The sequence below is a fragment of the Ctenocephalides felis genome, unplaced genomic scaffold, assembly GCF_003426905.1.
Source record: "Ctenocephalides felis isolate EL2017-DRISC unplaced genomic scaffold, ASM342690v1 CF-g0.4_SCAFFOLD_03572, whole genome shotgun sequence".
NCBI classification, from domain to species: Eukaryota; Metazoa; Arthropoda; class Insecta; order Siphonaptera; family Pulicidae; genus Ctenocephalides; species Ctenocephalides felis.
This window is the reverse complement of record NW_020539726.1, coordinates 44,972,407-45,043,988: the sequence shown is the minus strand read 5'-3', so window position 1 is coordinate 45,043,988 and position 71,582 is coordinate 44,972,407. Positions and strand designations below refer to the sequence as shown.

The 71,582-nt window shown below is 30.8% G+C and overlaps 1 protein-coding gene across 1 annotated transcript; it reads left to right on the top strand.

Moving 5' to 3' along the window:
* Window positions 1-11,678: 11,678 nt before the first annotated feature.
* LOC113388574 (NKAP family protein-like) lies at window positions 11,679-29,045 on the top strand. The gene is made up of 10 exons (XM_026625943.1): window positions 11,679-11,773; window positions 13,350-13,413; window positions 14,172-14,271; window positions 15,835-15,969; window positions 16,698-16,792; window positions 18,735-18,873; window positions 19,062-19,418; window positions 23,969-24,235; window positions 26,369-26,573; window positions 28,857-29,045. The coding sequence occupies exons 1-10, from the start codon at window positions 11,679-11,681 to the stop codon at window positions 28,876-28,878; spliced, it is 1,479 nt and encodes a 492-aa protein (XP_026481728.1). The 3' UTR covers window positions 28,879-29,045.
* The last annotated feature ends 42,537 nt before the right edge of the window (window positions 29,046-71,582 follow it).

The window sequence follows — 71,582 nt, the reverse complement described above, 5'->3', positions numbered from 1 at the left end:
AATCCATATATCATACTGTAAAGAACTGCATCACTGGATCTATATCTTAGCTTTTTCTTTCTTTGTTCAATTCTTGGCCATGCAATTGATTTTATATCACTTGTAAATTGATGATCAAATAAAATTATAACTAGCTGTAAGTGGAATTCTGTCTTGAGGCAATTATGGCATCGTGCTTTAAGGCAAATTGCTGGAACTTCCCGCACCGTAACGAAATGTTCGAAGAATACTGAATGTTTTCAAATAGATTATTATAAACATTGTAACATTGTGTAATATTTATAAGAATTATATAAACCGAATTGCAGAGTTGAAATTATTTGTATATTAGAACTATAGTCAGAATTAAAATAGAATCTGAATATTTTCGATATACAAAATACTAAAAAAAAAAAAAAAAAAAAAAAATTGGAACAAATTTTTTTTTCAAAATCAATTATTTGTTAAGACTAGCGGAAAGTTCTTTGAATCATTTAAATCGGACGCTTAGTTCTCTTAAAAACTGTCATTTTTTACATATTTAGTACCGTATCTTTGAAATGGCTGGACCTGCCTTTGCCAAAAAGTAATAAACACTTCTACCAATCATTACCAATTGAATGTTTTTTAGATCATTCAAATCGGATACTACGTCCGCCTCAAAAATTCGATTTCTATTTATTTCTGCACTCTTTGCTCCGTATCTCCGAAACGGCTGGACCTGCCTTTGCCAAAAACTAATCAGCTCTTTTCCCTATCAATAGGAATCGGATGTTTTTTGAACCATTCAAATCGGTTGATCCGTGCGCCCTAAAACGTGACTGGAAATTTGTGTATCCACACGACATACACACTCACACACACACACACGCACACACACATCCATTTTTTCTGAGGTATGCCAAAACGTTCAGAAACCTTCAAAACGTCGAGAAATGTAAAAATTATCAATTCCGATTTTCGGCCCATTACAATAACTTACCCTACGGGAAGTTAATAATAAAAAAAAATCTATTTCCATTACCTCGCCTTAATTCTGGTCCCATTTCTCGTTCCTGGTCTGTTTCTTGGGGCAGGCTTTGCAGCTCTTGAACATGGTGCTTTTGTTGCATGATGTGTTATTATTGTTATTGTTATTGTCGTCGCTGTCGTCCTTTATCCCTTGAGAGAAGGTCCTCTCCAGTTTGTCGTGAACCCTCCAGCGGCTGCACAAATCGCTCTGGATCGCCCTGGCGCTGAAGGGCAGCAGACGATATCTGGAGAGGAAAATTTACCAACTATTGTTTATGCATTTTCTTTTATTAACTTCCCGTAGGGTAAGTTATTGTAATGGGCCGAAAATCGGAATTGAAAATTTTTACATTTCTCGACGTTTTGAAGGTTTCTGAACGTTTTGGCATACCTTAGAAAAAATTGATGTACACGTATGTGTGTGTGTGTGCATGTATGTATGTATGTGCGGATACAAATTTTCGTCGACGATTTCGGGAACACGGATGAAGCAATTTGAATAATTTAAAAAACATTCGATCCGTATTGATAAGGAGACGTGCTGATTAGTTTTTAGCGGAGGTAGGTCTAGCCGTTCCGAAGATATGGGGCAAATAGTGCCAAAAACGGTACCTCAGTTTTTAAGAGAACGGAGCGTCCGATTTTAATAATTCAAAAAACATTTTACTTGTATTGACAAGATGAAGATTTGATCAAATTTTCATAAGGGCAGGTCTAGCGGTTTCGGAGATCTAACAAAAAAAGTAAAAAAAAATGCCATTCGGCGGTTAAAAATGATCATTAGACATATGCACATCAAATTATCAGATATTTTAACAATAAGTATAAATTATGTTTACATTCCTATGGGTTCCGTACCAATGTTTACCCGTTAGACAGCGACGCGGCGCTTACGCGCTTTATAATTTGTCTCTATGCAGTTAAAGCAGTACGATTGCTTTGAAAAAAAGTTCAGATCTTCCAACATATGTCAAAATAAAGAAATTCTTTTTTTCAAAAAAAAAAAAAAATTAAAAAATATTTTTTTTTTTTTAATTTTTTTTTTCCAAGAAAAGTAATTTTTTGTCAAATTTATAGTTTCTCAAAAATCTTATTTTTTCGAAGTAATTTTTTTTTCAAAAATGTTAATCGTTTTTAAAAAAATAATAATTTTTGGTACGGGAAGTTCCAGCAATTTGCCTTAAGGCCATAATTGCCTCAAGACAGAATTCCACTAACAGCTAGTTTATTTATATATTTATTGGCTTCTAAATTACATCTAGCCACTTACAGTCTAATATAAATCATTACTACTCTAAATAATATAAAATGTATACTTATAAGCTTGTCTACACATAATTCTATAACTTAATTTTACACTCCGATATAAAATTAATTAAAAACTTATATATTTCTGTATTAGATAATAATGTCACTAAATTAATGGTTTCCTAATATTTTTGTTCCTATAGATCTCATTAATTAAATTTACACGTTGATTGTAGTATATGATGCATTCAAGAATAAGGTGTTATGTTTCTGCATTTATTGGTCGTAAATTATTTACATTTTTACAATATTTAACTAGTTGGTATTGGTATTTAGCCTTGAGGCAAGTTACATGAACTTCCCGATATGTGTAAATATTCGACTTAATCAATAAAATATAAATTAATTTATGAGTCATTAAAAGTATTCCGAGTGGATTTATTACACATAATTGAAAACGAACGAACACAACAATCGGAGTATTTTCTAAAAGCAAATTTTCACAAATAAATAATTTTTATAATTGAACCAGTTTCCGTAGGACTTTATTGGTTTAGTATGTTCATTAAGACCAAGTACTCTATCGTTATAACAAGTAAATCGTGTAATTTTAATTCTAACAAACGTCAAAAAAACTACTCATTTTCTCAAACTTTGATGAATTTTTAAAATTAAACTACTTGTCTTAAGGCCGTAATATTTCAGTAGGTTCTATAAGACATATCTCGTCAAAAAAAGTTCCATAAAAATCGGCTTAAATTTTTTCTTCAACAGATAATTACAAGAAAACATCTCGGTAGATGTTTATCTAAAACTAATCAGTATCATTCCCAACTAATATCTTTCGAACAGTTTTTGACTTTTTAAAATCGGTTCGGTAGGATTAGCTTAAATCTGGACGAAGAGTTTAACACTTTTTTTTAAATTACAAAGAAACGGCTTGGCAGATCGTCGCACAAAACTGACAAACGATGGTCCTCACCGAAATACATCAAATGGCTTTTAAATTTCTGAAATCGGTTCAGGTGTTTTTGAGAAAACGTTGATCAAAGGTTTAATTTTGACAAATGCCAAGAAAGCGATACTAATTTTTGCAAACTTTGACAATTTTATAAAGTTAAACGAGTTGTTAACAAAAAAAAAATCGACTATTTTTATGATTTTTGACGGTAGATACCATAGTCTTCTACATTCTAGAAGACTATGGTATCTACCGTCAAAAATCATAAAAGTCGTCGATTTTTTTTTAAACTTTATCACAAGAAAACGGCCCGGCCGATCTTTACCAAAAACTAATCAGTACAATTCCCAACCAATATGTTTCGAACGGTTTTTGAATTTTTAAAATCGATTCAGAATTGCGGGCTAAAACGTGGACGAAATTTTTTCACTTTTTTGCTATTTATAAAGAAACGGCTTGGCCGATCGTTGCACAAAATTGATAAATCTTAATCCTTATCGAGACACATCGAATGGCTTTTAAATTTTTGAAATCGGCCACACACACACGTATACACAAACACACATACTTTTTACAAATTTGGCCTCATTCGATTCAGAATGACTTGAAACGTCGAGAATACATAAAATTAGCAAATAAGATTTTTGGCATAAACAAACTTCCCTTCGGGAAATTAAATATATCACACTTTCATCTTCGACGAGAATTTAAATAAGAGCAATTGATTACCGTTTATATACATACATACAAACATTATTCGATTCCTAACTCCCGCCGCAGAATACTGCCAAATTTCTATTTAACACATACAATATTACTGCTAAAATGTTGAGTGTCTAATGTTAAATGTGAAAAGATAAATTGTCTTTTTATTTTTTGGAGCCCGTATGCTTTATATGCAAGGGCCAAAAATGAACAATACACAGAACTAGTTGTAAGTGGCATTTTGCCTTAAGGCAAGTTGCTTAAACTTACCGATACGTGAAAATAAACGACTTCATCAATACGAATTAAATAGGGTAAGTTGAAGTAATCGCAAAAAATCGAAAACGAAAATTTTTATATATCTTTACGTTTCAGAGGTTTCTGAACATTTTGGCATGCCTCAGAAAAAATGGATGTATGTGTGTGTGTATGTGTTTGTGTGCGGATACAAATTTTCGTCGACGATTACGGGAACACCGATCAACCCATTTGAATAATTAAAAAAAACATTCGATTCGTATTGATAAGGAGACGTGCTGATTAGTTTTTGGCGAAGGCAGGTCTAGCCGTTCCGAAGATACGGGGCAAAAAGTGCCAAAAACGGTAACTCAGTTTTTAAGAGAACGGAGCGTCCGATTTTAATAATTCAAACAACATTTTACTTGTATTGACAAGGTGAAGAACGGATCAAATTTTCATAAAGGCAGGTCTAGCGGTTTCGGAGATCTAATGAAAAAAGTAAAAAAAAAATGCCATTTGGCGGTCAAAAATGATCATTAGACATATGCACATCAAATTATCAGATATTTTTTAGAGATTTTAACAATAAGTATAAATTTGGTTTACATTTCTAGGGGTTCCGTACCAATGTTCATGCGTTAGACGGCGACGCGGCACTTACGCGCTTCTCTACATGCAGTGAAAGCAGAAGATTGCTTTGAAAAAAAAGATCAGAATTTCCAAAATATTTCAAAATAAATTTTTTTTTCAAAAAGGCTTTTTTTCGAAATAAAGTAAATTTTTGTCAAAAATTTATAGTTTCTCAAAAATCTAATTTTTTCAGAGTAAATTTTTTTCAAAAATGTTAATCTTTTGAAAAAAAAAATTTTGGTACGGGAAGTTCCAGCAATTTGCCTTAAGGCAAGATGCCATGCGCCCCACTAGTTTTGAAGTTTATTTATATGTTTCAAACAAATTTTCTCGACATTTTCGACACTATGGAAGTTATTCGATCGTACTCGATGGCGAGGCGTTTTTGCAAGAGGCACATTTTCCCGTTCCGGAGGTATGAAGCCCAAAGGGTGTAAAATGGCAGTTTTTTGAAAGAACGGATCATCTGATTAGATTAATTCAAAAACCTTTTGCTTGTGTAGACGGTGTGCAAAAAATGGTTTTACAAAAATTTCATAGTTTTAAAAATTAAAAAAAAATTTAAAATTTTCAAAAAATGAGTTTTATAAAACTCAATTTTTTTAAATTTTTCATTATTTTCAAAAAAATCTGAATTTCTAAAAATATCAAAATTAAAAAAAAACAATTTCTTACAAAAATTTGAGAATATTTCGAGATTTTCAAAAAAAAATCGGATATTTTCAAAAATTTCTAAATTCTCAAAAAAATTTAATTCCATTAATAATCTGAAGTTTTTAGGGGGAGGGAGGGTTTAACACAAAAACACGAAATACCACGTGGGGGAGGAAGGGGTATAATAAGATATCGTGTATTTATTTTTTACCTAAATATTCCAGTTTTGTAAGAACTATTGAAAAATGTGAAAATGCCGCCAAGCTAAGCACAGTATAAGTGAAAATGTCGCACAGAATTATTTGCAAATGCGTTTAGACTGTGACTATACGGGAGCACTTTTTCAATTTTGTGTAAATTAGGTAACTATTTTTTTTTAAATTGAATTCGAAATGAAATGACGATTGTTAATGTTCTGGAGATAAATTGATTTATGATTTACATTTGATTTGCTCAGATATGACAAGATAGCAAAAATAATAAAAGTTACAGTATTTTTAATAATATTGTAGAAAACGTTTAAAATTTCTCGAATATTTCATTACGGTACGGGAAGTTCCAGCAATTTGCCTTAAGGCACGATGCCACTTACACCTAGTTACTATTACTATTATCATTATCATTATCGTTTATTACTTGCTCTTCCTGTCCTTGGTGACGTAACCCGTCTTGATGGCGCTCACCAGCTCCAGCCTGACCTGGGCGTCGACGTCGCCGCTGCGCCTCGGGAATTTCCGCCCTAAGTAGCCGACGATTTCCCGGCGGCTGACTCGCCCGTCGGCCGAATCCGACTGCAGCCGACGGATCGCCTCGGCGACCGTCAGCTGGAAGTTGGTGCTGGTCTCCTTCTGTTTGCAGAAGACTGGGGTAAGAAGAGACATAAGAGAAGTGAGGATGAGTCAATGACTGGGTGCAAGTGGCAGTAACTGACTAAAGGCGAGTTGCTGGAATCATTGACATACCGAAATTGAGGTTTAGTTATATTTATACACAAAAACGTTATTAAATGGGTCGCAAGTGTTACTAGAAACTCAAAATATCAACTTTTTTGAAATGTTAATTTGAAAATGCACATTTTGGCATATTTTTCTCAAACACGATGCTCTGAAACATCTCATTTGTATAATTATATACTCATTGGTATTTATAAAACATTTTCTAGGTTATATTATTTTTTATTTATGTTATTTAAATTCAGAACATAAATTTGGTATCGATCAAAGGGACATTTTGTCGAATAACATTTTCCCACTTATAATTTCCCAGAATTTATCGAAAAATAGATAGTAATATATGAAGGTCCGGTGTTAAAAAGGTCCACCACCAATGTGTGAAAAACCAGTTAATTTAAGCATTGCTTAACAACAATTTTTGAAAGTAGAGGGAAAAAGATGTATAACCAGCTATAACCTTGATTCTTATGACTTTGCTATCGGGAGATAAACGGTAATTTTTGAAAATCCATAGTAAAAGTATTTTGTTCCGTTGGTAGTTTTTTAGCATTAGTTAAAATGTAATTATTTTGTAAATTACCTTTAAAATTAAAATAAGACATTAAACTTGTTTGCCATCTGGCCGTTCCAAGTTAACTTGTCTATGGGGTAACAAATTTTTGAAAGACATAAAAAAGCACATTTCTACAATGATGAAATAGCGGCAGTTTCACGGAACGTAGACAGATAATTGTTCGTTTGAAGTGTTTATTTGCTGTTATATATTTGGTTTGATTATTATAATATAATTAATATTTGCTCAAAATCAAATTTGACCTTTGTGCCTTGCCCTGCTCTATATATATATATATATATATATATAAGTATAAAACATCCAATTTGATTGTATTGACAAAATATAGACAAACCAATGGGGTTTATTGTTTTTATAATACCTCATTGTATACAGCATTCAAATAACACATGCTTGTACACTCAAAGTATTAATATTTTTGATTCTATAGAAATTGTTTAGAATATACCTTGTTTAGCAAAACAACAGGGCCAGCTAGTATATATAGCTGGTCACGTGATTAAATTAAAACATATTTAGCAACTTGCCAACAGGCCTTTATAATTTTCCATAGAGTAAGTTATAGACATTCTCCTTGATATTCTATCCTATCTTTACGTTTCACAAGTTCCTGAACATTTTGGCGCACCTTAGAAATAATTGATGTGTGTATTTTTCTGTATGTGTATAGGTGTAGATACAAAATTTGGACGACGTTCAGGATCAATCGATTTGAATAGTTCAAAGAACATTCGATTCGTATTGATAAGGAGACGTGCTGATTAGTTTTTGACGGAGGTAGGTCTAGCCGTTTCGAACATATGGGGCAAAAATTGCCAAAAACGGTAACTCAGTTTTTAAGAGAACGAAGCGTCCGCTTTGAATAATTCAAAAAACATTTTACTTATATTAACAAGATGAAGAACTGATCAAATTTTCATGAAGGCAGGTCTAACGGTTTGGGAGATCTAGTAAAAAAAAGTAAAAAAAATGCCATTTGGCGGACAAAAATGATCATTAGGCATATGCACATCAAATTATCAGACATTTTAGAGATTTTAATAATAAGTATAAATTTTGTTTACATTCCTATGGGTTCCGTACCAGTGTTTATTCGTTAGACGGCGGCGCGGCGCTTACGCGCTTTGATATTTAGTCTCTATGCCGTTAAAGCAGTATGATTGCTTTGAACAAAAAAATTCAGAATTTCCAAAATATTTCATAATAGATTTTTCTTCAAAAAGTCTTTTTTTTAAAGAAAAAGTAAATTTTTGTCAAAAGTGTATAGTTTCTGAAAAATCTAATTTTTTCAGAGCAAATTTTATCAAAAATGTTAATCTTTTTTAAAAAAAATAATTTTTGGTACGGAAAGTTCCAGCAATTTGCCTTAAGGCACGATGCCATGCACCACTAGTTTATCCTTATTTTTTTACCTGCCAGTTGTACCAGAGTCTGCGGACAATTCAGCATGGCATTGTGCACGTCCAAATACTGCAAAGTGCTGACTTTATTATGATCCGAAGGCAGACGCTTTTGCTGATCTTGGAAATTTTTGTTATTAGGACCATTCATTGCCAAATCAAAAATAATTGTAAATGGAAAAAGAAATTTGGATTTTGTACGATCGATTTCTAAATTTACATTGAAAGGATATTAATTTTAAATTAAACAATTTAAAAAGCAAACGTCTAAATTTAGAAGGCACAAAAAATATTTGAAATTTTTAATAAACAAATAATTTTTCATGTCAAAATATTGATTTGATGTTGTTTTTAATGTCACTTTATTAAATATTTTAATTTCATTTTATTTTAACTTTTTTCATTTTATATTCAATTTATTGTATTTTTTGTAATATTTCTTTTTTGCACATATCAATTTTGTAAATAAAGCATTAATGTCTTGATTAACAAAAATAAATTGTAACAAAAAAAAACTTTATTAAATATTAGGGGCATAGACCTTATAATATATCATTTATTGTTTTATTGAAATAAATAAATATTTCCTTATCTATGTATTAAATGGTAAAAGTAACCCTTAAGTGTTCCATTCACCCATAAATTGGTATTAAAAGTGTTTCACAGATCTCAATATTGAATTTTTTTTAATATATTTAGATACTATATAATTAAGCAGTGGCTTCCAATCTTTTTTGCACTGCACCCCTCCGCTCTTATAAAAAAAACTTGTTCAAAAATTTTATTTCATAAATAATTAACTGATATTACTACCAGATTACAAATAAATATGCAATGTTATGTAAAAATATGCATAAAAAATTAATTTTTACGTTTACTTTTTTATTTAAAATTTTGAAATAATATAAAAAATTAAACAAACAATAACTGATTCCTTATGCATATTTTTACATTCGAAATAAAAAATCACGTAGGGGAAAGAGGGGGGGGGTATACTAAGATATCACTTGTATTTCTTTTTTTCCTATTTTTTTAAAAAAAAAATAAACATTTTCAAAAACAATCAAATTTTACATTTTTTCCTCTTAATAGGGGGAAGGGGGAGGGAAGTTCAAAAATTCTTAAAAAATTGATCACGTGATCAATAGACGCCCCCTTAGAGACTAGGATTCATAAAATCTTCTAAATCCACTTACGAATTTTTTTATTGGTTTCGAGCTTCTATAAAAAAAACTATTTCGTGAAATTATTCGAACAAATTTTGTTTACAAAAAATTTAGTGATATGGGTTGTTTTTTCGTAAATGATTGTATTTTTTGTGATTTAATGAAACATTTTATAGCAATAGTAATGGTGATCTTAATTGATAAGGAAAAAATGTAAAATTCGATTTTTTTTTTAAAGTGGCGTCCATTAATTGGTTGTTAGGAGAGAGGGGGGGGGGTTGAAATATCACGTGGGAGAGGGAGGAGTATAGTAAGATATCACGTGTATTTATTTTTTACCTGAATTTTTATCTAGAAATCCAAACAATTTCAAAAAAAAATTCAAAAATTAGGGGATAATTGAATTGAATGATAATTGAATGAATTTCACCACGAATCACCAAGGGGGGGTAGTCCTGAAAATCCTTAAAATGATCAATCACGTGATCAATGGACGCCTCTTGAGACTAGGATTTGTAGCATTTTTGGAAAATTGATTTTCAAATTTTTTTTATTGGTTTCGAGCTTTTATAATAAAAAAACTATTTGCTGGAATAATTCGAATAATTTTTTTTACAGAAAATTTGGTGATTAGAAGAATCATTTCTTCGTAATTAATTGCTATTTATGCCACTTAACGGTCGGGTTTTTTTCGGGAAAGTGATCTAAAAGAGCAGGTTTTTTGAAACATTTTTAGCTATATAGTAGCTGGTGTTAGTAGATAATAGAATTTTATGCAACTTGCCTGAAGGCAAAATGCCACTTATAACCAGTTATATTATTCGAAATAACTTCAAACTCGACCTTGTTAACTTCCCGTAGGGTAAGTTAATGTAATGGGCCGAAAATCGGAATTGAAAATTTTTACATTTCTCGACGTTTTGAAGGTTTCTGAACGTTTTGGCATACCTCAGAAAAAATGGATGTGTGTGTGTGTGTGTGTGTGTATGTGTGTGTGTATGTATGTATGGATACAAATTTCCAGTCACGTTTCAGGGCGCACGGATCAACCGATTTGAATGGTTCAAAAAACATTCGATTCCTATTGATAGGGAAAAGAGCTGATTAGTTTTTGGCAAAGGCAGGTCCAGCCGTTTCGGAGATACGGAGCAAAGAGTGCAGAAATAGAAATCGAATTTTTGAGAGAACGGAGTATCCGATTGGAATGATCTAAAAACATTCGATTAGCAATGATTGGGAGAAGTGTATATTAGTTTTTGGCAAAGGCAGGCCCAGCCATTTTGAAGATACTGAGCTAAAGATGTAAAAAATGGCAGTTTTTGAGAGAACTAAGCGTCCGATTTAAATGATTTAAAGAACTTTCTGCTTGTCTTAACAAAATAATTGATTTTGGAAAAAAAAATTTTGTTCAATTTTTTTTTTTTTTTTTTTTTTTAGTTTTTTGTATATCGAAAATATTTCAGATTTTATTTTTAATTCTGACTATAGTTCTAATATACTTTACAAATAATTTCAACTCTGCATTCAGTTTATATAATTCTTATAAATATTAGACAATGTTACAATATTTATAATAATCTATTTGAAAACATTCAGTGTTCCTCGAACATTTCGTTACGGTACGGGAAGTTCCAGCAATTTGCCTTAAGGCACGGTGCCATAATTGCCTCAAGACAGAATTCCACTTACAGCTAGTTCCTATTTTTTTTTCAAATTGACATTTAATAATTTAAAAAAATATTCAAGACTCATATTTGTTTTTTTTCCTTTTTTTACGATCACAAAGCAATCGTCGGACTCGAGTCAATATCATTTGTTTCATCATTCGAAAATTGTTCGTTTTCAAAATTTTAGTAATAGTCCATTTTTAACATGAAATATTGGAAAACTTAAGGTGAGCATATCAAATTTAACTAATTCACCGCAATCCATTGAAACGGTAATAAAAGTATAGAAAAAATATAAAAATTTATGTTATTTAAATAAATTGACATCTGATCTGAAAATCTTTGACATTGGTCAGAGGATCAATTGTAAAATTTTGACTTGTTATCCTATTAGGTGTAAAAGGGATAAACTTAATAATTTAATATAATATTTTTCAAATAAATCTCAATTTTTTTTTCAAATTTTCTCAATTTTTTTTCAGTAACAATAATGGGTTCGCGAAAAAGGCGATCATCAACTTTGAGGCCTTCGGGTTCAAGAAAAGGAATATTTAGAAGAAGAAGGATTTCTGAAAGCAGAGACAGGTAATTTTAGAAGTAACTAGTGGTGTATGGGTGGATATTAGTGATTAATCAAGATGTGTCTATACTGACTGTTATCCAAATCGTATTTTTTGGTAATAACATCATGTAGTAATAACTAATTTGATACAAGCTGGTAATAAATCTTAATAGATGATTATATGATATCATGCATGCTGATGCAAAAGGTCTAGTTCTAGTATATCATTTACCCTAGTAAATATCGTAAAATTTCTGTTCTAATTTTTTGAAGAAGTTTAAACTAGGTTGAAGACAATAATACAATTTGAATTTTTGTAAAATTAAAACTTTCCATCAGTTCGTTTTTTTATTTATATTATTCGTTTATTATTTTTAGGAAATATTTCTTACAACTTGCCAAAATCTAAATTTGATGATTGAATTTACTAGATTAAATTTTATCTTGAATCAGTATTGATTTTAGCTGATATTTTGGGATGCATATTATATATTTGTAAAATTTGGTGCCACAAAGATGATGATCACCATATCGGCAGTAATTTATAGACATTTAGTTGATTTTTAGTAATTTGCAATTAGATTTATGAAATTTAGTGATCTTGTCTGTGATTCGATTAAATCCAAAATTTTTACGGAAAAACTTTAACAAAATAAACCAAAGACTATGATCAAATTGATTATTAGATAGTTTTAGGTCTACATTCACTTTCCTGTTTTTTTTTAAGATGATGATTTTATTTATCATGATGATCACCATATTAAGAATAATTTATTGATACTTGGTTGATTTTTAGTATTTTGCAGCAAAATCTATAAAATATGATTATCTGATCTGAGATTCAATTAAAGGGTTACACCACTGTAGCAGTAAAAAAACGTATGTTTTTGCCATTTTTTTCGGACGGAAGGAAAAGTATTAAAATCATGATAATAAAGATAGTTATTTGTTGTACTTTAAAGAAACAAAATAAAATTTAATTGTAAAAAAAAAATTTAAAAATGGCGGTACCACAGCCATTTTGGCGAGCCACGGAAATCTGTGGCACGCAAAATAACTCCAACAATTGGAATTTTTTACAGTATATTTAAAATTACATTTTTAATTGCTCCCAGTATTTTATATTACTCTTTAGTAGAGCCTTTTCTTTATTTTTTGACTTGCATTTCTCTATTTTATATCCAATATTTCATATTGCTCGTCAAATGGACTCCACCTGTTAGTATTTTATTATGATAATGTTTATTACCATATTAGCAATAATTTATTAATATATAGTAGATCATTAATAATTTGTAGTAGGATATATGAAATACGGTGATCTTATCTGAAATCCATATCCGCAAAATGTTCAGAGAAAATTCAATTGTTCATTATTTTTATTTTTCTCTGAAGAGATATCTTCTCTTTGCTCTTTGTTCAAAACATCATTTTCATTGGTGAACCAAGCAAGACTTTGGTCTAATATTATACAAAGGAGAGACAAGAAAATATCCCAAAGAATATATTAAAAGCCTATCTTTTAAATTATTTCTTTCATTATTAACACATTGGAATGATATTGCAAATAGTTTTCTAATTTTTGTTAATTGTTTGCAGAAGATATGTCCTGGACAGAGATAATGGAGTCGTTCGATATGCTTCCGATAGCTCCAGAAGATCAGTAAGTGTTTTTGATTAAACTAAGTAACAAAATTGGTTAGCAAAAATCATATTATTATTTTTTACCCTCTTTTTAATATGAAAATGTACCAAGTTTTGTACTATTTTACAATTCTGATTAAATAAATGAGTTTTTAATAGCACTTGCTAAGGCACTTTAGTACATTTTTTAAAACAGAGCCAATTAGAATTTCAAATTTACAGTTTAAGAAATAGTCTTGATTCTAAACAACTGTTTGAAAATTGTGTCATTAGTTTTGCTGTGGTCTTGGAAATGTTATATAAGATTAGAACTAGATAAATTAGGATTTTTAGAACACATCAGATCAACATCAGTAACTGAAAGAGCAGGTGGATATACAACAAAGTCTAAATGAGATATTTAGAAAATGCTCAAGCAGGGCTATATTTTCTATTAGATTTTTTATAGTTATTAGTTCAATTTGTGAATAAAAAGTGAGATTAGAAAAATGATATTATTGCCTACAGTAAGTGTTCGCATTGTGATCACAGAGATTGGATATAGAATAATTATTTTTTACAATATTGACATCAAAATACATACTTGAAATGAAATTGTCTCGAAAGAAAAATCTAGGTTTAAATGAAGAAAAATAATAAAAATCAACCACACTAACCAAAAATAGCCACAGTTTGACCAATGCTTGTTCATCAAGTTTGACCTCGTAGAATTTTGGAACACCCTGTTTTATTGATCTTTTATAAATTTTATAAATTTGACTTTTATCTTCCGAAAAGGTTTCGAATGTGCCAAGCCGTACACGGATGGCTGATTATGTAATGGCACAGCCATCGTTTGCCAATATGATGGCTAACCAGGACATGTCCAGGAACAGAGGTAAATAAATATTTTATCTAATTTATCTACAATAAATTGATAACAAAGTAATAACATGTTTACCATCTGATTTCACGCCTAATTTTATATTAACACGATTTATACATATTTTTTTAACGAAGGCATATTCGAAGCATTTGGTGGAAGACCAAGATTCGTTTTTTCAGTATTACGTGGTAAACGCATGGTATTTATGTGGGTCACGAAAAAAAATCAACTTTGAATAATTAATTAGCCTTTTCTTAAATCTACGTCTGTATTACTACCTGTGTGTACGAGTGTCTACCTAAAGACTACATCCAGTGTGCCAAATTTTACTTCAGCATTTATCTGATTGTTTGACTGAGTTAAATTATTGAGAATTCTAATTTGTTATTATGGATGTAGTTTTTTTTTAGAAATGTAATTCGAATTTTCAAATATTTTATTATTGATATTGAATGTGGAATTTTTAATACTTAGGTGTCTGGTTGGTTCGTACAGCAGTGTCACTCCTGTAGAAAAATACATTCCTAACTAAAGTGTTAAATATTATGATTACTGATTTTCAAAAATAGGAAATTGGACTTTTTATTGACTTCCCGTAGGGTAAGTTATTGTAATGGGCCGAAAATCGGAATTGAAAATTTTTACATTTCTCGACGTTTTGAAGGTTTCTGAACGTTTTGGCATACTTCAGAAAAAATGGATGTGTGTGTGTGTATGTATGTATGGATACAAATTTTCGCCCGCGTTTTCGGGCGTACGGATCAACCGATTTGAATGGTTTAAAAAACATTCGATTCCTATTGATAAGGAGATGTGCTGATTAGTTTTTGGCAAAGGCAGGTCCAGCAGTTACGGAGATAAGGAGCAAAGAGTGCAGAAAATAGAAATCGAGTTTTTGAGAGAACGGAGCATCCGATTTGAATGATCTAAAAACATTCAATTAGTAATAATTGGGAGAAGGGGTTATTAATTTTTCGCAAAGGCAGGGCCAGCCATTTCGGAGATACAGAGCTAAATGTACAAAAAATGGCAGTTTTTGAGAGAACTAAGCGTCCGATTCAATTGATTCAAAGAACTTTCTGCTTGTCTTAACAAAATAATTGATTTTGAAAAAAAATTTTTGTTCCATTTTTTTTTTTTTTTTTTTTTTTTTAATTTTTTTTTGTATATCGAAAATAATTCAGATTTTATTTTTAATTTTGACTGTAGTTCTAATATACTTTAAACAAATAATTTCAACTCCCATTTCAATTTATATAATTCTTATAATATACGTTACGGTACGGGAAGTACCAGCAATTTGCCTTAAGGCACGATGCCACCCACCCCACTAGTTTATTTTTTCAGAAAATCAGAAACATGTTCTCGAATGAGCCATCAGATTAACTTATTTAGTAAAAAATGTTTTATGAAATTTCTGGAAAAACACTATTTTTCATATCACACATATATGACTGACATCAACAAATATTAAATTTTTTTCTCTGACATGGCTTATGCGGAGTTTCTTAGCGTCAGACACATATGACTGACATGGCAATTAACGTGTTAAATCATACTTTTTTTTTTTTTCAGTTCTTTACAATCAGACTTTTGACCATTTAATGCAAGAGCACATTGAAAAGTTGGAAAGCCTTATAAAAAAATACAGAGAGAAGGGGCTTAGGGCACCATCATTCTGTTTGTGTGGAAACAAAAGAGGTAAAATAGGTAAGACAAATGAAATGTAGATCCAATTTTTTATGCATTTTTGCTGGTGTTACTAGAACAAAATGAACAATAATTGGATTTTGATTGATCTGTTAACAAAATTTTTACCTATACATCTGCTACTTGATTCGAATAAATAGTGATAAAGTAACAAAATCTGGTAATTGAGATATTTATTCTGAAGTCAATAAGTTAACAATACGACAAAGTCAATAAGTGCAATGGTGATTTGAGTAAAAATCCAATTTTTGATTTGATGCATCATTACTGGTGTTACAGTAACAAAATTAATAAAATCATTGTTGACTAAAATTTTAACTGAAAAATCAGGATTTGCAGCTCGATAGATAGATCTATCAATTCATTAATAACTAATAAAAAAAATATACTCATTATCAATATATTGATTGATGTTTAAGATGCTATAAATAAAATGCATTTTCTCGATGCCCAAGTTTTTTGTTCTGATAATTGTTAGTTCTTTACTCGAAAACTTCTCCTTGTATTCTAATTATATTATTGACATATATAATATATATATATATATATATATATATATATATATATGATTTAGTAGTTAATTTTGATGTTGAAATATATGAGTTCTTGAGGGCGATACATCAAACAAAGAAAAGGCAAAGATTTATAAAATAATCTTTAATTCGTTTGGAATTAAAGATTATTTTATGAATCTTTGCCTTGACAAAGAAATTTATAATTATTTCCAGGTAAAATAGTAAAAAGATCTTGTAGTTTGATACCACTTAAAGGTTCTTCAAGCTCTTTTTTTGTGCGAAGACCTCATCACAGATTTACAAAAAGTGTAAGTATTTCATATATACAAATGTATATAAAAATATATTATATATTATATATATAATATATATATATATACACAGACCTTTGCTAATTTGAATGTCAATCGAGTAATATATAATAAAATATAATATGCATTATGTAATTATCCAAAGAATATCATGATAACTATTATTTTTATTTTTCATCAGAAATTGTATTTTAAGCGAAATTCATCCTATTGGCAAGTTGCAATTTCAATAATTGTTTTTGTGTATACATATTTCAATACAAAGACATTTTTTAATTAATAAAGTTTTGCTTGCTAATAATATAAAATAATTTATATTCCAATTTTCAAAATACAAATATAAACTAGTTGTAAGGGGCATCATCGTTCCTTAAGACAAAGTGCTGAAACTTTGCAAACCGTAATTTAAATTTTTTAAAAGTTGTTAATCCTAATTCAAACATTTTTTGAAAAATTTGAAAAATTATATTTTTTTTTAATTTTGAATTTTTAAAAAAATCTGAACTACTTTTAACATTTTTGAGAATAATTGAGCAATTTTCCAAGCCGCAATTTAAAATTTTCAAAAGCTTTTTTAATCCTAAATTTAATTTTTTTGAAAAATTTGAGAAAACTCAATTTTTTGAGCATTTTGAATTATTTGGAACAAAACCGAACTATTTTAACATTTTTGAGAACAATTGAGCAATTTCCCAACCCGTAATTTAAAACTTTCAAAAGTTTTTAATCTTAATTTAAACATTTTTGGAAAATTTTGAAGAAAATGGATTTTTTGAGAATTTTGAAGTTTAAAAAAATATCTGAACTGTTTTTTAACATTTTTGAGAACATAATAATTTTTCAAATTATTTGGTAATATTGAATTTTTTTTAAAGCGATCGCGCTATGTGGCTGTTTTAGATACGAAATATCGAAGCGCCTAAGCGCTCCGTTTAAAAATCTTGGAACCCATAGAAATGTAAATAACATTTGAACTCATTATTGAAATACCTGATAAATTGACGTGCATGTATTTAATGATCACTTTTGACCACCAAGGCATTTTTATAAACTTCTTCATTGAATCTCCGAAACCGCTAAACCTGCCTTTTAAAAAAATCAAATATTTCTAAAATTCCGTGAATTTTTTTTGAACAATTCAAATCGAATGCTCTGTTCTCTCACAAAGTTAATTTCCATTTTTTGCGAACTTGGTCCCGTATCTCCGAAATGGCTGGACCTGCCTTTGCCAAAAACGAAGGAATCGAATGTTTTTTGAACCATTCAAATCGGTTGACCCGTGCTCTCGAAATCGGCGACAAAAAATTGTATCCGCACATACACAGATACATACATACACCCACACACACGGTTGATATAATTATATACATTAATAAATTAATGTAGCTTATTCACGGAGGATTCACAACCATGATGGAATATTTGATAGGAGAATTTTCCTGTTTATAAAAATTTATTTCAGATTTTATTTGTTATTACTATTTTTATTATTACTTATAATTTTTATTACTACTTTTATTCATTACTCTTATTTATTTATTTCTATTATTTTTATTACTATTATTATCTTTCCGTAGGGCAAGTTATAGTAATCGCAAAAAAATCGAAAATGGAAATTTTTTATATATCTTTACGTTTCAAAACCTTCTAAACATTTTGGCATACCTTAGAAAAAATGAATGTATGTGTGTGCGCGCGTGTGCGGATACAAACTTTCGTCGACGATTTCGGGAACACGAATGAAGCGATTTGAATAATTCAAAAAACATTCGATGCGTATTGATAAGGAGACGTGCTGATTAGTTTTTGGCGAAGGCAGGTTTAGCCGTTCCGAAGATACGGGGCAAAAAGTGCCAGGAACGATAACTCAGTTTTTGAGAGAACGGGGCGTCCGATTTGAATAATTCAAAATTACATAGTTTTTTGTATTTCTTCACAGTTTCGCCAATGTCACGTAAATCACAATCACAAACACAATACCAAAGCGATGGACGACCTATCTTCAGATTTTTCAGATAACGATGATTGCAATGCACTTGCACCTTACCAACGCCGAAACAAAAGAAGTCACAAAAAACGTAAGTCTCTCATAATGCCACCCACAATATAATTCTGCTATTCATCTGTATCTTTTACCCCCAGCTCTAACCCGGAGCAACGTCCGCCGCGGTCTTGTGAACCACCAAGAGGCCGAAGAGGATACCAAAAAGTCCGGCACTATGGCCCAGGAGGTGCAAACGGAAAAAACCTCCATCTTCTTCCAAAGTGGCGCCCAAAAAAAGCGTCCAATCGACCGACAACTCTACCCAAGTCACCCCTAAGAAATCTGTCGCCGTAGTCGCCAAAGTGACGACTCGACAGAAGGGCGCGAATCGAAAGAAAACTGCCAAGAAAAATAATAAGAAGGGCAAGAAGGGCCGAGAAGATGACGATGACGAAGATTTTTCCTATTCGAGCAGCGACGAGGAAAATCGGAGTGGTGATAGGTATGATGAGGATGAATCGAGTGATGATGAGGATTATAGAAGGAAAAATAAGAAAAAGAAGACTGGTGATAGGAAGAGAAAACGCGACGAAGATGGTGATTCGAGTTCATCGGATGATGATTCGGATCGATCTAGAGGTAAATAGATAATAACACCATCAGTAGAAGCTATTTTCTAAAAGTAAATTGTGAGAAAATTTGATTTGATAATCGAAAATAATTTTTTTGCATATCTTGACGTTTCAGAGGTTCCTGAATATTTTGGCATACCTCAGAAAAAATGGATGCGTTTGTGTGTGTGTATTTAAGTATGTATGTACGTATGATATTGAATGGTTCAAAAGGCATTCGATTCCTGATTAGTTTTTGGCAGAAGGAACTACTCTGTACAGTTTAGAGACCTGGACTGTAAGAAGATTTTTCTTAGAAATAAGTTACATAGTAAAATAAAGATATGAAATTTTCGAAATACTTCATAAATGGCAGAAAACGAAATGTGAACCAACAAAAAGCTGATGAAAATGATGAATATTGTGTGTTGTTCTGTACGGATCAGAGACATGGACTAAATTTCAATTACCTGATATAAATTTGTGGTTGTTACTTCTTAAAAATGCAATGCGGAAAACGCCGACATTTTTGTGAATATTTTACTCCAAAATTGGTTTAAAAAAAATACATACTAAAATATATATTAGCATTTATTAATTGTTTATAACTAATAAAATTAATGAACTTTTATTATATCACTGAAAAAAATTTTGTTTTAAATGTTTGTTAGTTTATTTTATCATTTATAGAGAATTTTTAAAAAACATGGTCCTATAATGCTGGTCATAAATCAATAATTCAGCACTTTTCAATATTTTATTGAGAAATATTCAATCTCGATAATTATTAGAGACCTATGGAAAATATAAATAATCAAACGAGAAAGCTTTCATATAATATATTCACCATCAGTAGAATCGTTTGTTTGACTAGATTATCGAAAATAAATTGTTTTGCATATCTTGACGTTTCAGAGGTTCCTGAATATTTTGGCATACCTAAGAAAAAATGGATGTGTGTGTGTGTATGTATGTATGTATGTATGTATGTATGTATGTATGATTTTGAATGTTTCAAAAAGCATTCGATTCTATTGACAGGGAGATGTGCTGATTAGTTTTTGGCAAAAGCAGGTCCAGCCATGTTGGATATACGGTGCAAAGAGTGCAGAAAATAAACTAGTATTTGAGAGAACGGAACATCCGATTTGAATCATCTAAAAAAAATTATATTCGTAATAACGAGTAGAAGTGGTGATTAGTTTTTGGCAAAGGCAGGTTCAGCCATTTCGGAGATACAGTGCTAAATGTGCAAAAAATGGCAGTTTTTGAAAGAAATAAGCATTCTATTTTAATAATTTAAAAAACTTGTTGCTTGTATTGTCAGTACAATTGCTTTTGAATCTATTTTTTTATATCGAAATATAGTTCAGATTTTAATTTTAATTTTTGCTAATTAAAAATTTAAATCTCACTTATATACTTAAAATGAATATTTTCAACTTTGCAATTCAGTTTATATAATTCTTATAAATATTGGACAATGTTACAGTATTTCTTTATAATAATCTATTTGAAAACATTCAATATTCTTCAAACATTTCGTTACGGTACGGGAAGTTCCAGCAATTTACATTAAGGCCATCAATAAATTTTAATATTTTCGAGAAATTTGAAAAAAAAGTTATAATAAATGAAGAAATTTTTTGTTTTTTATTCAGAGTTTTTAAATTTCTTGAAAGTTTTTTATACTCATTCATGTTGGTTGATCCATATCGTCAAAAATGTTAGATTTTCGACCCCCAAATGGCATTTTCACTTTTTTTCTGTGACCCCCAAACCGCTGGATCTGTCTTTGTAAAAATTCAATCACTTCATTGCGTCAATACAAGTTTAATGTTTTTTGAATCATTCAAATCAGATGCACAGTACTCTTACAAACTTAATTGTCATATTCTGCACTCTTTGCTCCGTATCTGCGAAACAACTGGACTTGTCTTTGCCAAAAACTAATCAGCACAACACCCTTTCAATAGGAATCGAATGCTTTTTGAACCATTTTAATCGTTTAATCCGTGCTCCCGAAAACGTGGATAAAAAGTATCCGCACATATAAACACTCACACATACATAATTTTTTTCTAACGATAACTTATGCCAAAATGTTCAGAAGTCTCTGAAACGTAAATGCAAAAAAAAAATTCATTTTCGACTTTTGGACATTTACAGTGAGTTCAATATTTATTATTCAGGTCTTTTTTAAGGTATTTAGGTTTTACATTTAAACAATTGGTTAAAAAGGGCTGAGTGCTCGAAACAAAATTTTCGTGTTTAAGTAATTTTTCACAAAACGATTGCATCGGTGCATACAAAATGGTGTATACAGGGTTTTAGTAAATTTTATCTAGTTTCTGCTGAGCTAATTAAAACAGAGTACACAGAACAAAATTTCAATATTATTTGAAGAAATTTAAAAGAATGTTCCTAATCCATATATTGTTCAATACGTTCCAGAGTAATTCACAATAGTTCCATTTTTTACAAATTTTTTTGTATAGGGGAATATAAAACAGTTTTTACAAAATCAAATCAGTCAAATTTCATCTAGTTTTTGCTAAGCTAATTAAAAAAAAGTACATGGAACAAAATTTCAAATATTTAAAAAAATGTAAAAGAGTGTCCCGAATACATATATTGTCAGGGCCGGATTTAGAAATTTGGCGCCCCGGGGCACTGACAAAAATGCCGCCCCATCCCTGAAATTTTACGAACTTTCGTACTTTTTTTTAAAGCAATCGCGCTGCTTCAGTTGCGTAGGGACAAAATATAGAAGCGCGTAAGCGCCGCGTCGCAGTCAACTGATAAACAATGTTATAGAACGCATATAAATGTAAACAAAATTTATGCTTATTATTATAATATCTTTAAAATATCTGATATCTTAATGCGCATATGTCTTATGATCACTTTTGTCCGCCAAATGTTTCTTTCTCAAATTTTTTATTGGATCATCGAAACCGCTAAACCTGCCCCCCACAAATCTAAGCAGTTATTTATTCTGTAATTTTTATGAATGATATTGGACGCTTTTTTTCTCAAAAACGAAACTATCATTTTTGGAATTTTGACCCGTATCTTCAAAACAGTTGGTTCTGCCTTGGCCAATAACTAATCAGCACGTCTCCTTATCAATAGGAATTGAATCATTTAAATCGGTTAATCCATGTTCTCGAAATTGACTTGAATAATTAAAAAATATTAGATTTGTATTGATGGAGAGATTTTGGGACAAGCAATTACGAAAAATGGTAATTGAGTTTCGATTTTTCTTCTCTGAAACAGCTACGCTGCGCGATTGCTTTACAAAAAGTTCATAATTTTCAAAAAAATTCAAAATACGAAAAATGTCTTTTAAAAGTCTTTTTTTTTCATTTTTCAAAAAATTTTAAAGCTCTTTATAAAATGTAATTTTTAATACGGGATGTTTCAGTAATTTGTTAGACACAATGCCATGAGTCAGTAGTAAGCTTGGAAGTGCACAAATTCGTCATTTTAAGAGGGCTCGAGAACTGAAGAACATATTTTTCTTAAACTTTCAGCTTGTTCACGGATCTTTATATTAGCCAAATTGCCAAATTTGATAACTTATTAACCACATTGATAATTTACGTTCGGAGAGGGAGGCAAGGCAAAATAATAAATTTTAGTTATCGGTTTTTTCAATCCAAATTTTGCATTGCAATCGTATTATATTTTATTAATTATATTTCTTGAAATAAAAAATGTTGTTAAAAAAAGTTGATTATATTGTATAGATTTTTTTTTCTCACTATCCAAATTTTGCCGCCCCCCAAAATTTGCCGCCCTGGGCAGTAGCCCCGATTGCCCCTACTGTAATCCAGCACTGATATTGTTCAATACGTTCCAGATTATTTCATAATAGTTTCATATTTTCACAAAAATTTTCGTATAGGAGAATATAAAACAGTTTATACAAAATTTTAGTAAATTATATCCAGTTTCGCTATGCTAATTAAAAAAGAGTGCACGGAACTAAATATCAATGTTATTTGAAAAAAAATTAAAAAAGTCTCCCGAATCCTTATATTGTTCAATACGTTTTAGAGTAATTTAAAATTGTTTCATTTTTTTACAAAAAAGTTTGCATCGGGGCATACAAAATGATATATATACAGGATTTTTGTAAAGTTTATCTAGTTTCTGCTGAGTATATTAAAAAGAGTACACGGAAAAAAATTTCAATGTTATTTAAAAAAAAGTGTTCAATACGTGCTAGAGTAATTCACAATAGTTTCATTTTTTCACAAAATTGTTCGTATAGGGAAATATAAAACATTTTATAAAAGATTTTAGTAAATTTTATCCAGTTTTTGCTAAGCTAATTAAAAAAGAGTGTACCGGACAAAATTTCTATGTTTTTATGAACCTATCTGCACACACCCACACATTATATCCATTTTTTCTAAGGTATGCCAAAATGTTCAGAAACCTCTGAAACGTAAAGATACGCAAAAAAATCATTTTTATTGATCTATTATTTACTCATATCGGAAAGTTCTCACAACTTACCACAATGCTTAATGCTTCTTACATTTAGTTTTTTTTTTTTAATTTTAGATCGAAAACGCAAAAGAGCCCGATCCTCCGCAACAGATTCCAATGAAGATTCCCAATCATATGTCTCATCTTCGGAAGATGATGATAGAAAACCTCAGCCAAAGAAAACTACTAAGAAAGGCAAAAAGAAGAACACCAAGGGTGCTGGTAAATCTGTGAAGACGAAGAAACCAGTTGGTGTCAAAAGAAGAAAGCCGACCAGGACTATGAGAAAAAGGATACCTGCCAAGAGGAGAAGAGTGGATACAATATTATTTGGAGACGGAGGTAACCAAGGCAAAATACTAAAATTAACTTCCCGAAGGAGAAGTTTATGTTTTCATCAAAAAATCCGAATCGCTAATTTTATGTTTTCTCGACGTTTCAAGCCATTCTGAATCGAATGAGACCAAACTTAATGAAAAAGTATGTGTGTGTGTATGTGTGTGTATGCCTGTGTGTGTGTGAACAGATTTTTTGCCGTAAATCGACGTTTTCTCCAAAACGGATGGACCGATTTTAAAAATTTAAAAGCCATTCGATGTATCTCGATGAGGACTGGGGTTTTTGAGTTTTGTGCGGCAATCGGCCGGGTCGTTTCTTTGTAAATTGCAGAAAAGTGAAAAAATTTTGTCCACGTTTTAGCCCGCAATTTTGAATCGATTTTGAAAATTCAAAAACCATTCGATAAATATTGGTTGGGAATCGTGCTGATTAGTTTTTGGTAAAGATCGGCCGGGCTGTTTTCTTGTAAGTTTTTTTAAAAAAAAACATCGTCAATTTTTATGATTTTTTTTAACGGTAGACTATGGTCTTGTAGATCATACTAAATTGTGACGGCCCTACGACAAGCCGTTTAATTTTGAAAATTTTTCAAAGTTTGCAAAAATTAGTATCGTTTTTCGGCGTTTGTCCAAATTATACCTTTGATCGACGTTTCCTCAAAAACGCCTGAACCGATTTCAGAAATTTAAAAGTTATTTGATCTATCTCAATTAGCATTATTGTTTGTAAGTTTTGTGAGACGATGTTTCGAGCCGTTTTTTTGTAATTTGGGAAAACTTACCGTCCACGAGCATGTAAGCTCATTCTACCGAATTGATTTTGAAAAATCAAAGACTGCTCGAAAGATATTAGTTGGGAATGATACTGACTAGTTTTAGGTAAAAATCTACCGAGCCGTTTTTTTGTAATTAACTATTGAAAAAAAAACTGTTGCCTTTAGGCAAATTGCAGGAACTTCTCGTACCGTAACATATAGATTTTTATAAATATTGTAACATTGGCAGTTGAAATTATTTGTTTAAAGTATATTATAGCTTGTCATAATTAAAATTAAAATCTGAATTATTTTCAATATACAAAAATTTTTTTTGAAAATATTTTATTTCCAAAACCAATTATTTTGTTGAAACAAGCAGAAAGTTCTTTAAATAATCCAAATCGGACGCTTACTTCTCTCAAAAACTGCCATTATTCACATATTTAGCTCTGTATCTTCGAAACCGCTGGACCTATTTTTGCTAAAAACTAATTACCACTTCTTCCCGTCATTACGAATTGAATGTTTTTTTGATCATTCAAATCCGATGCTCCGATCTCTCAAAAACTCGATTTGTATTTTCTGTACTCTTTGCTTCGTATCTCCTTAACGGCTGGACCTGTTTTTGCCAAAAACTAATCAGCACATCCCCCTATTAATAGGGATCGAATGTTTTTAAACCATTCAAATCGGTTGATCCGTGCGCCCGAAAAGGTGGTCGAAAAAATGCGGACTGAGGTATGCCAAAATGTTCAGAAACCTTCAGAACGTCGAGAAATACAAAAATTTTCTTTTTCGATTTTTGGCCCATTACTATAACTACCCTAAGGAAAGTTAAAAACTGTTCGAAAGATATTAGTTGGGAATGATACTGATTAGTTTTAGGTGAAAATCTACCCAGCCGTTTCTTGTTGTATTTCAATTAACTGTTGAAAAAAAAAATTTAAGCCAATTTTTATGGAACTTTTTTTGGCGATATATATATCATGGTCTTATAGAACTTACTGAAATATCACGGCCTTACAAGTAGTTTAATTTTAAAAATTCATTAAAGTTTGAGAAAATGAGTAGTTTTTTTTACGTTTGTTAAAATTAAAATTACACGATTTAATTACTTAGGCGATAGAGTACTTGGTCTTAATAATCATACTAAAAAAATAAAAATTGTTGATTTTTGAAAATTTGCTTTTAGAAAATACTCCGAGTCAACATGTTCGTTCGTTTTCAATTATGTGTAATAGAACCACTCTGAATACTTTTAATCTCTCATAAATTAATTTATATTTTATTAAGTCGATTATTTACACATATCGGGAAGTTAATGTAACTTGCCTCAAGGCAAAATACCAATACCAACTAGTTTATTTGTTTTTTGTTAGAACTGATGGATCAAGATGATGCGGTTAGTAACGGATCAATGCCGGGCCAAAGGGGCAGCCGAGAGATCGAAGTTTTGTTCAGATCGAGTGATTTTGGAATGTGCGAATGCAAGAACAATTGGTATGACAGGTGCGTCTGCGGACGAAAATCGAGTGGCGGTCTGATGCAGGATGCTGACAAGGATAAAGATCTAGAAGATTTGAGGTATGTAATCAATGGATCATCCAGTAAACTATAATAATATAGTTTAACTACCGTAGGGTAGTTATAGTAATGGACCGAAAATCAAAAATGAAAAGTTTTGCATTTCTCGACGTTTTGAAGGTTTCTGAACATTTTACTGGCATACCTCAGAAACTAAATGGATGTGGGTGTGTGTTTTGTAAGTCCGCATTTTTTCGTCCACGTTTTCGGACGGATCAACTGATTTGAATAGTTCAAAAAACATTCGATTCCTATTGATGGGGGAGATGTGCTGATTAGTTTTTGGCAAAGGCAGGATCAAACGTTACGGAGATACGGAGCAAAGGGTGCAGAAAATACAAATCGAGTTTTTGAGATAACGGAGTATCGGACTTGAATGATATAAAAAACATTCAATTTGTAATGGTTGAGAGAAGTGGTTATTAGTTTTTGGCAAAGACAGGTCCCGGCATTTCGAAGATACAGAGTTAAATGTGCAAAAAATGGCAGTTTTTGAATAAACCAAGCGTCCGATTTGAATGATCTGAAAAACTTTCTGCTTGAATTTACAAAACAATTGCTTTTGAGGATAAAAAATTATTACATCTTTTTTCATTTTCTACAAAATATTTTTGTAATTTTGGATTGATAATTTAAAAAATTACCCAGGCTAAGCACAGTCTAAGCGCCACTCTGGTACAAACGCTTACCCAAGTGCGTTTAGACTGTTTACGTACTGGAGTACTTTTCCAATTTTGTGAAAACTATTGGAAAATGTGACAATGCCGTCAAACTAAGCACAGTATAAGTGAAAATATCGCACAGAATTATTTGCAAATGCGTTTAGACTGTGACTATACGGAAGCACTTCAATTCAATTTTGTGTAAATTAGGCCGGATTTAGAATTTTGGCGCCCTGGGGCACTGACAAAAATGCCGCCCCACCCCAGCATTAATAGTTAAATAATTTTTATATAAAAACTCATTTCAAATTGATTACGCATTACATACTTTAAATAGTGGTGCTTGGCATAGCGCCTTAAGGCAAATTGCTGGAACTTTCCGTGCCGAAAATCAAAATTTATAAAAAAAAAAATTTAAACTTTGTAAAAATTTGACTTTTTTTGAAAAATTAGGGTTTTTTCATATTTTTTTAAAGCGATAAACGAGTCCAAATATAGAAGCGCGTAAGCGCCGCGTCGCAGTATAACGGATAAATAATGTTACAGAACCCATAGAAATGTAAATAAAATTTATACTTATTATTAAAATATCTGATAATTGTGTCTAATGATCACTTTTGACCGCCACATGTTTTTTCAAATATCGATTTTTTTTTATTGGATCACCGAAACCCCTAGAATTGCCTCCCACAAATTTAAGCAGTTCTTCATTTTGTCTATACATGTAAATTTTAATGATATTAGACGGTCCGTTTCTCAAAAACTGAATTATCGTTTTTGGCATTTCGGCCCGTATTTTCGAAAAAATTGGACCTGTCTTGGCCAATAACTAATCAGCACGTCTCGTTATCAATAGGATTATTTCATTAACATTCAAATAAAATTCAATTTTAATACATGAAAGTTCATAATTTTCGAAAACATTCAATGTTTTTTAAATTCAATTTTTTTCATTTTTAAACATTTTTTAAAGCTCTTTATAAAATGTAATTTTCAGCACGGAAAGTTTCAGTAACTTGCCTTAAGGCACAATGCCATGCGTCAATAGTTTAATTTTATTTTTGACACTATAAGCTTGGAAGTGCACAAATTCGTCATCTTAAGAGTGCTCGAGATCTGAAGAGCATTGTTTTTTAAATTTTGAGCTCATTTAGGAACTTTTAATTAGCAAAATTGCCAAATTTTGCAGTGAAATCGTATTATGTTTTGTTAATTATATTTCTTGAATAAAAAATGTTATGAAGTAAATGAGTTAATTATATTATATAAATTTTTTTTTCACTATCCAAATTTTGCCGGCCCCGAAAATTTGTCGCCCTGGGCAGTAGCCCCGACTACCCCTACTGTAAATCCAGCACTGGGCAACTATTTTTTTTTTTAAATTGAATTCGAAATGAAATGACGATTGTTAATGTTCTGGAAATAAATTGATTTATGATTTACTTTTGATTTGCTAAGATATAACAAGATAGCAAAAATAATGAAAGTTACAGTATTTATAATAATATATTTGAAAACGTTTAAAATTCCTCGAATATATCATTACGGTACGGGAAGTTTCAGCAATTTGCCTTAAGGCACGATGCCATACACCACTAGTTCATTTTTCATTCGTTTTCAGGAGACGATTCCATAAAGAATAAATCAAAACGATTATACCATCGCGGGAAGAGAAACGCTCGCCGGGAACGAAAAAAAAACAGAGCGAGCGATTTCAAAATTTAAAAAAAATATTGTAAATTTTATTCGAGACTATTATGATGACAATGGAGAAGGAGCAGATGGGGCCAGAAGACCCTTCCAGTCACCAATGGAGGTTTTAAATTTTTTGTAACTTTATATGATGATTTTGCTTATTTTTTTATTGATTTTGTGTTACGTGAACGAACAATTACTATCCTTCTTAAGAAATTTGGTGATTGTTTTATTTTTATAATGGATTTGTTATAATGCCTCTGTAGGACACAGGCCAAAATAAGGTGAGGGTTTCGAAACTCACAAGGCAAGTTTCAAAAAGTATCTCATGAAGTTAATTTTTCAAATATCGGATGAAGATTTTCTGTAGATATTATATCCTTCAAGTTAAAAATTTGGCAATAAGAAGAGATTACTCGTTATAGGTTTTTTTTCCTGTTTAATTTATAAACCCGACGAACTCCGTTTCGCCACCAGATGGTTTCGTGAGAAAGATGAAGAAATTTTTTGTTTGTTTTATATTTGAACAGGAAAAATTTGATTTTATTATACAACAGTAATGAATTTATTTCGATTACAAAAATCGAAGTGTTTTTTAGTTAAACTTCTCTAAGTAAATGAAAGTGAATCCGCAAATTATCCGTTTCATTGAAGTGCTCTTTGGTAAACCACATTTTTTGTTTTTTGGTCTGACGTTAACTAACTCGTGAACAGGCAACGTATAACTGCCCATGTGAAAAACAATGATTTTCTAAATAATCTATTTGAAATTTATCCCGCAAACACTAAGCGATTGGCCTTGCGACTTGTTATTGCGAACTGGAAATTGCAATCGTTTGAAGTCAAACGGAGGACCAGTCGGAATCATTGGTATGTCACCAAATCGCCAGCAATATTTGATTGAATGGTGAAATTCAGTGCGTGTACATCATTATTGTTTGCGGCAAGAATTGCTCGTTGACTTAACCAAGCATAATTCTGATAATTCTCACTAATGTCATTACTCGAATTTTTAATTACGGTGCGTGAAATTCCATCAATTTGCATTAATGCACGATGCCACCACTAATTTTCTTAGCTAAAAACCTTACGGAGCCCGAGACATTTCCAACGAATGAAAAATCGTCGAAATCGGTTCGTGCGTTCTGGAGTTATTTCGTCAGGAAGGAAAACTCGACTTATTTTTATATACTCGTATATGTAGATAACGATAATTGGTAATTGGTTTAAATATAACGTTTTTTTTAGCATGTTGTCATTGATGATTTGTCATTGTAATTGTTTTATTAATTGTTGATTGAATTTATTGATGTGCGTTGTGTGAGAAAGTTTGGATGAAAAAATATTTTGGCAATGTCAAAAAACTAAACTTGAAATTTCTCCGTGACTTACGTTCTTTTTAGATGCATCAACTGTAAAATGTAGAACATTATTAGGTTCTTTATAATACTAGGCAAAAACTAAATGTTCTAGAAATTAATTCTTTCTTGAATCATTATTTTCTTGCTGGATCAGATTTTTACACAGACTCTGGCAGGTCCATTGGTTTCGTAATTTTAAAAAAACAAGTGCTAAAGACAACTTTGTTTATAGATATCACTTTCTCTTCCAAGTCATATATAAATTTACTACACTTTTATCTTTCATACCTTAGATCTAATAATAAAGCTTGTTTTATTAATAGCAAAATGCTGAATCATTTCAAACAAACAAAAACGTATTTGCATTATCCTGTATCGTGCAATCTATATATTTAATTTATAAATAATTACAATCGATTAATACATTACGAAAAAAAGTCGGTGTTTAATATAGTTTTTATCTTTTCTTATTATTGATGAGTTTTAAACGTAAATAAGGATGAGTCAAACAATAGTTTCCAGATATTAACATTTAACACGCGCAGGGTCCAATTATTTTTTAAAAATATAAAAATTTTAAAGGTTTACTTCCGAATTTACTCGGAATCAATATTAGTTTTAACAATTGGTGAGAATCTCTCTAAGCAAAATTTAATTTATTCGAGTGAAATATTCGCATTTTTAAATGAAAAGTTACAATTTTTAAGTTTTGCTCCAACGTAATGAAATTTTGTTCGCTTAACAAACCAAACCGAATAAATTCAAATTTTGACTTATCACATTACTTCTGACTGAAATTTTGACTTATATTTTTTCAAACTTTGATGAATTTTAAAAATTAAACAACTTTTTGTAGGACCAAAGTATTTTAGTATGTTCTACAAGACCATGAATTTTTATTATACTTTATTACATTTTATCAATTTTGCTACAAGTGGATATAGTATTTCATATTAATTTAATTTTATCTAGCGCAACATATATAAATATCTATCATGATATCTATCTTCAAAAAAAAGTTTCTTGAAAATCGTCGAAAAAAAAATTCTACAATTAAATACTAGAAAACTTAGTACGATTGCTAAACAAAATCTTTCGAACTGTTTTTGAATTTTTAAAATCGATTCAAGATTGTGGGCTAAAACGTGGACGAAAATCTTTACACTTTTTTGCCAATAACAAAGAAACGGCTCGACCGATCGTTGCGCAAAACTAACCAACGCAGATTTTCATCAAGATACATCGAATGGATTTAAAAATTGTGAAATCGGTCCAGCCGTTTCTGAAAAAACGTCGAGGAAAGGGTAAAAATCGGCTCACGTACAAAAACACACACATACTTTTTCCAAATTTTGTATCATTTGATTCAGAATGACTTGAAACATAAAATTATCGAATCGGATTTTTGGCCGAAAAATATATTAAAATAATGATTTTTGATAAAGGTTTTAAAATAAATCCAATTATTTTTCAAATGAGAAGTTTAGTAAAATTGTAATTGTTATCAAGTTCCTTTTTTATTTATAAAACATGATGATCCTTAAATTTGAATCCCAAGACCTTGATTTGGTATCCAAAGAACTGAATACATTAGTTGTTTTTGTCACCTCACTTTCTGACGAGTGATTAGATAAAAAAGTGTATAAAAGCAACCGGAATAAAATTATTAGTATTAAGCTATAAAATTCTGTTTTGTTGAAAATATCATCGTAAATACGAGCAAAAATAGTATCGAAAGAAGTGTTAATTCAGAAGCTTTCAAAGTGTTTCCGTAATCATCTGAATGGACATCATGAGAACTTGGTAAGATTACACTTTGTTTACTAAAGATTTGTTAGTATATTCAAACATTGCATTTGCGTTCAAGGCTTCTTATCTAAAGATTTCTTCATTTTTTCTATATACCTTCCCTTATATTGATTTTTGGATCCATTTAAATGTAACTTTACGAATTTACTTCCAAGAAATATGGGCGAATTCTGTCGTAACAGAGCTCATAAATACCGTTGTCATGGCAACGCTCTCTTATACTTGTGGTATTGAAATTTATGAAAAAGTCGATCTATCAGGCGTATTTTACATAAAAATAAAGCAAGGGAGAATGTTATGATAACAAAATTCTAGATGGTGCAGAGAATGTTATAACATAATTCTAGATGGTAAAGTTAACATAACATTATTCCCTGCTTGTTTATATGTAAAATACGCCTGATCGTACGGCAAATAAATAGACATGTTCATAATTTTCAATACCAAAAGCAAGCATAAGAGAGCGTTGCCATGACAACGCCATTTTATAAGCTCTTACGGTAGAATTGCCCACTTAGTTTTTGCAAGTCAGTAAAGTTCTTAAATAATTATAGTCATTTTCAACCCGGGGATAGTACTTTCCGATTTTGTACATTCAAATTCCCAGCTGCTCTCTAAATAGTTTTTGACGAATACATCCTTGTCAGCTTTGTTGCATTGATTTTTTATCCATCTGAATATAAATTTTTAAGCATTTATCAAGAAACATTTACATCTTCAATAGATTTCCTATTTTTGGTTATTAACTATATCTAAACTCTAAACTGTCATCATCTTGTTGCAATATAATTGAAAGAAACAGCCTTCCGCAAATTGTGTTTTAAGTAAATTTGTATACATTTTCTTTAAAAGTAATCAGTTTCTTTGAACTTGATGTAAACAACTATTCTAGGTTTCTGGGCTTACTCATCCTAATAGTATCACAAAATGTGGTCAAATCAGATAAAACCCCATTGAATTTAAGTGATCGCCGTATTTTACCACTGGGAATTTATAAAAGTAAGAAAATACCAACTGATGTGAAACTGGAGGAGCTGAAGACGCCAGGAATATTACCATTTGAATTAGGCGAAGCCAAAATGATAGAGCAATATCACACTTTCATACATTACGTTGATGCCAATTTAATAAAGAAACAAATAAGTGAAATTAGACGAGAATTTGATCTTTTTTTTAAAAGTGTACAAAACAAAAATCAGGAGCTTCTAGCAAGAATAGCTCCTCAGAAATTGTTGCTGGAAAACATGATTAAAAATATGATAAACAAATATAATTCCATCAGGCCTCAAAGAAGAATTAAGAGAGCTTTTGAATTTTTAGGAACAATTAGCAAGTGGATTACAGGAAGTTTGGACGCCGAAGACGGCAGGCGATTTGAAGCAGCCATCAACAATCTAGAAAGAAATCAAAATGCTTTAGCTGCAACTTTGAATCGACAGATGACATTGAATACTCAGCTAATTCAATCACTTAAAGATACTATCAACACTGTTGCATACAATCAAAATATTTTTCAAAATAAGATCAATGAATTGCAAAATAATTTACGAACACATATGTCACACCAAGAGACATATTTATTAGCTAAGGATATATTGGAGCAAGTTTCTTATAAAATAACAATTATGACGAACATTTTGACCGATCTAGAAACTGCTATAGATTTTTCCAGAATCAGCATCGTTCATGGCAGTGTAGTGAAACCAGATGATATATTGTTTATGTTACAAAAGGTAAAGCAAATGCATCCCTTTTTGAAAATGCCATTTGTTTATGATCAGTACAATATTCATAAATATTATAATCTGCTGAAAGCAGCATCCTACCAGTCTGAAGATAAAATAATATTTGTTACTCAATTCCCTATAATATATAGTGATACATACAAACACTACAAATTATATCCAGTTCCTGATGAAAACAATGAAATAATCATACCACCACATTCCTATCTGACCGTCGGCCCAAAGAAATACCAGTATGACGATGAAGATTGCAAGAAAGTTGCCGATTTATATATGTGTGACGCCAAAAATCTTCAGGGTTTTCGTGAGGAATGCACCACAAATCTGATTCTTCACAAAGCCAATGTTACTAAAGGTTGCAAAAAATCCCACGTCAATATTACACGAAACATAGTTCAGCAAATCAGTGAAGCACATTTTGTCTTAATAATGCCAGAACCGACAAAAATCTATGTCGGTTGTGAAAGACCACTCACTCCAAAAACTATCAAGGGAAACTTCCTCCTGACACTGCCCCTGACTGTGAACTCATATCAGACGAAGTATCATACCAAAACACGAGGTATGTCATCCAAGGACAACCTCTGGTTTTACCATCAATCAACTTCGATCGAATCAACAATATCAGCCTACCATCAATCGGAAGTCCTGTGGTAATAAAAAACATCGACTTGACGGAGTTAAATAGAATCCACGACCAGCAGAAACAAATCGAAGCCAATTCTTTTCGTGCAGTCGATTTTAATTTGGGTCCTACTACTTATTCTAATATCGTTCTGGTCGTTTTGGGCGTACTCTGTTTGGCCATCGCTTTCTTCTTGTTGGTCAAATGCCTAAGGGCGTCTTATATAAGAAGAGAAAATTTAAAATTGCAAAGGTCTGATGTAGAGGAAATAAGTACTGTTTTCTCTAAACTTGCTAGTGGAAGCAAGGAATAAGTTGTTCATACGAAATTATAATTGTTATCATTTTATAAGGGGCACAAACAACTAGTGTGAAATTTTCAAAAAATCGTATTTTCAATTTTTCCATATTTCGATAGGTTATACATTTAAAAATAACATACCAAAATTTTAAATTGATATCATAAATTGTTTTTGAGTTACAGCCATTTAAATAGTATATATGTAGTTTATAGTATAACGATCATTTTATCTTTAAACGCGTTTTTCTCGAAACAGCATTTTCCGAATTTGCTGCAGCGATTATTCAAAAACAAATGATACGATCACTATCAATTTTTTTACATGTTCTATATATAGTTCTACGTACAATGAACTATCGATTTGTTTTATCGGATCAAAAATCGAATTTTGGCAGTCCAAAAATGACCAAAATTTTGGGTAAAATTCGACTTTTTTTTAAAAACGCCGTCATTTTGTCAATTTTTGATTTTTTTCTTTATCGTAGTTCATTTTACAGACAATATTATCTAGTTTAACGAGATTTTTTTTTAAATTTCATCCACGTAGAAGGCCGGAATCACTGCAGCAGTGAAGGGCCTTTTTGCTGTCGCGCCGTTGAAGATCGACGATAACTTAAAAAAATATTAATTTTTTTCTTCAAAAATTTTACTATGTATTCTTAAAACATGTATAAATATGTTTAGTGCAGTAAACGGAGCGTTTTAGGTCTGATTTTTTTTACTGTGCTCCGAATTAAATGAAATTTTGGAATTAGGTTCATCTTACCCTCAAGTTCAAAAGTGAAAACAATTCGGGTTGCGCCATCACCCCCAGGGGGGATGACACCCCTTTTCAATTGTGTAATTACATTTTCAGATTCACTACTTTAGTACAAACTATTTTCAGAAAACTCACGATTTTATAAAAACTTTTTTTGCCAATTTGCGCGGCCGCGCAGTCTTTAAACATTCATAACTCTGTCAATTTTTGTGTGAAAGAAAAATAATAAAAAACAATAATAAGCCAGAAAGATCCCTTTGATTTTTATCTATATATCTTTAAACGTATCTTTTATTCTTTTTGAGATATAATCAAAATAAGTTCGATTTTTAAAAAAATCGGAAAAAAAAGTTTTTATAAAATCATGAGTTTTCTGAAAATAGTTTGTACTAAAGTAGTGAATCTGCTAGAATCCATCAAGATGTCTATAATAAAGTGAATTCTAGATGGAATGTGAATTACTTTAATTCTGGTGGAAATGGCGCTCATTAAACCATATGATTTAAAAGAAAAAAACATCGTACTCGTATATGCTTCTTATTTGCATGATAGCTCACTCATTTTACACGCAAAAAACTTGTAACAGCACTCATTTTAAAGCTTATGTTGAGCACTATAAAACCCAATTTTACCGAAATGCATAAAATGTAAAACCTCGCCACTAGGTGGCTTTAAATACAACAATTAAATCTAGAACGAAAAAAAAAACGACTTTGCTCTTTCAAATCTTGCTTAATATGTTTCCTAGAACACTTTATGGAACACCGATTTATTAAGATTTTTATTGACATTATTTTGTTCATTACATGATTTTCGGAAAAATGTATATTTTAGGAGATATTTGCAAAAAAACGAAGAAAAACGCCAAAAATATATGAATCTTTAGTGGCCGGTAACTTGAAAAGTATTAGTTTTTTTGAAAAACTATAAAAGACATTTTTTTCTTATATATAGTTCTTCCATCGATTTCCGACATTATTTAAAAAAAATGTAATTACACAATTGAGAAGGGGCGTCATCCCCCCGGGGAATGATGGCGCAACCCGAATTGTTTTCACTTTTGAACTTGAGGGTAAGATGAACCTAATTCCAAAAGTAAAAAAATTCAGAGGTTATACCCTTTTTTCCTCTCCGTTTACTGCACTAATTCCTAAAATTTTGTAATGATTGATAAAGTAGTTTTTTTAATATAAATTCCCAAAAATCACCTTTCTTTTAGACGGTTACACTAGTTGTGCCCCTTAACAGATTTGTCTTTATTACTATGTTATATCAAAATCTGAATTTTTAGATTTTACGTATTATGGTTGCAATATTTTGTGCAAGGTCTTTCTCATTTTTTTAAAAATAAAAGTTTTTTTTGCACTTGGATTATAGACATTACATGGACGCTAGTCCTCATATTCCGTTGTATATAGCGCTCAAACATAGAAAGGTATGTGACGTCACATGTCTGAGCGAACATCGCCGACGACAACCGCAGAACTCTCTTGAATGATCAAATGTCAATATGTTTGAGCACTTATTTTGCGCTCGACTAGCAGTCCATGTGATATAAGGTCCATGACTTCATTTGGATACTTCAGTTACATAAACAACCAATAAGCTATCGGTGAGGAGCATAAACTTCACCAACTTATATATAATATGCCAATAATAATCTATACTTATTGTAAAAATAACTTTAAATACTACAGGGTCCGGCACTCGAAGTGTAACCAATTGAAAGAACCATAAATTCAGTTTGGAAAATCAATTTCACTCGATTTAAAGTACAGAATGTGTAAAAATAATACAAAATTTAAGAACAATTCACTTTTGCCCAACATGACCATTTTTTGCTTTGACTATGGCCTTTAGACGGTCCAAAAACAAATCACATTTGGCCGAACGTGATTTGCAGGTATTTTGGCTCACTGGCGGACAACGGCTTTTTTTAGCGCCTTGAGACTGATGTACCCCTTAGTTCAGACCTTGATCTCCGAAATGGCCCAAAGAGAATAATCCATATGATTTGCGTCTGGTGAATTCGAGATCCATTGTGCGGACGTTTTGAAGTTCGGAAAGTTGTTTTTCAGCCATTCTTGGTTCACTCGAGCTTTATGAGACGGTGCCGAGTCCTGTTGAAACGTCCATGGTCTACCACCGAAATGTTTGTCTGCCCATGGCTTCAAAGCAACCTTCAGAATACTTTCCCGATAATATTGTACATTTACCTTGACGCCAGGCTCGATGAAAACGATTGGAGATCGCCCATCTGCGTTTACAGCGGGCCAAACCATTATCTGTGGCTGGTGTTGCCTCCTGGTGCCCAATCGATGGCTCAAATTCTTGTCTGGACGTTCAGTCAAGTAAACCCTATCGTTTTGAGAGTTTAAGAATTGCTTAATTGTGAAAATTTTCTCGTCGAAAAACACAATGTTCGGAAATTTATCACTTTCGGCCAGGCGAAGCAACTCCTTAGCTCTCTGAAGTCTCACTTGCTATTGCTTCGGCCTAAGATCATGTGCCTTTTGGATCTTATAAGGGTTGACCTTGAGATAATTTTTCAGTATGCGGCGGATGCTACGGTCAGATATGTTAAGTTCTTCTGCCATTTAATTGGCACTTCGTCGGGGATTTTGCTCGAGTTGCTTTCTCACATTTTTGACCATCTCATGTGACATTGCAGTCTTTGTTGACCACTTTCATGACGTTTTACGATGCTACCAGTTTCATTGTAACGAGTTATGACGCGATAAACGAAAACTTTATTCACTTTAAGGTGTTTGAGTCCTCGAACAATTGCTGGTTTTGATTTTCCAGTTAAATATAATGTAATCACATTGTTACGTTTGAAATCCATTACTGATTTCTTTTTTTCGCGTTCACTGTCGACTAAATACTTTCGTGTGCTCATAAACAATACACCAAACTATCATTTAGCTGACTTACTTTCAATTGGTACCCGTGCATCAGCTACGCGAGCGGTTTGAAGTTGGTTACACTTCGAGTGCCGGACCCTGTATTGTTTATATTATAGTATATAAGTACATTAGGGTTGTCCTTTATATGGATATTTTCGAATTTCTTTGCTTCCAAGAGCTCAAATTGATAAAGAACAATATTCCAAAAGTTTTAACTTTAATATTAACATTTAAATAGTCCGCAATCCAATTAAAAGTTTATATTTTTAACATATGTCATTTTAATATTTATTTTTAACATATGTCATGAAGTAAATTCTAGCGCCATCTGTGATATCATTTGTGAACTGACATAGAAAAATATTTACAAAACACTTAACCTTTAATTAAATCGATGTGGACTGAATGAAACATTTATCATCGTGGCATCTAAATTAATTTTGCAACAAAATATTTATTTAATTGGTCATGTTGATACTCAAATTATCAGTAATAAATTACCATAAAAATTATACGTCAGCTATCACAGATGGTGCAAGAATTTACTTAATGATATATGTTGAAAAAAATATATGAAACTCTTATTTGAATTGCGGACTATCTAAATGTTAATATTGAGAGCTAAAACTTGTAGAGAGTTTTTTTATTGATTTGGAAGCATTTGAGCCCTTGGGATCGAACAAATGTCCATATTAAGGACCACCCTTATGTAAATATATCAATTTTTAAAATAAATAAATATTACTTTCGAAAACAATTGTTTTTGCTTGTTTTCCAAAGAAGGTTTTTAAATAGCGAAAAATTGGAATATTGATTAGACGGCAATGATATAAGATATATCACTCGATTCGATAATTATTCATGTTATCTTATCATATTTATATTATTATCAATGATGTATATTTATTTATAACTATATATATACAGGGTGTCCCAGATAGTGACGAAACAAGATGATGGTCAAGAAAAAAAAATAGAAAACAAAATTATCAGTTTTTTTTAGCAAATATTGCTTGAACCGTTTTTGTACCAATTTGTACTTAATTGATTTTTTTATGATTTTGACGAAACATTACACACTTTTAGATATCATGATCTCAAATATTAGAGGCCTGTGAAAAGATGATCAATTAAAATAATCCTTCAAAATAATGTTTTACGCTATAATTTATTTTCTTCTGATATTATTATTATAATTATTATTATTCCTATTACTATTATTATTGAATGAGATCAATTGATAAATTCTTATCTGATTTTTCTTGGCTACTTACAAATTAAATCTACAGTCGGTCAAAGATAATAAATTCAGATTCGAAAGATTAGAAAATTGTTTTCACATATTTTTGCACAATTGAGAAATTATCATTTCATTTGATATCAGAAGAATTTCAAGTGCAGTTCTAGAATGAAAAGTGAATGAAAATAAATAAACTAACTATTTATAAGTTGCGATAAGAAAACTAACATGGAAATATGGTAAATATTTATTATATAATATAAAATATCGGTATTATATTTTTATGGATAACTAGATGACTCGACAGACGTTGTCTTGTACCCATGTCCACAATTTTTTATTATAATATACTAATATTTACCGTTTGCCTAAAAATAATAATTATTGTTTTTTTAAATGACCCTTCACGCCAAAATGCATATACATTTATAATATGAGCGATGTTAAATGTAGAACTGTTTTAAATAAAATAATTAACACTGGTATTTCATGTTGGATTAAATTAATTTAATTTTTTATTATTTATGAGATCTAAAATTGCATCCTAAACTTCTCCTAATTGCAAGGGCCGAATCGAATGTATTCATCTTTACTTTCCCATTTGTTGTTATAAAGTGAAATTTTTATGAATTTTAAAATTATTGTGGAAAGATTAGTAAAAGATGCAAAGAAATTATATATTGAAAAAAAACGGATTTTAATAAATCTTTCTGAAGTTTAAGGAAATATTCTAGAAAATTGTAAAAAACGACATGTCATTGTTTGCATTGAAAACAAATGAAAACTATCATCTGCCAAAAATTTCAATTTACTTATGAACCTAGACAATATTAGAATATGTATGTACGAGGTGTGTTCAAAAAGTACCCGGAATTACTAATAATTAAATTTCGCGGGTCTGGAGTGTCTGATTGTCAAAATTTTTTTTTTATTGTGTTGGTATACATGCCCCTAAAGTATGATGAAATTTTCAGCTATATTCACTGTTTACTTTGTCTGTGGTAGTCGCTAAGGTTCGACGTGTTTTTCTGAGCTCGGCGATTTTTACAATGGAAGAATTGAAAAAGTCAAAGAATTTGTATTAAATTTTGCGTAAAAAATGAAATAAAGTGTTGCAAAGTGCAAAAATTCACCAGATATGGCTCCGTGTGACTTTTTCCTATTCCCAAAGTTGAAGAGACCCATGAAAGGACGGCGGTTTTCCTCGATTGAAGAAAATCGCTGAGAGTGCTCAAGGACATATCAAAAAGTGAATATCAAGGGTGCTTCGAAAATTGGAAAAAACGCTGGCATAAGTGTATTATATCTGGGGGGGACTACTTTGAAGGGGACCACATTAATGTAGACGAATAAATAAATATTTTTTTGAAAAAACGAAAATTCCGGGTACTTTTTGAACAGACCTCGTATGATTTTGAATAAGAAAAATGAAATGTCTATATTATTATTGCCAAAGAGCAGCTGAGAGATGCCAGAAATTAAAATAATATAAAATACAGTATATGTATGGCAGATTGAATGATACTCATATGAACAGGAAATTACAAATTAATTCACTTACAATATGGAATTAAGTATTAATCATGGTCGGTCCTACCTTTAATGCGATGCATGCGAAAAATACGAGCGCACGCCTTAGGGGGCGCCAACACAAGATTCGGATATTAAATTTTTAATAAAGTTTTTTTTTTCAATATATAATTTCTTTGCATCTTTTACTAATCTTTTCACAATATTTTTAAAATTCGTAAAAATTTCACTTTATACCAACAAATAATGGGAAAGTAAAGATGAATACATACAGTTCGGCCCTCACGATATCGATTTTCGATTTTCGATATCTTAAATAATAAAAAATTAATTTAATTTAATCCAACATGAAGTATCAGTGTTATGTTATGGTTATGGTTATGTTATACCGTAAGGACTTCAATTTCCAATGTAGTGTGAGAATTGAGACATCATTTTATAAAGCAGTTCATACATTTAACATCGCTCATATTATAAATGTATATATATTTTGGCGTAAAGAGTAATTTAAATAACAATAATTATTATTTTTAGGTAAACGATAAATATTAGTATATAATATTAAAAAATTGTAGACATGGGTACAACGTCTTTCGAGTCATCTAGTCTAAAATGAAAATCAAAGACTGATTAAAAAAAATGTGGAACTTAAAATGCATAACAAAAAATTTGACTTGAATTTCATGCTTGAAATTATTTTCTTAAATATAATTTACTAAATCTGCTGGTCAATTCTACAGGTACTTTTTGATTCTAATCCTTCCAACCTCAATAAGCGCCAAAAACCTGGGCAACCTCCAAGCACCACCTGGTCCTGATGGTTCCAAAGCAACCATCAAAAGATCAATACATGGAATTCAATTAGAAGAACTGGACACACCTGGTATTTTACCATTTGAACTTGGAAACGCCAAAATCATTGAAGAATACCATCAATTCAGTTACTCCTTCGATTTGCAGGCAGTAAAAAACAACATAACCAGTTTGATGGATTTTTTTGAAGGTTTTTGCAAGGATCTGCACAAAGCCGAAAAGCTCAGGCACCATCAATCTCATCTTGGAAACCAAATAGAAGGTCTGATTGAAAAATATTTACAAGTCACTTCTGATTCTGCTAAAATTCCTGCAGTGGTTTGTGACCCGCCTCCTGAAGAGCACAATTTTTTGATAAAGTTTTATAAAAAAATTAAGCACAAATCGTTCAGAAAATCTTTGGCCAAAGGCGTTGATGGTGTTTACTCGCAAATAAAAATTTTAAATGTTGTGTTGAGTGATCTAGAATCAGCAATAGTGTCCAGTAAAACCAAAATCGTTCATAGCAGTTTATGGACAACTGAAAATATACGAAAAATCCGCAATTTGTACCCGGATTTTGATAAATCCTTGCATGGGGATTTATGCAAAGTCCAATCATACATCCACGATGATGAAATCGAATTTGTTTTCCAAATTCCTGCAGTTTCCAGAGAAACATACACATACTACAAACTGTATCCAGTTCCTAACAACGACAAATCAATTATCATCCCTCCTGGACAATATCTTACATTGGGGTATGAAAAATACCAATACGACAACCAGGAATGCCAAAAACAATCTGGAACCTATTTTTGCAACAAAAAACAACTTCGTAAACGTGCAGATTGTGTGGTAAATTTAATTCGTGGTCGAAGTGTTGATATTTGTGAACCGGCACACGTCAACGTTGCTGCAAACATAATAAAACGTGTGGACGATTTTTATTTAATATTAATTCTATCTCAACCAACTACTATATCTATGGATTGCAATAACAGAATCAAATCCAAAATTATCGTTGGCAGTTTTTTGTTAATGTTACCTAAGACTTGCGAAGTCACCATAGACGATGTCCTTTACCAAAACACCAAACCAACAAAGGACGACGACTGGAAACCAATAATTATCCAGAATAATGGTAATTCCAAAAAAACTGATTCAGGTGTTGTGTCTATTCGGGATATTGATGTACAAAATTTAAATAATCTTTGGGATGGACAAAAACAGGTAAAAAAAGTTAATTCAGATCCTGGTGAAGTTGATACCGATTCTGAAGCACCTGAGAATGCTATGGCATCCAGCAAAATGTATGTTTTGGTTACAATCAGCATTGTGTGTATAGCTGGCGGATTAATTACCATCCTGAAGTGTGTTTTAGACAAAAAGGGTGATTTCGATAAGCTAAATATTATGGAACGTTGGCGATAGTCCAACTTGATGGATTTATCTTGAATTTGTTGTTGATATGTGAAAAGAGATTGAGGTACTTTACATCAATACCCAAGTTTATAAGCGTATTTGATGTCCACACGTTTTGGCTAACATCCTAGCCTTCATTCAGTGGAAAATAGCTATAATAATTAAGTAAATAATTTGTAACGATTTAAGTAAATGGAATAACGAATCTAAACATTCTGTTGTATATTTTATTGCTAGTTTGTTTGTCAGTAGAGTCTTTTCAATCCTCAGGTCGCTATTTAATTTACTCATTAGTATAATTTTATTTGTCTTCTTATGACAAAGAGAGTTTGCTTATTAGTGCAGTTCTTTTTTTACATTCCAGGCTACTTCTTATTTCGCTTGTTAGTAGAGCTTGTTTTTATGTCTTTTACATTGCTGGTAAATTTACATTTATTTGTTGAGTTTCCTTAATAACTTCCCGTAGGATAAGTTATTATAATCGTCTAAAAATCTAAATTGAAAATTTTTGCATTTCTCGACGTTTTGAAGGTTTCTGAACATTTTGGCATACTTCAGAAAAAATGCTAGCCGAAACGTCTTATATATATTTAGTTCTTATATAATATATATAGACAATAGCAATAAATTATAGACGTTTCGAGACCATATTTGTTTCATCGTCAATGCAAAAAATTTATAAAAAAGAAATGTATTAACACTACATACATTACAAAAAACATGTTTAATTAAACAATTAAATCTTGTTACTATCAATAATTAAGTGTAGTTATAATTAATAAGTAAATTATATAATGTGTTAATATATTTCTTTTGCTGTTAATTATATATACTGATGATGAAACAGATTACTATATATTTATTATTAAATATAATTTTGACCATATAGTTATATTACTTGAATGTGTCTTGGTTTATTTAAAAGTTATATTTTTATAAACAAAACTTCTCATATTTGTTTAATAATAAGAGTTGATAAAAGTACAAAACATATGAGAATACTACTAGTTTTAGTATTTTTTGTTACTATAAGTAGTCAAATTTCTATTACAGTCGTACTATAAATAGTACAGTAGGCGAAAAAAGGGTTAATATAACATTCCTTCCTTATTACAAGACAGACAATGAAAATCACATTTTCCCTTCCTCCCTTTGCATAATTAATTTACTTTGTAAGAGCGAAGGGTTAAATTATGGTAATAATTATGGTGAAATAATTTCTTATTCCCTTGTCCGAGGAACTCATTGACCCGAATTAAATATTTACAATAATATACATCATTCTTTGCGGGGGGATAATGGAAATAGAAAACAGTGGCGTGGGGTAAAAAGATATTTGATAATAAATGACATTCATCCAAACAATTAAAGGAAAGATAGAGCAAGTTCATTTAGCAATTAAAACGGCAAAACTTAGTAAAATATAACATGGACATATGAAAATAAAAGAATAAAAGATATTCATCCAAATAATAATTAAAGGAAAGATAATTTGCATTGACGTAAAATTCAAAATGTCGGACGGCGGGTAATAATATCATACAAAATATTTTGTATTAAATTGTGTTTATAACTTAGTTCATTTAGCAGTTAGAACGGCAAAAACTTAGTAAAATATAACATGGACATATGAAAATAAAAGAATAAAAGACATTATTCAAATAATTAAAGGAAAGTTAATTTGCACTGACGTAAAATTCAAAATGTCGGACGGCGGGTACGTTAATAATATCATACAAAACAATTTTGTATTAAATTGTTTATAACTTAGTTTATTTAGGAATTAAAACGAAAAAAACAAAAACTTAGTAAAATATAACATAGGCATATGAAAGTAAAAGAATAAAAGACATTTATTCAAATAATTAAAGGAAAGTTAATTTCCACTGACGTAAAATTCAAAATGTCGGACGGCGGGTACGTTTGTAATATCACACAAAACATTTTGTATTAAATTGTGTTTATAACTTTTTGCAAACATTAAATATAAAAAATAAAAGTATATTTTTACCTTAAACAATTTGAACAGCTTTATATTTCACTTTAAACACTGTTTTATCACTTTTTTATACACAAAATTAACAACAATCAGTTTGGTTGCGCGTTTCTTGTAACGGTGTGAAGTTTTGAAGTGAAAATGACAGAGATGTGCTTTTCAGTGTTGCCCAATCAGTAATAAATTTATTTACTTTATAATTAATTAATTAGTTAATACCATGTTAATACTAATTATGCTATTAGTTATAATTAATTTGTTTGCAAATAACATTTTTATTATAATTAGTATTTGTTATTAATGCAACATTTTTATTTTTTGATTATTTTGTGACTAAGTTCATTCTGTTAGCATTAGTGTTGGCTGCATTGGCTGCACAGTTTGACAGTTGCTTAATTCGTTGTTCAATCTTTAATGTCATTTTAAATAAAAATGTTGATATTAGTTTTATTTAAGGTATTATATAATGTAAAAAAATATTTAAATAATTATGTATACATATATTCTATGAAACTTCTGTTGTAGGTGTGAACATTTACAAATAATGTGCACAAGTGATCTAGTGTCAAATTTTAACTGTCAAACGTTTGAAAGTGATTTTTATACGAGTGTTGAATATTAAAAATAATTTAAACTAAATGAATTTTTGCTTCAAGGCAAGTTGCATGAGCTTTCCGATTGTGTAAGTGATAGCCTTAATTATTAGCAATTAAAATTCACCAACTTTGCAAATGTTATTGTAATGGGCCGAAAATCAAAATGAAAATTTTTGCTATCTTCACGTTTCAGAGGTTTCTGAACATTTTGGCATTGGCAAAATATTCAGAGGTTTCTGAACATTTGGCACCTCAGAAAAAATGGATGTGTCACACCTCTGAAACACATCATGTGTGTGTGTTTTGTATGTCCGCATTTTTTCGTCCAAGTTTTCGGGCGCACGGATCAACCGATTTGATTGGTTCAAAAAACATTCGATTCCTATTGACAGGAAGATGTGCTGATTAGTTTTTGGCAAAGGCAGGCCCATCCGTTACGGAGCAAAGGGTGCAGATAATAGAAATCGATTTTTCGAGAGAACGGAGCATCCAATTTGAAAGATCTAACAAACATCCAAGTTGTAATGACTGGGAGAAATGGTTATTAGTTTTTGGCAAAGGCAGGCCCAGCCATTTCGAAGATACAGAGCTAAATGTACAAGAAATGGCAGTTTTTAAGAGAAATAAGCATCCGATTCGATTGATTTCAAAAACTCTCTGCTTGTGTTGACAAAACAATTGCTTTTGAAAAAAAAATTATTTGATTTTTTTTGTATATCGAATATAAATCAGATTTAAATTTTACTTCTAACTAAAGTTTTATTCAGTTTATATAATTCTTAAATATTCGACAATGTTACAATATTTATAATAATCTATTTGAAAACATTATAATTCCTCGAACATTTCGTTACGGTACGGGTAGTTCCAGCAATTTGCTTTAAGGCACGATGCCATACACCACTAGTTTATCTTAAATCCATTTATTAATACATTCATTATGGCATAATGAAATGAATACATTAAGCAATGAATTAAATTTAATGACTACATTAATATGTTCAATATTATAATGTATAATATTGTAAGATTTTTAATGCAATAACTATAAACTATAAATTAAATTTGTGCAAAGCCAATTTAATTTTCATGTTAATATTTAATTTAATTAATTTATTCTAATGGTAATTAAATAATGCCTAAATTTGTCAATCAGTTAAGCTAAATATGAGCTTAAAACATGATTTATAATAAAACTAATTTTTAAATATTATTGACAATTCCACTAGCCTAAGGCGGTCTTCCTACATGACGGCCTGTTTTTAGGGATATTTTAGGATTTTTTTTCTACGACCAGTAAATATTTAGAGCTTTAAGTTTTTTTATCATTTATTAACACATATTTGGACAGTGTAAATATAAAATTTCAGCTAAAAATATTCAGCTAAACTAGAGTTACAACGCTCTGAACACCCCCGCCTCGAAAAAAAGAGCTCCCACTTTCTCCACGATTCCGGCTGATCGGCTTATATGAAAAAAAAAATAAACGGCGTTTTAATTTGTAGGCTTAAAAAAATAGATTTTTGATAGACATTTGAAATAAAAGTTGCAAATTAGGCGTTTTTTTTGTTTTTTGCTATAAAAAAATTGAAGTTTTGAAAACTTTTTTGAGTTCATTCCATGCGTATAAATATATTGAGTGTGCCCTGTAAATTTCAAGTAATTCGGTCCAGCCGTTTCTGAGATACAATGGAGGAAAGTTTTAAAAACACAGTTTTGAGAAAAACGCGTTTAAAATTTCAACTGCCAACTCAGCGCTCCGAACCGCTCTTTCTTTTACCTGCTGTATCTTTAAAACGACTTCGAATTTTCTAAAATCGCTTTACTACCGTATTCTAGACATGTTAAGGGAGCAATTTATGAAAAAAAAAATCGTTTTTTTCAACCCATCACATAGGAAGACCCCCCTAAGGGCCCTAGATCCTTCAAGTGTTCCCTAAGCTTTGAACTAATATATGAATTTATTTTAATTACAATTGATTATGCGTATTAATCAATGCTTAAATATACCAATTGTTTAACTTTTTAACATTTTATCTATTTCATCTACATGAGGTTGTCGTAAACTTTGAATTTGTTTATTTTTACAATATGCTAACACGCATTTTGTAATTAAGAATATTACTATAAGTATAACTATTGTGCCTAATACGATTAGAATGATGTCTTCGACGCTTAAACTCTTGTCTCTTTTAACATTAATTTGATGTAAAGAAACCGAGTCAATTTGCATCTGTTGTTTTTGAATTCTGTTCAATTCTTTCAAGTCGATATTTTGTATCGATAAGGGTCTTCCGATCGATGATATTTTGCTGACGTTATTGACAAGGTCGATATTAATAGGCGGCAGGACCAGTGGTTTGGCGTCAAGAACAGTCCTCTTATTTTGGTATGTTATTTCGTCCGACACGATTGTACAGTCTTCGGGCAGGGTCAGCAGAAAGCTTCCATTGATGGTTTGCGGTTCCAATGTATTTTCGCAGCCCAGAAAGATTTTTGTGGGTTGCGTCATGATTAGAATAAAATGTGCTTCACTGATCTGCTCGATAATGTTCTGGTCAATATTCACTCGAGATTTTGTGCAGTTTTTAGGAGTTTTACCCCGGGAATTGATCAGGTTGGTGACGCATTCGTCGCGTAGCGGCTGCAGATTTGCAGAGTCGCAGAAATATAAATTTGAGACCTTTTTACAATATTCCTCGTTATTATACTGATATTTCTTTGGGCCAATAGTAAGATATGGATGTGGCGGTATAATGATTTCATTGTTCTCATTAGGAACTGCATGCAATTTATAGTGTTTATATTCATCGTTATAAATTATTGGAAATTTAATAACAAATATTATTTTAGTATCAGTATGATAAGATTCGACGTTCAGCAAATTATAATAATTATGAATGTTATTCTCATCAAAACTGAATGGTATTTTTATTTTCGGATGCATCATTGTAGTTTGGTTTACCATGAGTGATAGATGTTCTGATTTCACTATGCTGCCGTGAACAGTGTTTAGTCTGGAAAAATCTATAGCAGTTTCCAGGTCTGTCAAAATGTTTGTCACAATTGTTATTTGATAAGTAAACTGTTCCAGAGTTTCTTTGATAATAGTATACTGTTCCTGGTCATAAGTTTGTTTTATTATAAACTTTTCCACCTGTTTGATTTTGTTTTCTAATGCATTTTCATTTTTCTGAACGATAGCTATGAGTTCCTTGAGTTCATTTATTAATTTGGTGTTTAATGACATGTGCTGATTTGCAGCTCCAGCTAAATAGTTTTGATTTTTTTCTAAATTTTTGATTGCCTCTTCAAACCGTTTACCGTCCTTTGCGTCCAAATTGCCTGTAATTTTCTTAAAAAAAGATCCAAGTCCTTCCCATGCTCTTTTGAATCTTCTCTGGGGTCTAATAGAATTATATTTATTTTTCATACTTTGAATCATATTATCGATCAACACTAAATAAGGCGAAAGTCTATCCAAAAACGTTTTATGTTTTGATTTTAAATTTAGTGAAAACTTTTCAAAATCCCCAGTTATGTTATGTATTTGAGTTTTGATTTTATCGATCTCGACGTAATGTATAAATGTGTGGTATAGTTCTATCATTTTGGCATCGCCCAATTCAAATGGTAATATTCCTGGAGTCTTCAGCTGCTCTAATTTGACATCCGGCGGCGTGTTGGTTGTTTGCACTGCATTTAGTCTGGTCAGGCCACTTACATTTTGCACTGGTTTAACCTGCACTGGATTAACCTGCACTGGTGTAACCTGCACTGGATTAACCTGCACTGGTTTAACCTGCACTGGATTAATCTGGGCTGGTTTGACCTGCACTGGATTAATCTGGGCTGGTTTGACCTGTGCCAGCGACACCGAAGCCACCATCAAGATTAATGACACTGCCAACCTGGGATATTTATATAAACTCAGTTTGGATGGACTAAATAGATCTCAATGGATGATTTGATAAAAAATAGGAAATATCCTACTAAATATCTTATATATAAAAATGGATCGCAAAATGTGTTGGTAAGCGCATAACTCAACAACGCCTGGACCAATTTGGCCAATTCTTCTTTTAAAATGTTCGTTCATGTCCAAGAATGGTTCTTACGGCGAGAAAAAATCGAATAATTTCCGGGAAAACCCTAAAAACAGCCCTTTTCTTTTTTAATCGAGTAGGCAACGAAATTTGTAGAAAAAACAATGATCTATGTCATGACTTTTTGTGTAGTTTTTGATAATCTGATTTTTAATATATTTATATAAACATAGAAATATCTTTTTATTAATTAACGTGCTATATTGGCAGCCAAAAACATTGATGTAAATGAATTAAATTTCAAAATTCAAGAACAAATTACAGGCGAATCAGTTGATTCGGCAACTAACCAAGACGATCCACCGGAGTTTTTAAACTCGCTGGATTTGCTAGGATTGTCACCTCACAATCTTCAATTAAAGGTTGGATCGGCAATTATAATGTTGCGAAATATCGACCAACTATATTCAAAGGATAGTATAAAAAAGCAGAAGATGTTCTCGCACCATGCATCCCAATGCGTTTTCATTGCGTTTATGGTATCTTTAAGTGTTTGTCGTATTAATTTGGAAAACCCATGTTTCTCACATGGAAAATTGTATGTTGTTTTTTTCCGTATTGGAAAACCATCAGATTTGTTTGTCTATGCGCCAGGTAATCAAACAAAAAACATCGTTTATCACAAAGCACTACAATGAAAATTGAACTGATTTTTGAATTATGATTTACATTATTAAAATTACTTACTTTTAAATGCTTATAGTGTTTTATTTAATACACAGCGAATTATTACCAGGGTGACGGTTCTGTTCAGGATATATTTTGCAAGGAATAGAAAGAAGGTAGGCACAAAACACCGCCACATTACAATTTTTTTTTGACAGAACAAAGTCTGTCGAGCCGGCTAGTTTTAAATAAATAATTTTAGGTTAAGGAGGCTGTTTTTGAAAAATGCAAGGTATTTGTTTTTGTTTTTCTCGAAATGTATTTATCATGCGTTTTTTATTAAACAAAAATTACAAAATCATAGAATATTACGAAATTTTCTTTTTTTTCACAGATAAATCCGTTGCGCATCGCCCGGAACAAAAAAAAGAAACTACGTTGAAGAAGAAGTTTGAATCCATCCAGTCCCCCTACCAAAATGAAAGAAAAAAAAAACAAGAAAGAAAAAAATGGCAGCTATTATGCAAGTCGATCCGACTTGTAGTTTTTTTTTAATTTGTGGCACCGCATTGAAAAAAGTCAATTTGAGAAAAACGTATCTAAAGTTTTTAATATAATGTATTAAATACACCATTTAATTTAATGTACTAAATACACCATGGTGTTCAAAGATGCTGACACATTAAAAAGGTCATGAGCGTGAGGTATTATAATGAAAAAGAGAGCAGCTGACATACAATAGCTCGCGGAGCGATAAAAAAACGGTTTCAGAGGATCATACATATAGAGATATATATATATATCTATAACTTCTTCAAAAAAAATAGATATTGAGATGATTTTTTTTAAATAATTCTAAGGTTTTTAGCTTTCATAATATCAAAAAATCTCAAAGTCGAAACAAAAATAAATAAAAACCAAACAACCCCCTTGAAATACCACGTGAGTTGATAATAAACTAGAGTTGTCTACGCAGGTAAATATCGTAATTGGAAACCAGAAATTTATGAAAAGCAGAAGAATTGCGTCTTTTTGCACTAGGTACATACGAACTCTGCAAATTTTCTAAGATCAACATTTTTCAATGGTCGGATTATTTGATTTGAAGACAAAGATGTGTTCAGAGAAACGTTTTAAGTTGTTTGTTGACATTTGAAATAAATATACGTTGATTGTGAATACCTAATTATTTAATAAAATAAGCACCGAAAAAAATATTTAAATAACACTAAAAATTCGTTTTAATTTTTCATGATTCAAATCATTAATTATATAAATTTAAATATTAATTTTTTTACTACAATTACAACACTAACTTAACACAATGTCTTGATTTAAAACAAACCAGTTTCAATTCAATTAATAAAAAATATTGAATAACTTACCATCCTTTCATGATTTGAAATTTTTTTCACAAACAATAAGGAAATGAGCAAATCTACATTTAACGAGCTTTTATATATAAATCCATCATCATATAAGATTTATCTTATCCAAGATCCTCAAAAGTTTTTTAATCTATAACCATTTATTCGATAATAATTAATCAAATTAAGATCTTTATCGTGAAATAGTAAAATGTTCCATGTTTTATCATAATTAAACAATACGTACAAAGGTACATGTGTTAACATGATTATTACATAATGTATTGATATGTTCAGAGCCGGTCGCAGGACCCGTGGGACCTCTTCTATGAAGGGTTCACATATTCCAAAAGGAAATTCGTTATTATATATTATAGCGCAAAATTAGTACTCAAACATAGAAGGGTATGTGGCGTCACATTTCTGAGCGAACGTTGCCGACGACAATCCCGGATTCTCCCAATGACAAATGAGAAGAAGAAGAAGAAGAAGACAAAGAACAAATGAGAAGAGTGGGCGAAGGAAGAACTCTACTGAAAAGAAAAGGAAACTGGATCGGACTCTATCTGCTAAAACAATGCCTCCTGCACGACAAGAATTCAAAGGAGAAGAATGCAGACGATTGACGACTTACGCGGGAAGAGAAAATACAGGGAACTGAAAGCCAAAGCATGGATGCAGAAATGTGAAAGGGAGAATGTATATAAGCGTATAATAAAGTAATTAATGATAATAATAAAATTGATTTGAGGCCAAAGACCTGCCTTCGGGCAGACTACTAGAATGGTTCTTAGGACGAAAATTACCATCAATACTTTATAAAAATGTCCCGTTCCTTCTGAATTGCCCTAAATAAATTAGTCAATACTTTAATGCTCCTATCAATTTTTATAGTCTCCAAGGCAATTTTCGTCCTGCAAATTGGTCGGTTTGTCCTTGTTAACTTCCCGTAGGGCAAGTTATAGTAATCGCAAAAAAATCGAAAATGAAAATTTTTACTTTTCTCGACGTTTCAAAGGTTTCTGAATATTTTGGCATACCTTAGAAAAAATGGATGTATGTGTGTGTGTGTGTGTGTGTGTGTGTGTGTGTATGTATGTGCGGATACAAATTTTCGTCGACGATTTCGGGAACACCGATCAACCGATTTGAATAATTCAAAAAGCATTCGATTCGTATTGATAAGGAGACGTGCTGATTAGTTTTTGGCAAAGTCAGGTCTAGCCGTTCCGAAGATACGGGGCAAAAAGTGCCGAAAACGGTAACTCAGTTTTTAAGAGAACGGAGCGTCCGATTTTAATAAAACAAAAAACATTTTACTTGTATTGACAAGGTGAAGAACCGATCAAATTTTCATAAAGGCAGGTTTAGCGGTTTCGGAGATCTAATAAAAAAAGTAAAAAAAAATGCCATTTGGCGGTCAAAAATGATCATTAGACATATGCACATCAAATTATCAGATATTTTATAGAGATTTTAACAATAAGTATAATTTTGGTTTACATTCCTATGGGTTCCGTACCAATGTTTACGCGTTAGACGTCGACGGGGCGCTTACGCTGTTTGATATTTCGTCTTTATGCAGTTAAAGCAGTACGATTGCTTTGAAAAAAAGTTTAGATCTTTCAAAATATGTCAAAATAGAAAAAACATTTTTTTTCAAAAAAAAGAAAATTTAAAAAAAAAAAATTAAAATTTTTTTTTTTTCGAAAAAAAGTAATTTTTTGTCTAATTGTTTGTCAAAAATCTTATTTTTTCGAAGTAATTTTTTTTCAAAATCGTTAATCGTTTTTAAAAAAATAATAATTTTTGGTACGGGAAGTTCCAGCAATTTGCCTCAAGGCACGATGCCCTAATTGCCTTAATACAGAATTCCACTTACAGCTAGTTAATCCTTCTTAATTGCTTCGCCAATTATAAGGTCACAATCGAAGGATAAGAGATAGGATCGGATTTTATTTGCAGCTTGTGGGAACTCTGTCCAAATCAAATGTTGCATTGTAAATCTTTTAAGACGATATAAGAAATAAAACAGTTAGTTTTGTTGTTTATTGGTAATATAATAAGGATAATTGGGGTAATTAGGGTCGGTGAGGAAGGATTTAGGTTTGGGAGGATTTTGGATGAAAGTTCTGGCAGGATACCGTCTCAATTTTAATTGTTTTAGTGGAAGTATAAAATGAAATTTTACTACATATAAGTACTTCAGTATATATATTAGGGTGGTCCTTTGTATAGACATTTATGAATTTCTCTGCTCCCAGGGGCTCAAAGGGTTCCAAATTGATACAAAACAATTCTCTAAAAGTTTTAGCTCTTAATATTGTCTTTTAGGTAGAGCGCAATTCGATCAAAGTTTTGTATGGAAATAGCATGAAAAAATTCTCAAAAATTTTGCAGAGCGTCGAATTTTCAATAAAAAATGACACGAATTTTCACTTTTAATTCATTTGTCGCTAAGTTAGTTATACCCAAAAAAAATTTTTTTTAAATTTTCAAAATTTTTTCCAAGCTATTTCCATACGAAGTTTGATTGAATTGCGCTCTATCTAAAAGACAATATTAAGAGCTAAAGCTTTCAGCGAATTGTTTTTTATCAATTCGGAACCATTTGAGCCCTTGGGAGCAAGAAAATTCGAAAATGTCCTTACATATATAGTCCTAATATATATATGTATATGTATATATATATATATATATATATATATACATAAATGCGTGTGTATAAAGTTGTTTTTATGCATGCAATGCAACCCCTTTTTTCGATGTAACCCTATATAGCTTCGATAATAATTCAATAACACTTGTTTGACCTGACGTAAATTCTCATAATTAGCTTTTGTTTTAGTGACTGGTTAAAACCTTATGTATGTGTACTATATGTATGTATACTTTACAATTCAATTTATATAATTCTTATAAATATTAGATAATGTTACAGTATTTATTTATAAGAATCTTTTTTGAAAACATTTAATATTTCTCGTTCCAGCAACTTGCCTTAAGACACGATGCCATACACCACTAGTATAATAATATATTATAGTTAAAAAAAATAGAATTTTGTAAAAACTATTTTTAGTAATTTATTTTAAAACTATTATTTTTTTTTTTTATTTTGATATGCATATGCCTTATGCCCAAACGTGTAAATAAAAAATGTTTTCTTTTAACATTTCTTCAATTTGATGAATAGGCTAAATATATATTATTTAAATAATTTGTATCTATATAAGTTTCAAGTATTTTTGCTCAATTCAAATCGATATCTTATCAACGGAAATTTTTAAACACATGTCCGTGTATTGCCGTGTATTATTTCAATATATTTATCCGATCATCTACTACTGTACACGTTTTACCCGATCTATCTAGTTGTAAGATAGATATTTTAATTTGCAAAAAGATGCCATATATTTGGTATATTTTTAACTTCCCGTAGGGCAAATTATAGTAATCGCAAAAAAATCGAAAATGAAAATTTTTATATATCTTTACGTTTCAGAGGTTTCTGAACATTTTGGCATACCTTAGAAAAAATGGATGTATGTGTGTGTGTGTGTGTGTGTGTATGTATGTGCGGATACAAAGTTTCGTCGACGATTTCGGGAACACCGATCAACCGATTTGAATCATTCAAAAAACATTCGACTCGTATTGTAAAGGTGACGTGCTGATTAATTTTTGGCGAAGGCAGGTCTAGCCGTTCCGAAGATACGGGGCAAAAAGTGCCAAAAACGGTAACTTAGAATAATTCAAAAAACATTTTACTTGTATTAACAAGATGAAGAACTGATGAAATTTTCATGGAGGCAGGTCTAGCAACTTTGGAGATCTAGTAAAAAAAGTAAAAAAAATGGCATCTTGTGGTCAAAAATGATCATTAGACATATGCACATCAAATTATCAGATATTTTATAGAGATTTTAACAATAAGTATACATTTTGTTAACATTCCTATGGGTTCCGTATCAATGTTTACGCGTTAGACGGCGACGCGGCGCTTGCGCGCTTTGATATTTCGTCTTTATGCGGTTAAAGCAGTACGATTGCTTTGAAAAAGTTTAGATCTTGCAAATTATGTCAAAATAAAGAAAACATTTTTTTTTTCAAAAAAAAAAATTAAAAAAAATTTTTTTTTATAAATTTTTTTTTTCAAAAAAAGTAATTTTTTATCCAATTTATAGTTTCTCACAAATCTTATTTTTTCGAAGTAAAATTTTTTCAAAAATGTTAATCGTTTTTAAAAAAATAATAATTTTTGGTACGGGAAGTTCCAGCAATTTGCCTTAAGGCACGATGCCTTAATTGCCTTAAGACAGAATTTCACTTACAGCTAGTTTTAGAATATATAATACCGATAAAATAATAAAGTAGTCTGAATGGCGTGTCTAAAAGTAATGGAAGTAGAAAAGTTTCGAAACAAACTTTTATTTAATGATGGTTTACGTAGATTTATCACTGCGCCATAACCGAATTATATAAAAGTGTTGGAATCACGACATATATAAATTTATACAAACATACAAATATATATTGTTATATATAAAATTCTTCAGAACGAGTGAATGAAAGGAAACTCCTACGCGGTTATACGAATTTTGATAAATATTTCTGAGGTTTGTTAAGGAATTTTTTTCAAGATGTATGTGATTATGAAAATATAGTAATATTGCAGAAATAAATGGATAAAAATGCAAAAAACGACAGGTCATTGTTTGACATTGAAAATATTTTGACAAATATATGAACTGTCGTCTGATACAAATTTCAATTCACTTATGAGCCTAGACAATATTAGAATATAGTATGTTCATGATTATAAATTAGACAAATGTAATGTCTACATTATTATTGCCGAAAAGCAGCTGAGATGTGCCAGAAATTAAAATAAGATACAGTATCTACCAATCATAGTAGATGAAATTATTATTTGACAGATTTTTTTTAACTAATGCAGTCGTGTTTTGCCTTACTTTACTGAATTATCTCACAACATAAAAAATAAATTTACTTATTCAAAAAACCATTTACAAGTTTTATTGTGTCAAAAATTCATTTGTTTGGCTTTAGTTAATTGATCGTAGATTGAATAGTGCACATATGAACAGGATTTCACAAATTAATTCACTTAAAATATGAACTTAAGTAATAATGTATATGGAAGTATTAATAAGAAAAATGTTATTTAGATAATATAATATCTAAATATGGTACGAAATTATAAAAATTATAGGCAACATCGTTGAAGCAATTATTTTGTGTGAAAAAATCCATTAAATCCGGTAAATATTAGTATAAGATATTAAAAAATTGTAGACTTGAGTACAGGATAACGTCTGTCGGGTCATCTAGTATATATATATATATATATATATATATATATATATATTATGATTTATAAATAACATCCATTACATAGACGAGCACCGATTTATTATTATAATTTTCAGAATTTTGAACAGAAAATCTAAAAAACGACTACAAACTACAAACACCGGACACAATATACTACTATAAATATAAATATATCGAATCATTAAAAAGGCCCAATTTTTGGCTCATTATAAAATATAGATAGATATATATGTATATGTATAAAAAATACAAAAGATACATTGCGACTACTCCAAATTTTGATTGATGGAAAAAATTTGAGACTTTTCTTTGTGAAAGACATTGTTTGGATAACGATATTTGGCCTTCAGAAGAAAAACAAAAATAAAAGAAAATTTTTATGAAGTAATTGCATGCTGAATTACTAATTGACTAAAATTTAATTGCCCACATGATAAGAATGTTATAAAACTTTTTTGTTTAATTTATAAATAAAATTGTTTTGTTAAATATCTGTTTTTTCTTAAATATGTGCAAAAAAGGTCAAAAGGTCCAAGAACCTTCTGAAAAACATAAGTAAGCTTTACATATTTAAAAAAACAATATTTAACAGTACTTGCATGCAGAATGAATGTTTTCTGTTAATCAAATTAATTAATTTGTGTAATAATTTGAAAATCAACAAAATTAATAATAATTAACCCCTGATTCCCTTATTGTTATCAACAGTAATTGTTGATTAATAATTAATTTTAATTGCCTTAATTAGACAAAAATTGATTAGAAATAATAAAAATCAATAGGTTAAGATCAATTGTTATGGAATTAGTTGTAAATTTGTAATAAATTTGCATCAAATTATTGTAAACTACTAAATTTGATGCAAATTCATTGTTAAAGATTAACATTATTAAATTAATAAATGCAAAATCTATTTGCATTAATTTTTTTGCAAAATATTGAAATCAGCATCAACTTGCAAAAAATTGATGTGAAGGAGAATTTAATGCAAATTTAATGTAAAAGATTGATAATAATAATTAATAAATCATAAAATTAATGTAAATTAACAGAATAAATGTTAGTAGAATATTGAATTCAGAATCAGTTTAAATGATTATATGATGAAATATAATTATAAGACCAAATTTTATATTAAAAAGGTAGAAATTAATAACATAATATTAATTGTTATGAAATACTAAATAAATTTGCATTAAATTCTAAAAAAAATATTAAAATTAGCATTAATTTGCCCAAAATTAATGTAAAAGGCATCATTTGATGTTAATAAGTTAATGTCAATTGTTATAAATTTCTATAAATTTATTTTAATTATGTGAGAAATTATTTCGACATCAATTTGCATAAAACTGACTTAAAAGTCAGATTTTTATATTAAAAAGTTAGAAATTAATAAGTATAATATTAAAGGTGGTGAAGTACTGTAAATTTGCATTAAATTTTGAAAAAAATATCAAAATTAGCATCAATTAATGTAAAAGGCAGAACTTAATGAAATTAAGAAGTTAATTGTAATGAATTTCAATAAATTCATATTATTTATGTAAGAAATTGTTACGGCATTAATTCGCATAAAAATAACCTAAAAAACAGAATTTTATATTAAAAAGTTAGAAATTAATAATAATTGATAATTGACCTGAAAGGGAAAATTTAATGCAAATTTTAAGTGGTGAAAATGTGTATATAATGAAAAAGACAGATTTTGATGTCAAATTAACATTAATGCATAAATTAATATGGTTTATGATAGCAAATTAATAACAATTTGTATGAGATTTGTGCAGAATGTCCTCACTTGCATCAAATTAATGCAAAAAAACAGAATTTTAAGCCACCTAATAATAATTAATGTCAATTGTTATGAGCTCCAATTGCATTTACATTAACTATGTCCAAAATTATTTTTTGCCATTGTTGATGTCTTAATGTTAATTTAATATTAAAAATATAATTTATGGACTATTTATCAATAATATCATCAGTAAATTCAAGTCAAGTTCATTTACATCAATTACACAAAATGCAGAAGAGAGAATTTGATGTTAAAATGATAGAAATTCATGAAACAAACTGCCATCAGCTTTAAATTCTGTTTCTTGCATTAATTGTTTAGAAATTTGGGTTAATGCATTATTTTCATAATGCAATAGAGAAATACTGCATTCAACATTAACAAAGTTGATGCAAGAAACAAAATTTAAACCTAAAGTTAATAACAGTTTAGAAATTAATGTCAATTGTTAGAAAATTTGCATTAAATCTAATACAAATGATTGACATTAATTTTAGTTAAAAATAGAAATTATAGACTATTTATCAATAACAATATTATCAGTAAATTTAAGCCAAAATGTTAAAGTGATAGAAATTCATGAAACAAACTTACATCAGTTTTAAATTCTGTTCCTTGCATTAATTGTTTAGAAATTTGGGTTAATGCATTATTTTAATAATGCAATAGTGAAATTTAAGTCAAGTTCATGCAAAATATTGACATCAACATGCACAAATTGCAAAAAAGTGAATTTGATGTGAAAATGATAGAAATTAATGCAACAAACTTATATTAGTTATAAATTCTGCAAAATAATGCTTTCAACATCAACAAAATTGATGCAAGAAACAAAATTTAAGGCTAAAGATATAAAGTTTAGAAACTAATGTCAATTGTTACGAAGTATTCATTAAATCAACATCAACTAAAACAAACGATTGGCATTACTTTTAGTTAAAAATAGATATTATTGACTATGTATCAATAACAATATTGTCAGTAAATTTAAGTCAAGTTAATGCAAAATATTGACTTCAACATATATCAATTTCCACAAAATGTGAAAAAGAAAATCTGATGTTAAAATGATAGAAATTAGTGAAACAATTTGCTTTAAATTCTGTTTCTTGCATTAATTGTTAAGAAGTTTGGGTATCTAATGCATTACTTTAATAATGCAATAGAGAAAAAGTGCATTCGACATCTACAAAGTTGATGCAAGAAACAAAATTTAAACCTAAAGTTAATAACAGTTTAGAAATTAATGTCAACTGTTACAAAATTTGCATTAAATCAACATCAACTAGTACAAACGATTGACATTAATTTTAGTTAAAAATAGAAATTATGGACTATTTATCAATAACAATATTATCAGTAAATTTAAGCCAAGTTCATGAAAAATATTGACTTCAACATACATCAAATTCCAAAAAGAGAATTGGATGTTTAAATGATAAAAATTTATGAAACAGCTTTAAATTCTGTTTCTTGCATCAATTGTTAAGAAATTTGGGTAACTAATGCATTATTTCAATAATGCAATAGTGAAAATGTGCATTCAACATAAACACTTTGTTGATGCAAGAAACAAAATTTAAACCTAAAGTTAATAATAACAGTTTAGAAATTAATGTCAATTGTGACAAAATTGTCAATAAATCAACATCAACTAATACAAACAATCGACATTAATTCCAAAAAAAATTCAATTAAACCACAACTGGCCAAATATCTCCAAAACCAACCAACGCTTCACTCTGACTTTAATTAACACCAGTCAGAAGAAAAAAATATATCGCAATGCATCTTTACTTGTGTGTTTTTGCTATTCAAAGTCCACTCACTCAACCAGAGCAAACTTTATCAACGGCAATCACACAACAATTGTTTTATAAACCTTTTTAAATTTATCATTAAATTTTTCATTTATTCCCGCTGGAAATTAGGCAGATTGCCGCCGCCGCCTCCGGCAGCAGAGTGGTAATTGCCGTTGCCGTTGGACGGCGGGCAGTACAATCCGTTCGGGAAATTTCTATCAGGACGCGCCTGGTGCTGGTGGAACTGGTGGTTGGCGTAGACCGAGTTTGTCCAGCCCCTTGCAGGCGGCTGGGGGTAAGACGGAACTGGTCTCGATGGAAATGGCTGAAACAATGGTAATAGTTATATAGTCGTTTTTATTATAAAGTCTTATGAATGAGTTGTTATGAAGGCATTTAACCCCTTAACGCACAGTTTTTTAGAAAAAATCCGGCCCAAAAAAAAATTGTACATTTTTTTAATGTAAAAACTTCAGGCAATTGTTTTGGCAAAAAAATAAAAAAAATTGAATTAATCAAAAGTCTTAGTTTAATTTTGGCTTTTGATCAACATTGAAGAAAAGAATCGAATATTGCAATGTTACACGTCCATCGACTTTTTTATTTTTTGTTTCGAATTACTATTTCGTGAAAAACATCTTCATCCGTTAAAATATTTATTTATACTTTTACAACAAAAATAATACTAATATTTATTTTCAGTATCAAATATGTACAGCACCGCTCGAATTAACTCGAGCGTGCAAGTTAAGGGGTTAATTATTAACTACTTGGATTTTTTAGAAAGCAACGGAATGTTGTGTGAAACTCTATTTATCTAATGTAGGAAGCTTAAATCATTTATTCGGATTGAATTCGAAGGACCAACACCATAATCTAAAAAAAACAAGCAAAGTATTGATGGTACTATTAAACGACACCATTTTAAACTAGAGTTGACCAACCATCATCTTAAATCGGACAACGTCAATTTTCAAAAGATGAACGGTCACAAACAGTAAGTTTATTTTGTTATTTTTAGATTCCCGTAGGTTAAATTATTGTAATCGTTCAAAAATCGAAACTATTTTTTTTACATATCTTCTTTACGTTTTGAAGGTTTCTGAACATTTTGGAATATCTTAGAAAAAATGAATGCATTTGTGTGAGTGTATGTGTGTGGATACGTTCATGACATAGAAATTTTGTCCGTGCAGTCTTTTTTAATTAGCTCAGCAGAAACTGGATGAAATTTACCAGAATTTTGCCAAAATTTTACCAAAGTTTTATATTCCCCTATACGAAAAATTTTCTAAAAATATGAAACTAATATGAATTACTCTGAAACGTATTGAACAATAATGGATTTGAGACACTTTTTTAAATTTTGTCAAATAACATTGAAATTTTGTTTCAAAATGCTAACTTTCTAAATATAATATTCAACTTACTGTAATTGTCCAAAAATCGAAAATGAAAATATTTGCATATCTATTTTGGCTTACCTTACAATTAGAAAAATTAGATATGTGTGTGTATGTAGTATGTATGCATGTATGGATACAACTTTTGGTCGATAAGGTCTTAAAATTTTGTCTCTAAAATACGAATAATGAAAGTTACAGTATTTATAATAATCTATTTGGAAACATTTAAATTACCTCGAATATTTCAATTCGTTATGGGAAGTTCCAACAATTTGTTTTAAGGCACAATTTCCATCCACAATTAGTTAATTTTATTTTTTAATCTAATTATTAAACTACTTCGCATCAATTTTAAAATTAAAAATAATTTTGTGCCCCCTGGCTGTTTATTTTTACCCCGCCTATGGAGTCAAAAAAAATCATATTTTTACACTGATGAATTGGGAAAGGATTTTTATTGAGTATGGTTCTACAGTTATTTGTTTGATGTGTGTTTTTTGTTGTGATGTATTTGGTTTCATTTTCACAGTATAATAAAAGTAAGACTGGACCTTTGTGCCCCGCTCTACACTACATATATATATATATATATATATATATTTCGAAGAAGTTTATTTTTGCATTTAAATTTTTGTATAAACGTCGACTAAAGGTTCAAATTTATCACACATATACATTTGAAACATTTAGAAAAAATAACATTGGCAAAAAATTACTGGCAAACAAACCTCTTCAGAAAGTTTATAAAACTAAGCGTTTAAATTTTTTGATGTGAAATTAATACCTCTCCACGTGCGTAATTGGCAGCCTGCACGTTACTCTGGTTATCAATCCCAGTTGCATTTTGGCACGATGGACCTGGTGCTGCAAAGTTTTCATCATTTGCAAATCCCGCGGCGCTAGAAAAAATACATACATTTTAAAAATATGTCGTGGGTAAGTTTTATTATTTATTTTGTTATTATTACCTGTTATGATAATGATCATTGTTGACGCTCCTATAGCCGTTATCGGTTGCGACTTTATTCCTAACGGCATTTCCATCGGCTCCACCTGCGCAAAATACAAATCCCGAATTAGCATTTTTAGCAATCTCGCCAGCACCCTGACATGCACCCCTATTGTTACTAGAACTCTTCCTTCTTTTCGATTTTCTATTGTCCAGCATCACAGCGAAGAGAGCGCCTACAATCTGTCTATCGCATTCAGAAAAAATACCCTTGGCACCATGATCAGGCCGTTTATTATCCCTCATCGTGGAATTAGAATCGCTAGATTTTTCCACAGAATATCGATTGTCGTAGGCGCTCTCATCCTGGGTCGTGTTGCTGTAGCTCCTCATTTTAGAAGCCTTCCAGCCCTTTTTGAAGCTGCTGCACGTGGAACACTTACAGGCAATGTTGCTGTTGAGCAGCAAAATATAGCTCCCACCGTTTTGGCCGTCGCCCAATAAATTCAGTTTGCGAGAAGAACTTTTCTTCAATTTTTTCACCTTGCCACGACCGCTTGGCCCAGGTTTATTAAAAGGTATGTAATCGGGATGTTCATGATCAGCATTGTTATAACGACCGTTGGGATCGTCTTGAAAACCGTTTGGCCTTAATGTCTTCTCCTTATAGTTGGACAAATGTTCGCAATTTGACAAACCGCAATAGTAGTTGCTGCATTTGGGCGTACGATTACCGCAATAGGAAGAAGAGTAAATGTCGTATGGTAATTGATCAACGGGATGGTTACAAGTACCATGTGCACCATAACCGTAAAAACTGTACGGATTGCTCATGTTTACGTGATTGATGCACGTAGGTCCCATATGCATACCAAGCTGACCACCATAATTGGTGTTATAAACAAGACGCCGACCCATGGTCGAATCAAAAAAGTTAGGATTACGATTAATTTGACTATCACTAGCAATCAATTTTGTACTAGGTTGGACCAAAGAGGTTGTTGGATGGTTATTCGAAATAAAAATACTATTAGCATCAACGTTGGTTAAATTCTTTTTAATCGCCACACCTTCACCGCAAACACACCAGTTCCAAGCCGTCACCGGTGTGCCTTCAGTACCTTCATTTAAAGTAGTAGCTAAACCTGCATGTTGTCCAGATACCAAAGACAGCGCCGCTATTTTATCAACAAGCGACTGAACATTCGCCTGCTTATCCAATTTATGGAATTGCTTATCCACTTCCGTCGCAGACAATTCATTAAAATCGTGACTAATACCCTCAGTCAAATTGTAGCCAGGATTAGCATGGTTCATATCATTTTCCTGGCCAACAAAGGCAGTTGGCAGTGCAGTTGCCACGACTGGATACATCATTGCTTTGGATGGTGCAATTATTGGATTAACGCTTCCGGCAAATTTGGCATTCGGAACCAAATTGATTCCGTAAAGTTCGGGACAATTGGATGTCACAAAGCACGCGTGTGGTAAACCGTTACAAACGGCACCTAAAAATTAGTGGCTCTTTAGTTATGCGAAAATTCTTATGGAAAAATATCAATAATGACAAAATGTTGTCATTGTGATCAATAGTTGGAAATTCATATGTTTATATTGTTTGGTATTCTTATCATACCAAATAAATTAGTGTAAATCAAGTGATTTAAATCAGATTTTTTTCTTAATCAGGTTCGTTTCTGATACGAATCAGAAAATGTCGGCATATCACTAAAATAAATAAGTGTAGAAAGCCAAAGTTTTTGACTTTGGCAGAAAAACATTTGCAGATAAGCCAACGTACTATTTATCTCTTTTTGTGCAAGTCTACGCGACTACAAAATAATCATAAACACTATGTAGATGCTTCTGGATCTAACTGTTCCCTTTTACTGCTATCTGAACATCCAATAATTTGACTAAATGCTCTTAATTAATTTTATAGGAACACAATCCACTATTTTTTTCTGTTCTATGTTGTTTCTATTGGAGATCGTTTAATTGTACTCTTTGACCAAGGAAAATAAGATAACAATGACAAATATAATGATGTTTCCTTGAATAATTTTTATTGCTCTTAGATTTAAATTACTCATATCTTTTGGCCAAGGAAAATAAAATATGTGGTCAAAAATGGTCAAAACCGTTGCTAATATTGCTGACATTCTAAAATCTAGTTTCACCAGAAATCAATTGGGGGTATTCTAGTCTAGCCGAAATTTTACGTATAAAGTAAACTACTATTAAATTCATAGTTTATTTAGTGCGTTTTACTTCAGTTTTTTGTCAGTAGAGTCCCTTTTCCTATTTAATGTCTTGTATTTCAGTTTTCTCGTCAGTAGAGTCCTTTTTTAAGCCTTGTATTACAATTTGCTTGCCAGTAGCGTACTTTTTATTTCTTGTATTTCAGCTTCCTCGTCATTAGAGACCCTTTTTATGTCTTGTATTACAGTTTGCTTGTCAGTAGAGTAATTTTATTTTTTGTATTTCAGTTTGCTCGTCAGTAGAGTCCCTGTATTATGTCTTGTATTTTAGTTTGCTTGTCAGTGAAGTCCCTTTTCCTACTTAGTGTCTTTTACTTTGATTGGCAGTAGAGTCCCTTTTTTATATCTGTTATAACTAACAAGTATTTTATCATTCTACAATCCAACTTTTGATGAAACTTGCCAACAGACTTTAGTACATTTTTGAGAATTTTGAAGTCACAGCTCAACCAAAAGTCTTATTTCTTAAAAACATGGGGCTATTGTGTCATTATTTTTCCTGGTGTAGAAACGTCATTTACGATTTCGGATTCAAAATTTAAATTGAAAAAATAATAAAAATTAACCACAAAAACTTAAAAGGTCATAATTTCCAAATGTGAGATAATTTTTTTTTCAAAACAGTTGCTGTCAAAATTGTCACTCCGTTTTGGCTTGACGTTGAGTTCTGGGACACCCTGTATATATTATTAATCTAGGATAATGTAACTACGAACAAGTCAAAAAATAATTTTTCAGAAAATAGCAATTGTTTAAAAAAATTAGTAACTTTTTTATATTTGCGTTTTTTTTTAAATAGTAAAAAATTGTATTTGGGGATGAGCAAAGTTCACTCGGTAGAGAAGACCTTACAGTGAAAAATGTAAAGTTTCAAGTAAATCGGTGGAGTAGAAGTTGAGAAATCGTGGGTGTCATAAGAGGAAGATTCTCGTGGTCAAATAGCTATATCTCCAAAAATAGCTTAAATTTTTAAAAAAATCTCCGGTACATATATTATTGAATCATAGACATTACACTACATGGACTGCTAGTCCTCATGCTAGTGCTTATGTGACGTCACATGTCTGATGATCATTGCCGAACAAAATTATCAGCCATCACAATTGCCATTATATTATTAAAATAAAACATATGGCATATGACATTGAATCAATCGGGAGAGTCCGCAATTGTCGTCGGCAACGTTTGCTCAGACATATAACGTCACACACCCTTCTATCTTGAGCACTTTTTCAAAAAACTAAGAAAATGTCTAAAAGCAATCGATTCCTTAAAACGTCTAGACTAGAATACTCCCTTAATAAACAAAAAAAAAACAAAAGAAGAAACCCCTTCTAAATTCTGCAGTGACATAACGTCACATACATAAATATCTACTTCCAAACTTTCTACATCAACTTCCAATTATCAATTTCCACTCACCGCAATAGTTGTTTACTTGATACTGGGGGTTCATCTCGAATCTATTCCTGCGCGTTTCAAATCTCTGACGATTCTGACGATATCTGTCGATTTTCTTAGAAGCAACCTGATCCTGCTTCACAAACGTTGTCGTCGATATGACGCCTTCGCCTTTCAACCAAATCCCGCTGATGATAATCTAAAGGGAAAAAATTTTCATATCAATCCATCAGTTGGGACATGTCAAAAATAATTTTTCGATTTTTTCATAAATTTCTATCGAATTTTGTTTATTCTTTGTTTATTGTGTGTAATTGTACTCACCGGGATGGATGTATTTAAATATATTCTATAATTTTGCAGTACAAATGATAATTTGATTCTATAACATGACGATGCAAATCGTGTGCAAATAAATATTATTCACATTTTGTTTTTCGCGATTTGCTCGAGTGCTTGGATTCGGTGAGAAAAACAAAATTTTACATAGGTTGCTTTGATAATAGAATTTTCTAGAATCGTTGGAATATTTCAGTTGATTATTTGAATTGAAATTTATTTTCAGCATTTTGCCCTAAGGCAAGTTGCATGAACTTTGTGATAGGTGTACATAATCATCAACTTAATCAATAAGAATTGAGATGAAGTGGTGTATGGCATCGTGCCTTAAGGCAAATTGCTGGAACTTCCCGTACCAAAAATGATTTTTTTTAAAAAGATTAACATTTTTGAAAAAAAATTACTTTGAAAAAATTAAATTTTTGAGAAACTATAAATTTTTGACAAAAATTGACTTTTTTTTTTCAATAAAAAAGACTTTCTAAAGAAAAATTTATTTTGAAATATTTTGGAAATTCTGAACTTTTTTTCAAAGCAATGGTACTGCTTTAACTGCATAGAGACGAAATATCGAAGTGCGTAAGCGCCGCGTCGCCGTCTAACGGATAAACATTGGTACGGAACCCATAGGAACGTAAACAAAATTCATACTTATTGTTAAAATCTCTATAAAATATCTAATAATTTGATGTACATATGTCTTATTTTTATTTTTGACAGCCAAATGGCATTATTTTTCACTTTTTTATTGGATCTCCGGAGACGCTGGCCTGCCCTTACAAAAATCCCACCAGTTGTTCAATACAAGTAAAATGTTTTTTGAATTATTCAAATCGGACGCTCCGTTATCCCAAAAACTAAAGTACAATTTTTTAGGACTTTTTGCCCCGTATTTCCGAAACAGTTAGACCTGCCTTTGCCAAAAACTGATCTGGACGTTTCTTTATTAATACAAATTAAAAGTTTTTTCAATTATTCAAATCGGTTGGTCGGTGTTCTCAAAATCGTCGACGAAAATTTGTACCCGCGCACACACACGTACACACACACACACACACATACACACGCACATCACCCTCATATACATAGGATAGTGAGCTAAAATGTGGACGAAAATTTTGCGCTTTTTTGCTAATCATAGGGAAACTTTCCGCAAGCCTGTAATATTTTATAATTTTTGCATCACTTTATAGCAAGAATTTCAATTTTTACTTTTACATGTATAAAATTTAATTAAATATATTACTTTCTGCCCGAAGTTTGTTATCGTCAGAAAATCCGATTTTCTAATTTTATGTTTACTCGGCATTTCAAGTCATTCTGATCTGAATCAAATAAGACCAATTTTGGAAATAGTATGTGTGTGCCTATTTGTGCGTGCATGTGGGCCAATTTTTGACTTGGCATCGAAGTTTGAGAAAATTTGAGAGCCATTCGAGGTAACTCGATAAGTACTACCATTTGGTGTCACGATCAGCTGAGCCGTTTATTGTAATTAAAAAAGTGTAAAAATTCTCATCTTGAATGGATTTTAAAACTTCAAATAACATTTAATGAATCGGGAGTGTTCCACGATTGTCGGTAACGCTCGTTCACTAAGTGACGTCACAGTCCCCTTCTACCTTTTGGCACTTATTTTGCGCTTGAGAAGTGTCGGTAAGGTCATGAAACTTGCCATTCGGCAAAATGCCACTTTATACTAGTTTACGATTGCTTTAATATAGACATCAATTGCAAATATAATTTTCTACGACCAAGACTTTATACAGATTAGATAAATGGACTCTAGACTTTGAAAAAGGACGACAAAATTGCAGAAGTTCTTTTCAAATGATTAAATTTAACTTAGAGAACCAAATGGCAAATAACTCTGGTGATATGAATATCAAATGAAAGCATAGCCAAAAAAATCAAGATAAACATCAAAATGTCAGACAAGTTTTTGAGTTCCAAAGTTCTTATACTAGTTTACCATTGCTTTGATATAGGCATCAATTGCAAATATAATTTTCAACAACCAAGATCTTATACAGATCAGATGAATGGACTCTGAAGGACGACAAAATTGCAAAAATGCTTTTTAAATTATGAAATGTAACTTAAACAACCAAATTGCAAATAATTTTGGTGAAATGGATATCAAATGAAAGATACAGATCAACTGAAAAGTATAGATGCCAAAAGGTCACTGTAAAGATCAAAAGACAGTCAAGTTTTTGAGTTCCAACTATAGCGGATCGATGTTTCAAAGAGTCCATCTCATATTTTCTATTAAAAAATTACTATTTTCTCCCTTACCTCGTTTTTATATTTGGAAACCTTCTCTTCGTTCCTAGCCCAGTCCACAAAAGATTTGGGACCCCACCACGGTTTAGCAAATTCGAACAACCTTCCTTTGGCGATGGCTGCCTGCTTGTGGCTCACAAATTCCACAAAAATTTTCTGAACCTGGTGGCTTTCGTGGTAAGAAATCTGAAAAGAGGAAAGAAATAATAAACATTCAGGAAACAATATTAATATTGCTAAATGACATATCGTGCTTATATTAAATTTATTTACTCACATTACACAATAATATTAGCAATTAAAATCAAGACTATTTCGACATACTTCAATAAAATTTAACATACGCGACAATTCATTTGTTTTCGTCGATAAAATGGAGCAAAACTTGACAAAAATTTGTTCATCACGTTACCATTGCATTAAAAAACAATTTAGTCTAACTAAATTCCTAACTAGTAGTGTATGGCATCGTGCCTTAAGGCAAATTGCTGGAACTTCCCGTACCGTAATGAAATATTCGAGAAATTTTAAACGTTTTTAAATATATTATAACAAATACTGTAACTTTCATTATTTTTGCTATCTTATTGTTATATCTGAGCAAATCAAATGTAAATCATAAATAAATCAATTTATCTCCAGAACATTAACAATCGTCATTTCATTTCGAATTCAATTACAAAAAATAGTTGCCTAATTTATACAAAATTGAAAAAGTCACAGTCTCCCGTATAGTCACAGTCTGCATTTGCAAATAATTCTGTGCCACATTTACACCTATACTGTGCTTAGCTTGGCGGCATTTTCACATTTTTTTCACAAAAAGATGTTATAATTTTTTATCCTCAAAAGTAATTGTTTCGTCAATACAAGCAGAAAGTTTTTTAGATCATTCAAATTTTAGATCATTCAATCGGACTCAAACACTGCCATTTTTTTGCACATTTAGCTCTGTATCTTCGAAATGGCTGGGCCTGCCTTTGCCAAAAAGTAATAACCACTTCTCACAATCATTACTAATTGAATGTTTTTTATATCATTCAAATCCGATACTCCGTTCTCTCAAAAACTCTATTTGTATTTTCTGCACTCTTTGCTCCGTATCTCCTGGAGATTTTGCAAAGGCTGGACCTGCCTTTGCCAAAAACTAATCAGCACATCTCCCTATCAATAGGGATCGAATGTTTTCTAAAGCATTCAAATCGGTTGATCCGTGCGCTCGAAAACGTGGACGAAAAAATGCGGACACGCAAAACACACACAAACACACATCCATTTTTTCTGAGGTATGCCAAAATGTTCAAAAACCTCTGAAAAGTGAAGTTCCTACGGGAAGTTGAAAATATTTTATGAACAAATACATAGTTCCTATGAGGCAAAGTTCTAGAAATCATTTCATTTCGTCAGCCTGCCTTTAGGCAAATTAAAAATTGTGTGCCTTGGAACCAATATAAATTTGTATTTGGTATATACAAATAGTAACTAATTTTAAAATATAATATATATATATATATATATATATATATATATATATATATATATATATATATATATTACTATATTTATTAATGCAAATATTTTAATTAATTGCTCTTTACCATTTACAAATTACACAATCAACTTTTTCTTACCTCGTCCTCAGGAGTTTCATCCAATCCACATGCAACTTCCAAGGCAGTGTTAAAATTTTCACTTTGAACACCTTGCTTCTCATTATCCATACCATTCTCATTATCTTTTTTGTCTAAATTTTTTTTCAACCCCAACAGTTTATTCTCTGTTTCAGCAATCTCGTTCTTGATATCACTGGTCACATCCAATCGCAACATGATCCTGTTTAAATACTGTCGCAAAATGCTTGACAAATATTCATTATTGTTCACAGACT

Bases quoted from the DNA above. Each gene is read 5' to 3' on its own strand.
- LOC113388574 (XM_026625943.1), top strand. From the start codon at position 11,679: ATGGGTTCGCGAAAAAGGCGATCATCAACTTTGAGGCCTTCGGGTTCA. The intron at 11,774-13,349 runs GTAATTTTAGAA...AATTGTTTGCAG, and splicing joins ATTTCTGAAAGCAGAGACAG to AAGATATGTCCTGGACAGAG. The intron at 26,574-28,856 runs GTATGTAATCAA...ATTCGTTTTCAG, and splicing joins AAAGATCTAGAAGATTTGAG to GAGACGATTCCATAAAGAAT.